Source organism: Podarcis vaucheri (assembly GCF_965113315.1).
Source record: "Podarcis vaucheri genome assembly, chromosome: 8".
Taxonomy (NCBI): domain Eukaryota; kingdom Metazoa; phylum Chordata; class Lepidosauria; order Squamata; family Lacertidae; genus Podarcis; species Podarcis vaucheri.
Window position 1 is genome coordinate 58,462,994 of NC_138766.1, and position 71,170 is coordinate 58,534,163.

Consider the following 71,170-nt stretch of genomic DNA (forward strand, 5'->3'; position numbering starts at 1 on the left):
TGAATCCAAGAAAGAACATGGTGTCTCATAACATCACAATGACAATCCAGCAGCAGCAGCAGCGGGGTAATTACTTGTTCAGATGGTGTTAAACACAACTATATTTAAGATTGGTTTGCATGTTACTCATTTTATACTCAGAAAGCATTTATGTGAAAGCAGGAGTAGATTCCTTTTGTAAACTCCTTTGGGGGGGTTGTTTTTGTTTTTTACAAGCAAACAGTATAGAAATGATATGATATAAATAAATTACATACATGAAAATTGCATGTATGTCTCACTATGTGTTTGAGGAAGTACACCCTGAAAATCTGTGATAATCAGACATGACTGTCTACAAATGGATTTCATGCTACGCTTAAATACTTTCTATATGAAATATGGAATAGCCTGTAAGTCAAAGGTCTGCTATATTATCATGAAAGCAAATTTTTCATACCATATTTTAAAGTACCTGCATTATCCTTTTTAAACTGACTTGTTGAAATACAATACACTTTTGACCGCTTGAGTGCTTCACAATTTGACGCACGCAGCTGAATGCTTAGATCCAGACAACAGACAAGTTCCAGCAAGCATCCTATCACACTCTCTATATCAGAAATATGTTTTTTTTAAAAGGAATTTAGAACCAGCTTTCCAAAAGTTCACAACCCAGACACAGCAGAACATGATACCAGTAAGTTATGCAATGCTGTCAACAAGACCCATTGCACCACAATTGGGAGGGGGGGAAGTTGAGGCATTCCAGGTTGCCAGCTCATCAACTTGGTGTTGAACAGGCACTTCTTCCTTCTGGAATCGAACAACAAAATGAGGAGGAGGAGAAGGTGGTGGTGGTGTGTGTGTTTTACAGAAACCTTAGAACGAGGAACTTTATACATTTATGGGTAGTCACACTCTCTCCAAAAATCACTGTTACTGACATAGTTTCCATCAGGGAGTATAGAACAGGGATGGGCAGACTTTAAGTTTGTTAGATCTACTTTGCTTTTTGCTAGAATCCCTATATATACCACAGAGCGGATCTGCCCCTAAAGTCAGGCACAGAAGACTCTGAATGAGTGTTCAGGGTGCCTCCAGTAACATTTTAAGCCCAGGAATTTGTTCTAAGTACCAGAACTGAACTGAGTTCACAGTCCTTTTGTGCAGTCCTTTTCCACCCGATTAGCTTCCTACTTTTCAGCAAAAGTCAATCTGTTGGTCTTGTAAAACTGAGGAGTCAGAATCCTTACCAATCTACTTACTGCAAATCTTCTGAATATCTGCTACATACCCTCTGCCAACAACCCATCACAAATCAAAATAAATAAAAGTCGCTAAAAGGTGGATTTTCAACACACAGACTTTGCTTAGTCCAAAAACATATGGAGGACAGCCAATTGATAAAGGCCTCATTAAAGATAGTGAGCCTCTTTCAGAAATGGCATTCTTAGTGTTGTTTCAAGATTTCTACAGAGGTACATTTCCCCCAGTAACAGGTGATGTCTGGGTGAATGTGTTGTCTTTCGCTACTTGCACAGATAGGCTAAAATCATTATTACATCAATTGAAATATTTTGAAGACTAGGACCATAACCCTGTGCAATTTCTCTAGCAGCTGCTGCTAATGAATTCACTGGGGTGGCTTACTTCCAAGTAAACATACCTATAGGAACAGGCTGTCAACCACGGGTACACATGAATTCTTGTACCCCCTGAAATGAAGACGCTGGAAATGGCAGGAAAAATCAAAAAAGTATTCTAGAAGCTACAGTTGCCCCAGGCACCTGAAAGATGCCATGTTTACTTGCTTGTTTTAATCTACCAGTGAAGTTTCGCCAGTGACAGGTGAATACTGATTGATCTCGAACCAACTGCGACAAGGCGGCACCTTGCGGATCTTCCTACTCAAGCCTGGGTCATTTGCTTGGAAAGTAGCACTGCATTTAAGAGCCGGGATTCGTGGAAGGCTTCATCCGAAACAACTGGGGTGGTAAGAATCAAGTGCGAAAGAGCCACCTGGTCTCAAAAATAATCCCCTCGGGTGATCCCAGTGCAAGCATAACATTATTTTTTAAAAGCAGAAGTTGGATGCTCATCTGTCATTCATGCTTTAGTTGGTCCCTTCCAACTCTACAATTCTATGATTTAAAGGTGCCCGACCCACCGAGCTAAAGGAGGGAGGGGAGACTTTTTGCATTTCTTTTATTTCCCTCTCTCTCTCTCCCCTCTTGCCCTCGTCCACGTTCCCTGGCAACAGGACTCTTTCTCTGGCTCTTTGGAGAATCCCGGGGATCCCCCCCTTACAAGCGCAGAGCGCGGCGACTCACCGATGATGGGTCTCTCGTTGATGAGGGCTTTCTTGTTCGCGCCCTGCAGCGAGAAGGGCAGCGCGGCGCCGCAGAAGAGGCCCAGGAGGCAGCAGGCGCCCAGCGCGCGCCCGAGTCCCGCCCAGCTCGCCATGTCCGCCCGCAGCATTCGGCGACCCGAGCCAGACCCCGCGCGCGACGCCCTTCTTATGGCGCGCGCCTCTGCCGAACGCTCAGCCCCGGCGCCGAGCGGCTTTGCAACGCCGTCCAATCAGGGCGCATCTCGGCTGGGCGGCCGCGGCATTCTGGGAAATGTAGTCCTCGGCAGCCGTGGCATTCTGAGAAGGCGCGCTTCTTCGCCGCTGCGCCTTTTCTTCCTCGTTCCTTCTTTGCCGGCAACGCAAAAAGAGGCGGAGGAGGAAGAGCTGCTGGAAATGCCCGCGTGGGCATCGGTGCGCGCGGGAGATTTAGGCCGGGTGGGATTGTTGGAGTCAAGATTTTATTTTGTTTATGTCCATCTTGCTGTTCGTGATATTATACCACTCTTTATAGATCTCGTTATTACTTGTGTGGGGATTGCTTAATTTCGTTGTGGGCGCTTTGATACGGTTTCTTATGAGTGCATTTGGGTAATTATGTAAATGTTGCCATGTCGTAAGCCGCCTCGAGCATGGTTTTTAACTATGGAAAGGCAGCATGCAAATGACGATGATATCTAGGGGGGTTTCTAGGCAGACAGTAAGAAAATCGCGTAGGAATAAAGGGCAGTTCTGCCCAACAAACTTCCTTGACATTTATTTGGCTTAGTACTACAGCCTAGCAAACTGGCCATTGTGTTATAAATGGTGTAGCACACCTATAACGAATGATGAATTTTAATAATCACCATTTGGGTGTGTTTATTCACATTTAGAAATAGTTCCTTGAGGACATAGTAGCGCTGCTGTTTTCAGTGGAAGCAGTGTGTTCGATTTGTGTTTGTACTGTATAATGTACAGAGAGAAACAATAAATGGACTGTTCCCCCAATAGGACATAAGAAGTAATTGTATCCACCTAGACCTGTATTGGAACTGATGCTTCTTCACTTGTTCATAAATGATATGGGATCAAGGGAAGCAGCGTGGGAACCAAGTTTGCTTAACTCAGCACTGTAAAAATGGGGACTGTAAAGAGCTCCAAAAGGGTAACTCCAAACTGAGTGAATGAGCAATAAAATGCCAAGTGAAGCTCAGTGTAAGTGTAAAATGACACAATGGGGCAAAAAGTCACATGCATGCTTATGGGGTCTGAGCTAGTGGAGACTGAGCAGGAAAAAGAGCTTGGGGTTGGGTTACATAGCTGATGAAAACTTTTAAGTCACTGTATGGTAGGTGTGAGAAATGCACATTCCATGTTAGGCATCATTAGGAAATAAATTTAAAATAAGACTGGCAATATTATATTACCTTTATACAAATCCATGGGGTGAACACACTTGGGAGTACTTGGCAGAATTCCAGTTGTTGCATCTCAAAAAAATACACTGTAGAGTCAGAAAGTTCAGAAAATGGCAACCAAAACTAGCAGTGGTTCATAATGCTAGAAACCGAATCAGGAAGGAAGTCATCCTTCACACAGTGTATTCTTCATTACAAGGCATGTTGCCGCCTATGAACTTAAATGATTTTAAAGGGGAATTCGACAAATCCATGGAGGAAAAGGTTATTGCTGACTACAAGTCATAATGGATATATGTTGTTTGCAGTATCAGAGACAGTATATCTCTGAATACTAGTTGCTGGGGAATAGCAGCAGAAGAGGGCTATTGCTTTTGGGCACTGCTGATGGGCTGAGAGTGGGTGGGAATCGGACAATACCAGTAGACCACATCCCTAATTCACCCAACCCCTGCAGGCCAACTTTGATAAATGGGCTGGCTAACCACCTGTCAGTCACCAGCTGTGATAATAACATCAGATTATTGACACTCATAAAAGTTTTAGAGTGGCAGCTACAGCAACCTCCTCTGAAGATGCACATTCAGCAACCATCAGCTGACTGGCCCTGGGAGCTTGCCTTGTAATGGGCTTGCTGCCACTGCTGATCAGCTGATAGGCAGTTACAGAGAGTTCCTTTGAAATGTTTCTGGAGGAAGCATTTTGAGTGTAAATAGCTTCCTATGTATGGGATGCGGGTGGCACTGTGGGATAAACCACAGAGCCTAGGGCTTGCTGATCAGTGGTTCAAATCCCCACGACGGGGTGAGCTCCTGTTGCTCGGTCCCTGCTCCTGCCAACCTAGCAGTTTGAAAGCACGAAGTGCAAGTAGATAAATAGGTACCACTCCAGTGGGAAGGTAAACGGTGTTTCTGTGCACTGCTCTGATTCACTAGAAGTAGCTTAAGTCATGCTAGCCACATGACCCAGAAGCTGTAAGCCGGCTCCCTCGGCCAGTAAAGTGAGATGAGCGCCGCAACCCAAGAGTCGTCCATGACTGGGCCTAACAGTCAGGGGTCCCTTTACCTTCCTATGCAGTAGAAAAACTGCTCCGTTTAAATGGAGCATCCCCCATGCAGACAAAAACATGCTGCTTGGTGGAAGTACTTTGAATGCAAAGCACTTCCTCCAGCCCTATTAACATAGTTTGTCTTCAAATTTTGACTGCTTAATGAACTACTCTTAGTGTAGAATGAACAGAAATAGACTGTCGTGAAATAATATTTAGTATTGCAATAAAAGCAAGTGGTGTTGAGAAAAAAATACACACTCACAAATGATGGGACAGCTTGGCTCATTTATAATGTTTAATTTTATATGTACAAAATTAGGGGGAAAATACATCATATAACAAATTGTATCTGCTAACATGTTGCTGGTTGGGTTGTTTTTTTTAGGCACACTTGGTACAATTAGAGTTCCTTTATCATTTCTAAATTACATGATTTCTTCCTTTCTGTTCTGCTGATGTCATGCTACCCTATAGGATTCTAAAACGGCTGGATAAAATATAAATTAGACATCTGAAAATTAAATATCTTTCCCATTAATAAATAATTTGCTCAGTAACTTTTAATAGAACAATGTTGGCAAATGCTTAAGTATTTATCACATGTAACATAGAGTATTGTGCCACTTTAATTAAAGACTAATTTTTTAGACTGCAATCCAGTGCACTTAACTCGTTGGGGGTGACTTTTAAGCAGAGATGCATATGATTGTCCTGTTATTACAGAATAAGCTTTCTGAGCCCAAAGCCCATTTTGTCAGATGCATGGCATGGTAAGAGGTTTAGGTAGACAGAGAAAGCTGTAGATCCGTCACAGTAGTTTGTGGGTAATTCACACAAAATCCAATGAAATAAGAAAAGTTTATACATCCTGAGGACCTAAAGCTATTGTAGTTGCCACAGAACCATCAGAATAGGCTCATTGCCTTGTGCTGGGAAGTGACAAGGCACTGCAACGTGATAGAGTTTTCCTTTTTGCTTTGCAGAAAACACTGTTGTAGCAAAACTGTTTCATATTAGCAGGTATTCACATCTTTTCAGGGTGCTGGTCCAAGAGGATAAGCAATCAGGGCTTACCCAACTAGGGAATTAATAAATATGTAACAGCTAAAATGTGGCTTTTCCCATTAGTGCACTATGCTACCAACCCCTCTCTGGCAGTGGTAGCTAAGTATTTCACAGATAATCCACCTCTCCCCATAAAATAATTTCAAGGAATGATAATCTTCTGAAAGCAAACAGTAAGGCTAAAAAGTGTGTCTAAGCACAATCACTATTCTAAGGACTATGCTACAGTTGGTGCATTTTATTTTATGTATTTACTTGTTAGCCCCTTGCCAGCTTGTACAATGAAAGAATAAGTAAAACCTGCAATCCTATATTCACTTATTTGAGAGTAAATTCCAGTAAACCCAGTTGCAATTACTTCGGAGTAGACAGAAGGCTCAGAAAAAACTTCACTGAATATAACAAAGATTAATTTTATGTAAACATAAGCTTAGCCTGCAAATATATCTAAATTACTAGCTATTGTTGTATAAAAAGTTTGATCCCTCTCCAGTATCCCAAAGGCACCATAATTGAAAGTAGGTTCATGATTGATAATAAGACAACTTTGTGTATGATGGATTATTTTATGGCTATTAGTCATAACAGCTGAAGTCAGCTTCCGTATTTAGAGGCACCATATTTCTGAATACCAGATACTAAGGCAAGAAACTGAAAATGGCTACTTCCACTTTGCCACACATGCCAGCTTCTAAAGGGCATCTAGTTGGCCACTAGGAAGAACAGTGGGGTAGATGAGCCTTTGATCTGATCTTAGGCTGTTCTTATGTTTGTTTTAATCATACATCCAGCAGGCAATTCAATTAACATATAAGAAGCTGCAAAGTGCCTTCTAGTGGAAATATTCCCCTTCCTGTAAAATGGACGGGGAGCCTGTGCCCTTCAGACATTACTGGACTAAAACTCCCATCATCCCTGGCCAGTGGCCGGGCTTGCTGGGGCAAACAGAAGCTAGAGTCCAGCAACATCTAGAGGACCCACACATTCACTACCCTTGTTGTAAAATTTCCATTTTACTTGTTCTCTTCCTTGCCTTAAGAAAGAATGCAGCAGATAAGGCATGTATTCTCCAGAAATATTATTCAGATATCAAAACATTTGACATTGGTCTAAAAGCAATTTCACATTTATCTAAGTCAAGTCTGCATATGTAGTTGTTTGTTTCACTAACTTCTGTAGTCTGAGCCAACCTCAACCCCCATTTAAATCTTCTGTAAATCACATTGAAGCTATCATTGTCATCGTCACCATCATCTCTCTCTCATATTTTGGTTAATAATCAAATAACTGTGCTTCTCCCAGAACATACTACTTAATCAGAGTAATACTCTGAAGATAACTTTCAGAATCCATTACGAAGTTAGTCCATTCTTGGGAAAGGGTTTCAATGGTGACAGCTTCACCACCATATTCTTTTGGGAGAATGCTGGCTGGAAAGTGTTGTTGGAGAGTAGGAACATAGTTACTCCCATGCATGTGGATCTGCAATAAGAGGAATTGTTTCTACCTTTACTTAATACTATTCAAGAAGACAAAATTCACTCTCAGAGTATTGTACAGCTTAAGTCCTGTTAAGGCAAGTGGCTTAGTTAATAGGGAAATTGATGTGTACAGTTGTTCATGATGAGACCACTGACTGCCTGTTTCCTACTAGGCCCAATTCAAGGTGTTGAAAGTGCTGCACTCTACCTATATGCAATGCTATTTTTCTAGAAAAAGAGGTGCCAGAGCTCACCATGAACCTCTCCCTTGTTCTCTTAGAATGGCAATGGCACCCACCTAACAGGTGCTGGAACTGAGCTCTGGTGAGCTCTGGCTGAAACAAAAGATCTGCCTATATGACTTATGATTGCATATTATTTTTATCTGATGTTTTCAAGTTTTATTATTTGCTTTGTGATACATATATTTTTATTGAATTGTTTTGTAAACCATCCTAGGATCTGAACAGATGAAGTACAAGTCTGTGAGCACTTTGAAAATGATGCTGTGATTACAAAGACCCAGCATAAGTTTCTCAAAAACAAGTAATGCCAAATTACAGTGGTACCTCGCAAGACGAAAAACTCGCAAGACGAAAAACTCGCAAGACGAAAGAGTTTTTGGTTTTTTGAGTTGCTTCGCAAGACGAATTTCCCAATGGGCTTGCTTTGCAAGACGAAAACGTGTTGCAAGTTTGTTTCCTTTTTCTTAAAACCGTTAATACCCAGGGTGCATTGCTTCGCAAGACAAAAAATTTGCAAGATGAAAAAACTCGCAGAACGAATTAATTTCGTCTTGCGAGGCACCACTGTAATCTCATTTCTTTTTTCGATAGAGTTACAAGCTTGGTGGATCATGGAAATGCTGTGGACATAGTGTATCTTGATTTCAGGAAGGGTTTTCACAAAGTCCCCCATTATATTCTTGCAGAGAAGCTAGTAAAATGTGGCCTGGATGAGGTAACTGTTAGGTGGATTTGTAGCTGATTGCTGCTAAAAACTAAAGAATGGTCACTAACAGTTCCTTGTCATTCTGGGGAAAAGTGCTAAGTGGGGTGCTGCAGGGATCTGTCCTGGGCCGTTGTTGTTCAATGTCCTTATAAGTGAATTTGATGAAGGTATTGGGGTGATGCTCATCAAATTTGCAGGTGACACCAAACAGGGAGGTGTAGCCAATGCTACTGAAGACAAAATTGAAATTCAAAATATCCTGACCAGATTGGAGAACTGTGCCCAAACTAACAAATGAATTTCAATAGGGACAAAGATAAAGTTCTACACTTAGGCAGGAAGAACCAGCTGCACAAATATAAGATGGGATTGTCAGTACTACATGTGAAAAGGATCTATGGGTCTTAGACCACCAGCTTAACATGAGTCAATAGTGTGATGAAGCAGCAAAAAAAGTCAATGGTATTCTAAGCTGCATCAACAGAAGTATACTGATCAAGGGAAATAATAGTCCTGCTCTATTCTGCCTTGGTCAGAGCACACCTAGAGTCCTGTGTCCAGTTCTGGGCACCACAATTTAAGAAGATTATTGACAAGCTGGAACATGTGCAGAGAAGGGCAACCAAGATGATCAAGAGTCTGGAAATCAAGCCTTATGCGGAACGATTGAGGAAATAGTCTATGTTTAGCCTGGTAAAGAGGACACTGAGAGGAGATATTATAACCATCTTCAAATATCTAAATGGGTGTCACATGGAGGATGGAGCAAGCTTGTTTTCTCCTGCTTCAGAAGCTAGGACCTGAACCAATGGATTCAAGTTACAAGAAAGGAGATTTTGACTGAACATCAGGAATAATTTTGTGACAGTAGGAGCTGTTTGACTGTGGAACAGACTCCCTCGGGAGGTGTTGGACTCTCCTTGGAGGTTTTTAAGCAGAGGTTGGATGGTCATCTGCCATAGATACTTTAGTTAAGATTCTTGCATTGCAGGGTGTTGGACTAGATGACCCTCAGGGTCCCTTCCAACTCTACAATTCTAGGGTTCAATGTGGAGCATCTCTACAAGGGCTGTTGTTCTTGTGTAGGCAACCCTTTGGAGACAGTGGGGAATACAGTGTGGCCTACATGGGAAACGTGCATGAAAATAGCTTGAATGGCACCATCTTGTGGCATTTTGAACTATTGTATGAACCCACATTAATGAAATATAAAACTTATAGAACCCTATCGGAATAAAAGAGGTGTAGTCTCTTTTTATTTAAAAAGAAAATGTGTTGGGATAATGTGTGAATTTCATAGAAAAAGAATTAGCATTTACTCACCCGTGATTTAATCTTTTCTGAGAGGAATGTCTTAATTAGAGCAAAGACCGGGTGAAAGAGCAAAGGCTCATTAACCAAGTGGATTCCACGAACTTTTAGTGGAAAGGCATCCTGCGAAGAGAGCGGAGAGAAGCATGATAGAAGACTAGGATCTTCATATTCTAATGCCTACATTCACATGAGCAGACCTGCCAAAATGTCAGACTACATTTGATTTTAAGCAGAAGTTTTCTGACCATAGCCACCCCTGGGTTTTCAAGTACTTAGGACTGCATTTATAAAACAGTCACAATGTGCCTATCTCATAAGAAAGAAAATAAATGTGGGGTTGAGAAAATTCAGGAGAATATGGCCCAGTTCAGATAGATATATCTTGCCTTATTAAGCTGAGATATGCCTGTGCCTTGTGCTTAAGCACTCCATTCTCACGCTGCCCTTCCCTCCTCCCTTCCCGGCATTCCTGCGTTAATTAATAATAGTTTCCTCATTACACCTGAACCACCACCAACACTTTCCACCCTGAGCAGCAGGACTTAAGAGGCAGCAGTGCATCCACATCTCTGCTCAGCCCCACATCTCCCAGTCAGGAGTTATATTGGTTCCCTAAGAAGGACGTGACACACTCTGCCCACTTGACCAAGTGCTAATAATACTAAATATCGGTAGTGATGTTGTTAGAATACCTCAAGCCATCTAGAACAGCAGAATTAGACTGTATTAGACACAGGAGCTATCTAATGCTCTTGTTCTCCAAAAACATTGGTACGTGAAAGCCACTATCTGCTTACAGCATAACTAAAATTTAGAACCAAAGCTCACTGTGATCGCGGCAGCTATTATCTTGGCAACCGTAGGCGTGATCTGAAATGCATGAGCGAATCTCCATCCTTGAAGATCAAAGATACCCTTGACTCCATTCCGCTGTGTTTCTAGCTCTCTCACAATGAGCTCAGATGTGATAAGACTTAAACGAAACAAATCAAATGCTGTGAATGTCTTTGGGTCCCATTTTTCTAATGACAAAAGAGAGGAGAGAGGGAGATGAATAAAGTAAGCACTTTCCCCCAAAAAAGGCCAATGGTACTAAAATGTCTTAAATGTGGTACTTTGGCTTAAACTGGACAGTGAATAATGGGCAAAATACATCCGTTTGCTGATTTCTCACCTGTTTTGAAATGATGTCACTTAAATAAATGCCTAACCCTTCATGGGCTACAAAAATGCTAAGCTGATTTTAACCTTCAGCCCCTTTTCCCTTCTCTCAATTCCTGCTTGCACACAGACCATCCCCACTTCCATGTCTCCTTCAGTGTCCTAATTCAAAGCCCACTTTGTCCATAAAGGTAAAGGTAAAGGTACCCCTGCCCGAACGGGCCAATCTTGACAGACTCTGGGGTTTGTGCGCCCATCTCACATCTATAGGCTGGGGGCCAGCGCTGTCCGGAGACACTTCCGGGTCACGTGGCCAGCATGACAAAGCTGCATCTGGCGAGCCAGCACAGCACACGGAACGTCGTTTACCTTCCCGCTGGTAAGCGGTACCTATTTATCTACTTGCACCCGGAGGTGCTTTCGAACTGCTAGGTTGGCAGGCGCTGGGACCGAGCAGCGGGAGCGCACCCCGCCGCGGGGATTCGAACCGCCGACCTTACGATCGGCAAGCCCTAGGCGCTGAGGCTTTTACCCACAGCGCCACCCGCGTCCCATTGCGCCACCCGCGTCCCATTACTTTGTCCATACAACCCATTATTTTTACCTTCATCTCCTTTATTCCTACCTCCTCCTTCCTACAATTCTCCCTTGCACACAGATCCCCCTCCATTTCTGGGCTTCCTCCTGCCTCAGATTCCACAGCCCCCTTTGCACTCACATACCCTGATGCTATATGTTACTGTACCTTAAAGATGAACAGAATTTTAAGAGCAAGTCTGTCAGTTAGCTCGTTCAGTTAGAGAAGGTTCGACTGAGTTGATGGATGTTGTCACCGTATGAGTGTTTGATAATAAAATATTTGTTCTAAATTTCTACATTGAATCTGGAATGTCATGTTGAAGTCAACGCATAGCACCAGGAACTAAATTCACTGTGTGAAAGTACTGTGAAATATTTGAGGGCTCCACATCCTCTATGTCTCTCACACAAGGCAGCTGAGGAAAAGAAAAGGGGAAAGAGAAAAGGGAGAGATATTGAGAGGAAAATGCAGGTTTTAAACAAGTGGCAGAGGTTTGAATAAAGAAAGTGGAAGTGGGAGACACTGAGAGAAAAAGTGACAGTTTAAAAGAAGGTTTCAATGCTGCAAGAAGGGAGCTGGGAGCAGCACTTTTTGTGTTTGCTTTTTGGTGTTATTTTCTGTGTACAATTTCTGTGTTGTACCCACCTGTGCTACTTTTGTAAACAACCACGACCACAACAACCCTCCCTTTCCAATCTATTCAGACCCCTCCCACCACTTTCCATTCTCGGAGTCCTTCCTAGCTTCCTGCCATGGCCATTGCTGTTGTGAAACCTGCCTTCTCTTCTGCCTCCTCCACCCTAACTTCATGCAAATCCAGGATTCTGATGAAGTACTACAAATCCACCAGTGGGGGCTGCGAGACGACAGCCTTACATTACAAGAAGTCAGAGGCAGAGCATACTACTTGCCAGTGTTGCAAAAAGAAAAGCTACTTGCCAATTCTGTAAATGAGAACTTTGCTACCAGCTGGGTCCCTCTCCTTCAGAACTCCAAGGTAACCAGATTTCATCAGACCAAGGACAGAGAAAGGCCGTACATCTCCAACTATTTCTGGGAATTCAGCTCTCCACTTGTGATAGTTTTTCAATAGCTGGGAAAGAAATAGCAGAAAGAGGGGGAGATAGTGCCGCAAAGCAGTCAGTTGTAGAGTATTCTGTTACATGATTCTTATGTTGTAAAATATTACTGCCCTTCCCGCTAAGTATATGCATACTTTTATCTCAGTTAATTTCACAAACTGTGCGCAAATATATTTTAACATTTAGGCTGGTTTCCTTTTGTTGAAATTAATCTCCTGTAACACTAGACTTGACTATAGATAGCTTAGTCGATAAGAGTGTGATGCTGATAATGACAAGGTTGCAGGTTTAATCCCTGTGGTGCAATTAGGTAGCAAGGAGTCTGGATTTTAATCCCTACTCAGAGATGAGGCTCACATGTTAATCCTGTACCATTCAATATACAGCATCTCAAGCTAACATGCCTCACATGATTGCTGTGAGGGGGGGGGTGGAGAAGCAGGCCCTCGTGTTCATTGCCTTGAACTTGATGGGAGGAAGAACAGTGCACGATTGTGACAGAAAGTATAAGCTTCCAAAACAGGACCAGTATAAGGTTTCCAACCCAGCCTTCACCATAAAGGGTATATAATCATGCAACTGAAAACAAGTAAAACTTGCTTACAAGTATACAATATTAAGAAGCAAAACAATTTCAAATAAAAGCAGCTTGGTGTGGGTCAAACAAAGCAGCAGAAGCATGGGTCCCACAATTATTAACATTGTCACTTAGGCTGAATCCTGTGCTCACTTACCTTGGAGTAAACCCCACTGGATCCTATTTGCATCTGAGTAAGCATGTAAAGAAATCACTGAAACCAAGCATGTGGGTTGTAGCCAAAGAAGACATCCCATGAGTGCAAAGACTTCTGCCTGCACAACGTGACTTCCCTTCCCCTAAATCTCCTCTGGAAGGTTGGGGGAACCCTCAGAAACAGACTGGGAGGTGCAGAAGACAAGGGAGGAAAAGTCCTGTTGTGCAGGTGAAAGTATTCGTGCTGATGGGATGACTTCATTGGATTCAACCCTACATTTTCCCACACACCACCAGTAAACAATGCAGATAGCAACACCTTTTTACAGCAAGACTATCAAGCACTATAGAGATTTTTCTGGTTGCTAGCCTGGTTCAGAGACAATGTTGGTCTTTCTTTTTGGAGGAAAAGAAAACAGATCCTTTCCCCATTGGTACTGTATTCAGAACAAGGTAGAATTCAGGAGCACTACATAACTATGATCTAACCAGAACATGATTTTTACATAAGTCTTGTCTAACAGGAATTTTACTTGGAACAATATTTGCTACTTAATAGGTTACACTTAGTAGGTAAACAGGGAAATATCCATAGTTTATTTTAAGACTTATCCAGGTAGATGAAGCTACCTTTCAATTACTATTCTTCTGTCAACAATTCATTTCTTTTTCTTTCTCATAAATGCAAAATAATAATACAAGTTTTCTCCTTCATTTTTTGGTCCCATTATCAAATCTGTATAAATTGTCTCACTTTCATTAAGAACAAAGCTTCCAAGGAGTGATTTGTTGATATCTGAATGCACTTGCCCCATGATCAACATGAAGTAAGTCCCTTTAGGCAATCATTCTGGAATATGGAGCAGTTTTTGATACCTTCAGAACTATGTTAAGTAGCTAAATGTGCTAAACAAAGAAGCTAAATGTACAACTGTGAAGAAGTGCCTGGAAAGAATGAAGAAATGAGCCAAGCTTCTCTTTTAACAGAGAAATCCAGCATCTTCTTTCTGCACTCTCACCTAATGAATACATTTGGGCAGATGATCTTATCTTGCATTCATATCAGTGTACGTACAACCTATAATTTCATTCGAGTTTTGTCTTTCATTGTTCTGATCAGTATCTGCATGTTTCCTGAACATGCACACTTCTTATGTTGGGACAGAGGACTTTGCTTATGGATTTTCACATTTGTACCAATGCACCCACTAACAAATCTGATTCAGTTTACTCAGGTCATCTGTAGAGTGATCTCATGATCTTAGCCATCAACACAGTTATTCTAAGGCATGTTCATTTACCAATTAAAGCAGGAATGACAAGTACCCAGGGCTCAAAAGATAAATTAATGTATAGCTTTAAAGGTTTATGTGCTTCTCATATGAGAAATGATTTATCCACATTAATCATCCTTAGGTTTTCAACCAGAGATATTTGGGTTGAAAAAGTCTAGCCTCACAGTTTGTTTCCAAATGTTGGAGAAATTCTTATGAACTTTGAATGGATATTTCCCAATGCTTAATTCTTAGCCTTTCCCCCATTTTCAACAGGATGCTTGTTTTTCCAATAACACTTTATGCTGTGACATAATCCTCCTTATTTTGAATAACACTTATGGCAAAGGAAACAGATTTGTTAAGTTTAATACACAAGCGTTCACAGTTTGGGACTGTATTAAACAAACACCATTATTCCTTATCTCTGGATTGTGCCGAGCTCCTAAATCAGGATTACTGTATCACACTGAACTAAGATTGTGTATACATTGCAGGGGTACCATGACCTAAGCCAGTGATGGCCAAACTTGGCCTTCCAGCTGTTTTGGGACTACAACTCCCATCATCCCTAGCTAACTGGACCAGTGGTCGGGGATGATGGGAATTGTAGTCCCAAAACAGCTGGAGGGCCAAGTTTGGCCATCACTGACCTAAGCCATATCTTCCCAAGTGCTTCCACTGATGTGAAGTACCTTGAATGAAGCAGTGTGGGAAGGAGACTGATCAGTCAGATCAGGAGGAACCCTTGTGGACTATTAATGGCAAGAGGAAGGCATAAAAGGAAGGGTCAAAAGGTAGGAAATGTGCACGACAGGGGATGGAGTTGGTGGGTGGATGTGGTCTAACAGGAGACAGAGCCAAAAGAAGAAAAGGCTGACAACTGGTATTGGCAGCAGAGTTGTACCAAGGCTTAAGTCAGCCAAGCCCACACAAGCAGCTGTTGTGAGAAGCCCAGACCCTACCTGGAAGTACTGTATGTACTTGGAGCAGAAATCTAGAAACAGATTGCCCTGGGAGATTAAGAGAGCAGAGAAGTTCTTATGTCTATTTCACCAGGCATATTCATGGAGCACTTATTCATTCATTTATACAGTTGTTTTGCACAAAACTGCTTTTGTACAAAACTGCTGCATTAAAAATAAATTTGACCTATTTACAATTACCCTATTTGCAATGGTTACTGTCATCTATCTATAGGGCCAATTGGTATTTCAAGATTCCTTACTAGCCATAGTTCTGAAGGAAATCCTTTCTTGAAGGCAGTATTTCTTCTTTTCCAACTTTGACACCGAGGGTTGTCTCTGAGTAATTTCACTCACTTGAAGTTGTTTTCTAATGTTGTTAATATCTATCTATCTATCTATCTATCTATCTATCTATCTATCTATGCAAAGCATGGGTACTATGAATGTTGCCTTTCTCAATTACAAACCGTTTCTATCTTTGCCATTTCTCAACTACTCAGAGGAAAGCTCCTAGATACAATAGTGATAATAGATTTTCTGTCACAGCTACAGCAGTAAAGAATGCTGGCACACTTGTGTGCATTATTGATCCAGTGAGGAGTTAGGCTGGAGACCAAATGTATCACTTTGCTAGGATCCCCATAACAGTATGAATAAATGTTGCCATTTGTAGCAAAGTATTAGTTGTAGCACTTGTTCTATTCTGACTGTGAATCAATAACTGCACAAAAGGAGTGCAAGGCAAGCATTAACATTAACTGACTCAGGAGTGAGTATAATTACCTTGATATAATTCAAGTGGTGCAACCGTGTGGTTTTTCCTCCTCTATCATATAACTAAAGTACACACCCCAAATGAGTAGATAATTGTGGATGCTGGAGACTCCCAAGGCTTTAAAAACAACAACAACAACACTGTTGGGAGGATGCCAACAGTTCTATGCTCCCCATCAGACCAGCTTCATATAACTAAAAAATTGTGCTTGCTTGCGAGGTTTTAGGTTACCAGAGATCCTTAAGTTGCCAAGGATCTGAGACTAGTGAACAGGAGATGTTTTTTCTGATAGGCCACTGGAAGTAAAGGTGGTCAGTAGATGGCCTTCCAGCTGCTTCTCTAGCCCACAATGCATCAACAAACACCCTCATCCTGGACCTCTTCCATCAAAGACTTATGGGAGATAAGTTGACAGCATATTTCTTCCTGCAAGCACCAGTAAGGGTCTGGATGATGAAGAAGAGTAAAAGAGAGGTGGAGGGATGAGAGAGAGATCACATGGGTTTGAGGGGCAGTAGAACAGAGAGGAAAAGCTATGGGAGTACTCATTTCCTTTCTGTACTCTTGTGAGTATATGCATGCATACATGTGAGGAGAAATGCATGTGTGTGTGTGTGTGTGTGTGAAAGGAAGTGTAAAGGTGGGATTCCATACCTATTAAATGAAGGTTTTATATGCATGCTAAAATGTGGGAGAAATGTTTGCATGTGTGCTATGAGGTTTTCTGCAATCAAGCCATATATAAATTTTATGAAATAAAATAAATCAACACACGGGCATCTGTGAATCAGCAAGAGCCCTCTTCCTTCCTGTGCCCTAATTTCCTGTACATTTTTCCTAGAATGAAAGAGAATCAGGTAGCCTTGTATTATTGATGTATGAATGGCACTGCAAACAGACATCAAATAAACTTTGTGCTTTTATATTATTGGAAATGCAGGTATAAGCATTTATATTATCATCAGAAGCTTAAAAGACAATACAGTGGTACCTCGGGTTAAGTACTTAATTCGTACCAGAGGTCCGTTCTTAACCTGAAACTGTTCTTAACGTGAAGCACCACTTTAGCTAATGGGGCCTCCCACTGCCGCTGCGCCGCCGAAGCATGATTTCTGTTCTCATCCTGAAGCAAAGTTGTCAACCTGAGGTACTATTTCTGGGTTAGCAGAGTCTGTAACCTGAAGCATATGTAACCCGAGGTACCACTGTATGGGTTTTCAGCTGAGCCATTCAGATCCTATATCCTTCTTCTGAGGATATGTTCAGCTAGCCACTTCATGGTCTGAAGATCACTGTTTCCTTTCTTTTTGCTTTCCTCTGTGCCTTATCCACTGGCAGCATGACTTACAAAACTTAAAAAGATACACAAACATATTTATTCCTTCTTCAGTCGTCCATTAGCATACATGGCATTAACATGAGTCCATGTTTTATTCGTGACAAAGGGAGGTGCTTAATCTCCTAAATAATCCCTGGAAATTTGTCTTTCTTTTAACAGTGGTAGAGTATCAGTGCTGCACACCCCAAGGTCCAAGGTCCAATCCTCAGCATAGGTCTGGCATAGATCCCAATCTGAAACCTGAAAAACTGCTGCTAATCAGTGAAAACAATACTGAGCTGGGCACTGTAGTAGATAATGGTCTGACTCAATAGAAGACCATCCTATGTTACTATTATTTGCACCAACCAAGAACCTGCAACTGCACAAACCAGCATGCAACGTGTGTGTGTGTGTGTGTGTGTGTGTGTGTGATTAGTTTTCCAATATACCCCCAATAATAGCCAAATTATAACAATAACAATTAATCCCCAAATTATACAATTATCAAAATGGCAGTCAACTTCCAATTAATACATTTTAGTTAAATTGGCTCCCTGCATGGCGGTTTGGGTGCATTTCCGATCTTAAATCACTGCATTCCATAATCTTAATGAATGTCAGTTTCTTTTCAGTTATAATAATAATCCCTTAGTTAACAGCTACATAATCAATGATTTCTATTCATGATGTTACAATATATAAGTTTATAAAGTTTCAAGTGACAAACTCAGACTATTATCTTTATTCTGTCCTGTGTGTGAAAACTGTTATGTCCCTGGAAATTCCTTCTGTCCATATATGGTGTTGTCTCTTTCACTTCTCAGTTGTTGTTTAACACCAAACGTTAAAAACTTCCCTAAACAGGGCTGCCTTCAGATGTCTTCTAAAAGTCAGATAGTTGTTTATTTCCTTGACACCTGAAGAGAGGGTGTTCCACAGGGAGGGCGCCACTACCAAGAAGGCCCTCTGCCTGGTTCCCTGTAACTTTGCTTCTTGCAGTGAGGGAACCAGCAGCAACTTCTCTCTCTTTTCTTTGCAATATGATGTGACATTGGGCTGCCCCAACACCAGCTGTTGGTAGGGCAATGTGCAAGAGCAATGATATTGCATCACACACTGTGTTATAATGGCAAACAAAGAGGGGCGAAGAGGGACAGAAGCTCCATATTTGTTTACAAGGCATGTTACATGGAGTTCTGTGATTGTAACACTGCACATGCTTTCCCACCCCTTTCAGAAAGCAGCCAAAGGGTTGTGTGGGTGTGTGAGAGAGAAATCTGAAAACAAGATTCGGCCAAGTCCCCAGCAGTTTAACATCCTGTTCTCACAGTGGCTGGCTATATACCCATGGGAAACCCATAGGTAGGATGGGAGAACACAGTGTTCTCTCCCAGTGGCGAAGGAAGGGGGTGCGAGGGGGTGTGTGGCTCGCCCTGGGTGCCATTACTGTGGCAGGGGTGACAAAGTTTTTTTTTTTAACTGGGGTCACAAAACTTTTTAGGAGTGACGTGGTGGCTTAGGTGCCAGCAGGTTCCACTCTGTCTGAAACGGCAGCATGGGACTTGCGTCTGCTTACTGCCTCTCCCTCAGCTGCCCTACAGCTGAGGGAGAGGCAGCGGAGAGGCTCAAGGCGTTGGAGAAGCTCGCCCCAACCCATGGGCAGTTCGCCCTGCCCCTGGCTGCAGGATACGCACCTGTACCAGGCACCCAAGCGGCTAGCTATGCCGCTGTTCTCTCTACTTGGGATTCCCAGCAACTGGTACTTAGAGGCATACTGCCTCCAACAGCAGAGGCAGAACATCTCAACAGCTTCTAGTCATAATGGCTACCATTACCCTCCATGCATTTATTTATTTAATTTAGCTAATTTATCCAATGAGAGCCAGTGTGGTGTAGTGGTTAAAAGTGGTAGACTCGTAATCTGGTGAACCGGGTTCGCTTCCCCGCTCCTCCACATGCAGCTGCTGGGTGACCTTGGGCCAGTCACACTTCTCTGAAGTCTCTCAGCCCCACTCACCTCACAGAGTGTTTGTCATGGGAAAGGAAGGGAAAGGAGAATGCCAGCCGCTTTGAGACTCTTTCAGGTAGCGATAAAGCGGGATATCAAATCCAAACTCCTCCTCCTCCTCCTCCTCCTCTTCTTCTAATTATCTTTTAAAGGTGGTGACTATAACTACATCTTTGATCAGGAACAGTGTGTGCGTGAATTAGCCCTTTGCAGTGCTTTTTTCTGGGGAAGACGCAGGGGTACACATACCCCTAAACATTTTGTGAATCTTTATACTTTTGTCCATTTACTGTACAGTGGTACCTCGGGTTACATATGCTTCAGATTACAGACTTTGTTAACCCGTAAATAGTTCCTCGGGTTAAGAACAGTTGATGCTGTTAAATAACTGTAGTGTCCATCCTTAAGTTTGTAAAGGTAAGAAGCCCCAGAGTGGGGTGGGGTTGGGTGGGGCCCAAAGCTGCCATGTAAAGCTGCTTTAACTCAAGGTGCTCCTAAATGTCCTGAAGTATTATTGCATGTGCATACACGGCAGTTTCCAAGAGCTGTTCTAAGAGCTACTTTAAATTGCAATGTGATTCTTGTTTCTGATGTGGCTAAGGCCCTCTCCATAGCCTGCCACAGTTCAGCCTGGCTATAATAATAATAAATAAATATTTTTTTATTTATACCCTGCCCTTCCCGGTTCAGAAAACCAGGCTCAGGGCGGCTAACAACAACTTTAAAACACTTAATTGATGCAACAACAAAACAACATAAAATACAGTATAAAACGTGAATAACAATAAATTCAGAATTCAGAAATCAATTGCACATTACACAGAAGTGCAACCGACCCATGTCCTCCTCTTATGCTTTGCAGTGGGCAAACTGATTCTCTGCCTGCATCTCGCTTGTAGTGAGATGCGTGCTGTAGTCACAACCTGAAGCTTAGGCATCTCAAGAAAGCGTGGTAGTGCTGCAATCTTAGGCAAGGTGGGACTGAGTCCCTGATATGTGTGCACTGAAAAACAGAGTGAGCCAGGTAGGTTTCCCCGCGCGCGCTCAGCCTTGAGCAGCCGGCGTCCCCCGCAGCCCGGGTGGGCTAGACGCGCCTATCGTGCACGCGCCCGCACGCTCCCTTTACCTTCCATGCCAGCTCGGCGTCGAAATCCCGAGCTCGCAAGAAGCGGACCAGGAAGGCGTCGGACAGGGACCAGGGCGAAGGCTGTACATTCTCCTCCTGGGCTCGGCGCCTCAGCGCGGCCACGGCGGCCCTCACGACCGGGGAGCCGTCGGGCAGCTCGTTGAGGTTCCCTTTCAGGGCGCACGGCTCGTCTTGGCTCATGGCGCCACCTCCCCGCCGACTCCCTCGCCTCGGCCTGGCGCGGCTGCAACTGAGGGATGAGCAAGGGCTTCCCGCGGCCCCGCTCCTCCGGCCCCATTACATAATAACGAGGGCGAGGAGTGCCTGGCGCGGCTGCCAAATTGGCGGCCGAGCCCGCTGCCAAGCAAACCGTCGAGTCTGCGCCGCGCCTCCGCATGGCAAACAGGAGCCGCCGCTTTCCTTGGCAGCCTTCGCCCACTCGGCTCCGAGCCAGGCTGCCTCGACTCCTACGCCTCCGCAGGCGCAACGGACGAGGCTCCCCCGGGCCTGGCGTAACGCACTGTGAAGCACTAGGGGCGGAGAAGGGACAAGGAGAACCCACGCCCGGCTCCTCCCGTGAGAACCTCGTGGGCCACCAAGCGCGGCCTTGGTTCCTTGTCAACCTTCTTAGCACGTACGTGGCTAATGTAGGACCAAACCACTGGGGTCCTGGATTGGAGGGGTGTGCGCATGGCTTCTAGCTTATATTCAAGACGGTGAAGGGAAGAGTTCAAAATGAAATGCGAGTTGGGGTCGGGGTCACCGGCATTTCATTTCCCTTTCCTGAAGAAACAAGCCTCACGCTCCCCAGCCCTGTAGCAAATGAGTGCCTCTCATCATGTGTAGAGGGGCTTTCCCTTACCCGCTAAAGCCCTCTTCCAGCTGGGAAATTCATTGAAAGGGCTCGCTCTGTACATCTCCCAGTAAACAATAAGCATGAGGAAAAACAACGCCCTAGTACCATAATATTAGTCTTGTGAGGGGGCTATTATTCTCTGCAACAACGTTTATAAGCAGCATGGATTTCAGAGTACTTCCATGCGGTTCCCGGGTCTTCCATCCAAACACCTGCTCAGCTGTAAAAGTCTAAAAGAGCAATCAGTCATGCTGAGTGTCTTACTTATGAGCAAGGTCATTAAAGAGTGGAATGCCGCAGCACAACTTTTCAAGGCTAAAGGTGGGTATTAATTAGGCCAATTCAGTAGTCAGTGCTTCCTTAAACCATTTTAATCAGCCTTGTGCTGATTTCAACACTAGTTGGGTTTCAACACAATCAGCCTTGTGCTGATTTCAACACTAGTTGAGTTGGAATACAGATACAGAAGAAAGCAAAACAAAAGACCTAATTATGTTTGTCACTAAAGCCACTACAGAATGTCACTTGGCCCTAAAAGCCTATGTTACTCCCCATCAGGGACATGGGTTTCTGGGAAATTTTCAAGTGGAAATTTTTCAGTTTGCAATGGGAAATTCTCTTATGCCCTACAGCAGGCATGGGGGAGTGTCTCATGCTATATTCATTTTATTTACTATATGTATATCCTACCTTTCCTCCAAGGAGTTCAAAAGGAAGCAGGATAGTTCCCCACCTCTGTGTGCTATGTTTTTCAGAGCCAAGTGACAATGTATTCTAGCAGGGCCTCTGTAGTGGCTTTATTAGTTGAATCAGGTTCTGAGGCCTCTGCTTCTGTTAGAATATTTACTCCATTTAACTTTGTGATGTGTCCTTTAAATGTTTTGTTTTGACCATATCCTGCCCTTACGTAATGTCTTATGTATATAGACCCTGGCCTTTAGATTTAGATTTATAATTTGCCAGATTTTTGGCTCTGAGATTTGTATTATTAATTTAAAGCTGCAAGCCTGTGTATTCTTATTTAGGAATAAGCCCTACTGAACTCTGATATTTACTTCTAGTCAACAAAAATAGGATTGAGCTGCATCTTGGTTACATCCAAACTGTTGAACTGAAATCGCCTGAGAAAATGGTTTAAATTCCAGTACTTCCATCTGACTGATTTATGGTTAAGACTTACCAGAAGCTAATTAAATGGAAGCATGAGAATTCCCTAAGGGTGAATATGGAGAAATAAGATCAGGGCTTTCCTCTCCTTTTTCTTTTGGTGTGTGTGAGAGAGACAGTAATCACCGTTATGGAGTACTGGCACCTTTTCTTTTCTTTTAACCCTCCCGCCCCAAAAAAACACTAGACATGGTTAAGTTGTTGGGGATAAATTGCTTATACCAAAAGCTTGAAATACTTACTAAGTATTGCTACTGAAGTTTATTTTAAATGTTTCTATAGTTTTACTGAATAAACTGATGAAATAAAAAAGGAGTTAATTGGAATCCTAATCTAATGAACTCTCAAATACCTTCCAATGTAACTACATCTATGTAGCACTGATTCTGTAAGGTAAAGGAAGGTCACTACAATTTTTCAAAAGTGAGCAGCCTGCCTTGAAATCTAACATTAATGGCTTTGCTATAACCTTTTGGTTTTAGAGCTGTTATTTGTTTATAAGTCTCAATAGCCTTTTTGGTATCACAGCTTCCAAAAATGGTTAAACTAAATTTTCTTCATAAACAAGCCAAATCTGAAAAAACAAGCTGATCATTAACTAAGATTGCAACATTCCACCCCACAATCTCTAGAATTTTTAGGTAGATCTTGCTTACTTGTCCTTTTGATCAGACACCAGCCTTGTGGGGGAAAAATGGCTCTATAAATATTTGAGTATCTTTTAATTATTGACTTTGGTGATGTCATTAGAAGTCAAGGAAGCAATACCTATGAGTTACTGAAGTGCAAGATTGCTACCAGACCAAGGGCTAGATGTGGCTCTCCAAGCAATTTTTTATGCCCCTCACCCTCAATTTTTTGTGGTTGCACTAAAAACAAAACAAAACTAGAAACAGGGCAGGAAATGCAAGTTTAAACTACTCCTCAACCCAGGCCAGGCCAGTAATGGAGATGCGAATTGTCTCCTATCAGACTGATAATCTTTTGATCAGGGAGATGACAGCTCCCATTCTCAGCTGAACTACACATGTGCCCGTATTTGTGTATGCATGTACATGCAAGTGTGTTCTTGTTGGGAGTACAGGGTGACCACACCCACTAGAGTGGGCCTTGCCTGCTCTAAATGAGTGAAGGATTGATGCCAACTGAGAGCCAAACATCACAATTCTTAGATGCCAGTTCCTCCATGCTTTTAACTCAAAATGCAGAGACCAAACAATGCTAATAGTTAACAAAAAGAAAACAGACACACACCCTTTTTGGAGGCATGCTGCATGTCCTCTAGCACTTCTGCCATTTGCCAAAACATTCCGGGAACCAGCAGAGTTATCTGTGCTTGTGAATCTGGGGAGGAGGAGCTGCACTAAATGCTTTGAGTGACCTTGTTATGAGGGACAAAATGAGAGATAAACTGTTCATGAACAATGATATAAAGCATTCTTTCAGAGAGAGCTGTGGACCTGTGCACATGACAGAAACATTACAGAGAGCTTGGTTCTGGCATGAATTATTCTGTCAATTTATGCTTTCTCAAACAGATCATTCTTAAAGAAAGCACAAAAGAAAATGAGATGCAATGCAGTGGACAGATCAAGATTACATAAAACTGGCCAAAGTTTATTGACCATAATAAAACTTGTTAACAAAGGAGACCAGATCTGAAGCAGCTTATACTTCAAATGAAATCCTCCTTTCTAAGGCAGCACTTAAATGAGTAGTTTTTTATGCTTCATCCTCAGACAGCAGTTGAGGTACTTCCATGGAATGTAAGTTCACTCTCTTCTCCATATTAAGTGTAAATGTGTAACTCAGGCATTGAATAAGCAACACTTTGAATTCTTTTTACTTCAGAAAATTCCGAAGTTTGATCTCATTCATAAACTATTAAATTCATCCTGGTTTGGAGAACTCTTTATAGAGATAAAAGTGGAGCTTAATTAAAGCTATCAATTAGCTGCTGGTTTTCAAGTCCAATACCTTTTACTAGATCCAAGGAAGACACCCTCGGTTTAAATAAACATTTCGAAGAGGATCAGTACATGCCCCTAATAAAAAACCAAGCATAGCTTTTTACAACTTTCTTCTATTACTGATTTTTTCCCCCTTCCAAAGATGCAGCTCCACAGGCACAATGGATTTATGTGCAGAAGAGAGCTTTCTTTCCCTGCCAATCCCCACCATGTGCACTCTCAGTCAGCTCCAGAGGGTTGGGAGAACCTGTTCAGCACACTTGGCAGCATGTGTGTGCATGCACAGAAGAAATAGAAGTCTTGTTGAATCAGCAGAACCCCACTGGCACAGCATTAGATGTAACCCACTCTATGTGTATTCCTCCTTTCTCCAAGCTGCTCTGTATTAAGCCACCGATAAACCCACTATCCAACCTGACGTAGTTTTTGTTTGTTTTCGTGTGGGAAATTGCAGTCACACAGAACTATGTCCAAGTGCTAGTTAGTGTATGAAGGGGCGAAGACAACAGGGTTGATTCCTAGGCCAGGGGTCTGCAACCTTTAAGACAAAAAGAGCCACTTGAACCTGTTTCCGAAGAAAAAAAACCTGGGAGCCGCAAAACTCGTCATTATAAAAATAACTTTTTTGTCACTTTTTTATTATTTCTTTGTTTGACCTCTCAGAATTACTCCTCCTCATAGAAATAAACGTTAAATTAACAAGTTACCTTTGTGTGTGTGTGTGTGTGTTCTTCACTCCCCTTCAAAACAGTGACCAGCGTACATGCCCCTTACAATGTAGTGGGCGGGCAGGCGACGTTGGGAAGGTGCGTGACTAACGCATGCACCGCCCCCATGCGACGTCACAGCCAGTACAGCCGCCGCCACAGTGGGGAGTGTCGGGGCGCACAATGCGCCTCCTCCCCTCACTAGTATCCGCCCCGGAGCCGCAGCAAAGGTGTAAAAGAGCCACATGCGGCTCCGGAGCCGCGGGTTGCAGACCCCTGTCCTAGGCTCAGCTAGGTTGCACACCCTCTTCTCTGATGAGAAAGGAAGCGAAGCCTACTCTTCTTGTTCTCTCTCTACACCACGTAACTGGCAAGCGCCAATCTTAAAGCATGTTTGAAACTATCTTTCTGTATTTTCTACCCAGGAGTTTTCTGCCTGTGCGCTCTCTGCAGCTGCTTGGACAAATACATGAATGTGATCTTTGGAACATTTTGTAAGTAAAGTATTTTTAAACTTACTTAACTGTGTGTGGTCTACTTATTGCAAGAGGGGTACAGAGGGTCTAACAACTTATATTCCTAATGCTATACTGTTGCTTGACTTTTGTGAATTTAAACTCTGTTCTTGGGGGGCTCTCTCCTGCTGGACAGCGGGTTTAGCCCCATGTTTTGAATCTAGGCACCCAACCAATTCTTTTATTTATCCCACCCGCATGGGTCACAGGAATTCTTATTTTCCTTTTACATTTTAAATAAGAATTTGCAATTGAGAATGGAAGCCAACATGTAACAAAAAGTCTTGTGGCACCTTAAAGGTGAACAGATTTATCACAACGTAAGCTTTCATAGACCACAGCCCACTTCATCAGATGCATGAAAGATTATTCTCAGTTGGTAGATAAATGTGTAACTTAAGTGTCACCTCCCATAGTCCAAGGAACAGTACTCCAGATTGTTCCATGGCCAATTCCAGATACTAGGCTGTATCCAATTCAGGACAAAGCTTTCCTGAGACAGAATACACTCTGGCAAAGCCTAAAATGTGGGGCTAGGAACTTTTGCCCAATATTTCCAACTCCTGCCCATTTACCTTGCACAACATTGCATTGGATATAATCCAGCATGTATTGTGCAAAGTAAGAGGCAAGTTGTGCTTGTGTTCTTCAACAGCTATACCTTTAAGCATCCAAGTTTCTCCCCCTGCTAATTTAGAGGAAGAAAAAAACCTTTATTTTCATCTGCAGTTAAAATTTATTTGCCTAGATTTTATTTGCCAAATTAAGATTCCAAAAAGCAAAGCTGATATACACAAAAGGAATACATTTAAATAAGAAAAAAATATACAAATTTACAAATGGAAAAAGAGAGGCAACAGAGAATTAACTATTTGTTCTTAAATCCATGCATCTTAAGCTAGTATCACTTGTCCTGAAACCAAAATGGCTTTTGACAATGCAGACAGAATGGCCTTGTTTAGACACAACACTGAACTATGATTCAGTGTTACATGCACATGTCTCAGGCATATGTGCTCCCTTCCCCACTCTGTCAGTGAAGAGGGTAACGGATGATGTCAGTTCTGTTATAATCAACCACTGTGCTAGCATTATGTCCAAACACAAAACTCTGGGTAATCTCAACTATGGATTAATGAAACAATTCAACTTTGTGGTGGAACTTGGGTTGTTTTAGTATAGTACAGTGGAACCTCAGTTCTCAAACACTTTGGAAGTTGAACGTTTTGGCTTTCAAACGCTGACAACCCAGAAGTAAATGCTTCTGTTTTCAAACGTGCCTCGGAAGCTGATCAGCTTCCGAGGCGAGTTTCTCAATTTTTTCAGTGGATTTTGCCAACCAGCAATTGCACCTTGGTTGCTGAATGTTTTGGAAGTCAAACAGTCTTCCAGAACAAATTACTTTCTACAACCGAGGTTCCACTGTACAGTGAAAACAAAACATTTCCCTATGTTTGGACATAATTCTGAACTGTTGCTAATTAAAAATGAAAGTGAAAGCATCCTCACTGTCACACAGACAAGGGGAAGGAGCAATTGATGAGCCCAAGGCTTATTCAGGTAACATTAAACTATAGTTTAAAGCCAAGGAAGGTGCAGCTACAGTGTGCTAAATTTGAAGTTAGTGCTACGAACTGTGTGCTCTGTAGATAGAACATTCAAACTTAGCACTCTTTTTTTGTTAATCAAATATTCAGGTAGAGGTATACCATATGAAACAATATACTACTAAAGCATGAATAGAACTGCACACCCTCTTAAGACTAGGAAATAGGTTTATTAAATCATTTATAACTCCTGATGTACAGCCCAATCCAACACATTAGATGAAAAGCCTCATTCAGTTCAATGGAACTTACAAGTAACTCTCTGTAGAACTGCATCCTTACTTCCTTAAAATTCCCAAGTCTTGCCTTTGACAAGATGGATAGCTATTTTGCCATGGATTTAAAGTGTACAGTATTAAGATTTAATGGCTGGTGTTTGAATTGATACATTTCTAGATGCCTACTGAAATGGCTTTTACCAGTTACCAACTTGAACTTTTAAGAAATTATTCAGTTTTGAATTATGAAGAACCAAAGCATCCCCAATATGTGAGATATATTTTGCTAAGCTGGTGAAAGATATTACATGAAACATTTCTCAAACTCCATTATACAATTATTGTGGCCCTTAAAAATTCTCAGTGGTGCAGGAGCTGCAAATCTGAAAGCACCACATGCTGCATCTAAAGTGCTCAGCTACACTGGTAGCATAATCACATGGTTTGGTCATTTAGATGCAGCCCTGAGCCATATGCCTAAAGCACCTATGATGAGGCCAGAACCTCTGAAGGATACCTATATCAGTGAAAGCTAAAAATCGTGACCCTTTAACTGTACATTTTTCTGCATATTTAAACTTCTGAACATGAACTTAGTTTTTCTATCATATCCCAGGAGGTTAGAAGGCATCTAAAATTTTCTCTACAGATCCAACAATGAGCAAATATTCTATTTTAAATGCTTGCTAATATTTGTATACTTCTGATTTTATACTATTACATTTTGTATACTTTAATGGACTTATTGCATATTAGTGTAGGTAAGGACCCATCTTTCCTGTTTTTTTCAGTATGTTCCTGACAGAGCCTGTGTTTGTGCAGCTTGCACAGCTCTTTTCTCCCTGCTGATGGAGGTACTGGGTTTTTGTTGTTTTTTGGGGTGGGGGCAATTTCCAGTGCTTCCCTTGCAGAAGAAATAATCTGAAGCTCAGAAAATGGACTTGCGGACAGACTTCAAGCTGCACTGTAATGAATATGAGAAACTTATCTATTAGTGATATAGAAATCCCATGAAGCTAATATGCCACGGCTTTACACATGAAAATAGAAAGTCATCAGAAAATGCTTAGTTCTGAACTTAGTAAAGTAACTAAATTCCATATAGCATCAGCTGTCCCCTACCTAGTGCCCTTCAGATGCTTCAGACTACTATTTCCATCAGTCCCAGCCAGAACAACTGTGCTAACTGGGGATGATGAGAGTTGCAGTCCAAAACATCTGGTGGGTACCAGATCTGAGAAAGCTGCACAGCATTCTGAATACTGTCAAATGGCAAGCAGGCCATGATGTGACAGTTTTCAAAATACTGAAGATTGAATCACTTATAATTAAGCATGTCCGCAACAGAAGATTCTTAAAATGTTAGCTAATTAGTATATTAAGATTTTTTTGTGTTTTGTTTTATATAAAGCTGTTTAGCATTATATCATGAGTATCTAACAGGGCCAAGATAAGTAACCACATATCCCCCCTCCAGTTATAAGGTGTGCACATACAAGATTTGCTTATAGGTATGGCTGTAACAGCCAAGTATTTCTTACAGATAGCCTTTGTCTTCTGCGTTGACTAAAAAAGGCATCCAAATACAGTATTTACACATCTGATATTGCAAGTGTGTTGCAGTATGATTATAAAGTCAGGTCCCATATGAAATTCTGAAGTTTCCACAAAAGGAGGCTCATCATGGGTAAACAGATAACATTTGGTATCAATTCTTAAAGAGTGAACAGCACAACAGTTGCAGGTTTGGTAGTCGTTTGCCACTTTTACTTGTACTATCATGATCATAATGACTCCAAAGTCCTGAACAAAATGCATTCACACTGTCCCCCAAAGTGGTCAATACATTTTGCAAAGGTTTCATTCAAGTTCTTTGAAAGTAACACAGCAACACTAGCTGCTTCTCACACACTGTCCTTCAGCAAATGTGTTGGTACGAATATCAAAACAAAACAAAACAAAACCCTTGTGTAGGACTGGCCAATAAAAAGGCCAACTAGAAAAGGTCACAAATCAACTTCACAAGTGGGCACATATGTGATCTATAACCCTTTGTTTGCAGAGGTATAAGTTTATGCAGGATCCACAGAAGTTCAAGTTAGATTCTTCAGAGAAGAATTTAAAGCTTCATATATAAATTGGATGATATTGTTTGTGACCAAGCTTCTTCCTACAAGTTGGGCAAGAATTAGCATTTCTTAGTGAATCACGGAGGCACTGACTACAAAAGACATGACCACACTTTGTTGATACAATGAGCCGCCCACTCTGCACAATTTCAGAGTAGCCATCCATGCAAATTGGACAACTCACGGTACCTGAACGCCGTGAATTTGAAATTCCATCATCAAGCAATTCCAATTCTCTGGGCAATGTACCGGTCAGCACCACATCATTATCTCTTGCGTCGTCATCATCACTACTTAGTACACAGCTGTCAGGCAGTTGTTGCCTTCTTAACTCTCGATTTCTTCGTCGAACATTTTCTTCAACAATCACAACAGAATCATTGTGTGTCAGATCAACGACTACTGGTTCTGAAGATTCACAAGTAAGGTCTACGACTTCTTCACAAGCACCTTCTTCGAGGTCAATTGGCTCTGCCTGTGAAGTGGCCTGTGAAGCTGCTTCAGCAGCTGAAGCAGCCATTCTACTTTGCTTGCGTGTTTGTCTGGAATTAATTGTCCCTCCACAACGCTTTTTGGGCACCTCGGTCTTCCCCATCCTTTCACTGGAAATCACAGGAGTGGCTGCTACATCATTTCCGGTGCTAGAAACTGTTGCTGCAGCAGCAGCCATTTGCAAGGAGGCCACAAAGGAAGTTGATGGGGATGAAGAGGGAGAAGCAGGGGTTGAAGCAGCAGGCCCTGCAGGCTTGATCTCCAGGGCACCAGAGAGACTTGCTAAGCCAAGGCCACTGCCCTTCTTATTCTTCTTGCGCTTGGCACTACGCTTGGCATCAGTAGGGCTCATGGTACATAGAGGCAGAAGAGGCGAAACTCCCAATTAAACTAGTATTCTAGGAACAAAAGAAATGCATGATAAATCCTGACACATGACATAGATTGCCCATATACATATTTCCAAGTGACTAGTCACAAAACACAAGACTGTACCCACCCACATTGTGGTATGTGAATGTACTTTTTAAAAAAAACCACAAATGCTCTATTCCTAAGTATGGTTTTCTCACATTGTTCAACTGTCCCTTAGTCAACTGGGCTGTGCTGCAGCTGGAATGGAGGTTGATGGTTCTTGGTGTCTCTGCCCCAATTCCTGGCTCAGAGAACAGATTCAGAACTGAACTAAGTCAGTATGCATTCCCTTTCAATGCACAAATAAGCATCAAGTCTACCTAAGTATCACCAAGGCCTCAGCATTAAATAATTAAAATTGCCTACAATCTATTATTAGCAATAGGGCACTGGAAAATATATATCTATGCAGATACTGCAAATAAAACCATTGCAAATGCCTTAAAAGCACTGAATAGTGAATCAATAAAACATTCAGATTTTGAGAGGTATCAATCTTAGCAGCTCAGGTCCTGTGCTGACTGATTATTTAAGGGGCTTCTAATGATGATCTTGCTTCTCAAAAGTGAAATGGCTCTAGTACTTAAGCAGTGCCCCTTTTCTTATTTTGCCTTTCATGTCTTCTCTTATTTTTGCTGGCTTGATTGGAAGAATAAAGGTTTGCCCCCTTTATTTGGTTTCTGCTGCATCATTGCACCTCACTGGCTTGCTAGAGTACTTCTGCTACTGGGCAGCTATAAATTAAGTAGATTAACAAACATGGGGAAAGCCAAATGTCACTTAGAGAAGGATCTGAAATATTTTCCTTGAAGCTTGAATTTGTTTATTCTGGATTTTTATTTGAGGTTTTAATGTGTTGTAAACAGCTTTGAGATTTTTCTTTAAAATATAAAGCTGTATATAAATGAAATTAATAATAATAGTAAACCCCACTAGGGAAAAATGGCACCTAGACATTCTGTTGTGGTGACCGTAACCCAAGTTTACAGTGCCATTTGGTGATTAGCTTATACACCTTAGTTTCTAACACTGGCTAGAGCTCATCAGAAAGACGGGAAGTTCAACACCTGTCTATTAAATATATTAACCACATCACCTCCAGGAATTCAGTAAAACCAGATTATCTGCAAGGAAACTCCACCCGAGGATTTTTGATACCATTTGGTACATAACACAGTGTACATCTCTCCTGGTATGCCCCATGGAGAGCCCCATGGAGAGCCATAAATAGCAACACCCTAGTGGTCCCGGGCCCTAAGGAAGTTAGATTAGCTTCAACCAGAGCCAGGGCCTTTTCAACACTGGCTCCGGCCTGGTGGAACGCTCTGCCTCATGAGACCAGGGCCCTGCAGGATCTGATTTCTTTCCGCAGGGCCTGTAAGACAGAGTTGTTCCGCCTGGCCTTTGGCTTGGAGCCAATTTGATTCCCTCCCCCTTTCTTTTTTCTTTTTCCTTTCTCCTCCTGTGATGAGGCTGCATTTTAATATTTCAATATTTTAATGTTGTATTTTAATCTTGTTTTTAAGTTGTATTCATTCAACTTGTTTTTATTATTGCTTGTTAGCTGCCCTGAGCCCGGCCTTGGCTGGAGAGGGTCGGGTATAAATAAAAATTATTATTACATCTACTGAGTCAAGCCTGTTGTGTGTCACTTTGGGTGGGCTATACTAAAAAGGGTTACATACAATCTCAAAATCAAGCTAATAAATGCCTTATCTCCATTATAGGGACTAGAACATCAGGCACTCACTGCCACTTCCCCAGCTCCAAAGCTAGGAGAAAGGCTAGAGGCTGGTTTGGCAGCTGAACCCAGGGGAAGCCGGGTGGTGGTGGGGGGAGCACCACACTTCTTTGTCGGGAAGAGGTCCTGACAGACAGGCTGGCAACTCCGATGTTAGGCTTGGTCAGCAACTATCCAGAGGCCTGCTTGCAACCTTTGAGCTGGGGAGATGTGAATTGTTAGTACAAACCTTCCAGGGCCGTCTCCGTTCACAGTTCGAAGGTCGCGGGGGGGGGGAGGGGAGAGGCTGGGGCTCCTCGGAGCGGCGAGTCTTTACCCGAGAGCAGGCCTTAGGCGCGCCAAGGAACGAGATTGTGCGCACTTCCTGTTCCCTGCCTAGGCCACCACGATTCCAAAAAGCCTCCCATCGCTGTCCCCTTGCGCAGAGCTCGAACCACGCCCACATATATTCGTTACGGTTTCGATTCTGAGGGATCGCCTCCCTCCCGCCCCACGGAACCCTCAGCCTTCAAAGCAGCCTCACTGGAAGGAAAGGCCCTGCCGAGGAGCGGCCTTTCTGAAGACGACAGCCAGGGCCTACCTGTCACGAACATCCGGCGTATAATGGCAGTCTTTCGAGAAACGCCTCCCCGACCCTCCCCTGTACGGGACGAAACTACCTCAGAACAACCTCTAGCGGCCGCTCCCGCTACCCAGAGGCCCCCCAAAAGGGGAACAAATCCTTTCTTAAACCCACCACAGAAACGGACGACGCTGCAGAAATCCACACGGCCGCACTTTCCCGAGCAGCCTCCCTCCGAAGACTCGCGCGAACCTTCCTCTCCGAGGCTCCCACACAGCTCTACACCCGACCGCTGAGAACGTTAAAACGTCACTTCCTCCTCCTCCTCCTCCAATTAACCCCCCCCCACACACACCTCCGCCATACGACAAATGCCGCGCAAGCGCGCTGTCGCTGTTTGCTCGGGCTGTTAACATACGGGACATTTAAGAGGCGAGCGCGCGCGCCGACGGACGGCCGTTTCCCCCGCCCTCGTCTTCGGAACCACGTGATAGGAGACGGGGACGGAAAGGGAAAAGTCGGCTGCAATGTCGTCAGTGGTAGAGGGAGGGGGGAGAGCGGAAGGTCAGGGCGCCGCGGAGCGGAAGTAGGATCCGGAGCGCGTCCGCCATTGTGGGAAAGCGGAGCCCGGAGCAGGGGAGGGAAGCCGAGCTGTGTCCAGCTGGTTGCTTTCGGAGGCGCCGAGCAGACTAGAAGTGCCCGGGCTGCGGAGACAGTCAGGCGGCGGGGAGAGCGGCGGAAAGGGCGGCGGCGGGGAATTGAAGAAGAGCGGGAGGAGGAGGAGGAGGCCCAAGCGGAGCGGGGTGAGGGGATTGCGGCTCCCCGTGAAGAATGTCAGCCACCAGCGTCGACCAGGTACGGTCTCCGCCCGGCCTGGCCTGGCCGGGAGGATGGCTCGGCCTCCCCTTCCTCACCCCGTCCCGCCCTCCTTCCTCTGGGCATAGCGGGGATCCGCGCCCGCTACATCCGAGGCCGTGCGGCTCCTCCCCTGTTCCCAGGCCCGCCCCCTCCGCAGGCCTGGAGGCCGCTCGGCCTGGGGCCTCCCCGCGGAGGCCGTGAGGCGAACCCGTTGCTTCTCTTCACGAGCAGGCCTTTGCCTCTCCGGGGGCGCCTTCGCTTTCCGCGCCAGCTTCGCCCTCTGCCCGCTTTCCTGTGCCGCCTCCGGTTTTCCCTCGCAAGTGGACTTGGAGGGATCCTTACGGCCACCGTTAAACCTCCTTCGTAGTGCAGCCGCCTCTCGTATCTCGTTCTTGCGGTTATATGTTTCTTTGCGTTTCATTTATTGATGACATGTCTTCATGCGTGTTTCCGTATCTGCTTATTTTGTTTTCATGCAGCTATTCCATGTACACTTTTTTCGTTCTTTCACCCTTTTCTGATCTCCTTATCCCCCCTCCCAATTCTTTCACCAATTCTCCCCATGGTTGTTTTTCTCTTCTTGATCCTCTCAGTCTCACCCTTCTGGGTCCCCCCTCCCCGTGTAAACATTATTTTTGCAGCTGAGAGCAGATAATGGAGGTCTCTGGTGAACGTTAACTTGGGGGAGAAATCTTGCAAACCAGAATCCATGTCTGCACAAGTTTCATTTTTAAACCAGGAATGTCACTTTTGAAAATACTTGCTTTTAGTATTGGCTCTTCAGCTAGTACAGGTTTTTCTTCATTCTGTCAGGATTGAGTAATTTGCAAAAGTCATTGCAGGGTCAGAGTCATAAAGTCAATGTGGAAACAGGAATTGTTTGTAATGGGAGCTTTATTTGGGGGCAGGGAAATGCACTTAATGAAGTAAAAACATTTTAACATGGTATGTAATAAAACGTATAGTCCGCAATATGGCTAGTTCTGATTTTTTTCAGCATCGAAGTGTAGCATTCTTCAGGTACAGGACTAGGGGCATGCAACAGTACAGGCAACACCCCATTTGTGTGGGGGTTGCGTTCCAGGTCATTACGCATTTGTGTGAAATCAGAAACTAATTGAAAAAGTCTACAAACACCCATTCTACCCATTTAGTGACATTTCAATGACATCTTTATAACGTTTCCGGGTTCAGCACATGTGCACGATCATGCACATATCAGTTGCGCCTAAAATGGGAGTGGCCTGTACCTCACCGGAACATGCTATTCGGTCCTTGTTGCATTTTTTTTTTTTTTTTTGCATTTTACAGGCACCTTTTTATAACTGATTTGATAATAGCAATACATGTATAGTTTTAAGAAATAAAAGCAGGCATAGTACAGTGAAGAGTTTAGCTTCTACAAAATCATCTGATTATACTTTTTATAGTGCCACACATAAATATTGGATGACTGTTCCATTTTGTTTCTGAATGGTAAACTGTAGTTAGGTATCTTAATGTGTACAGTAATATTGGGAGTCTACCAGTAATCCCAATAAACAGAATTTAGAATGCATCAGGCTTGCAGCACTTAAGTCATAGTTCTTTCTTTTTAACAAAATGGCTTGTATTTTACCATCTTGGGGTATCTTAAAATCACCGAAATTATTTGATCTTTGTGATAACTTTAATGTTCGGTTCCTCTAATTTTTGTTCGTTTGTTTTTCTTGTTTTATCACTAACAGAGACCTAAAGGACAGGGAAATAAAGGTAAGTTGATTTTTCTGTGTTAGGTTCACTGACATGAATAGAGTAATTCAATGATTTCTCTGTAGTAGACAGTTAAGTGTAGCAGATGCATTCAATTGACAGTTTATACTGGAGTAGTAGTAGTCGTCGTCATGAGACTGCACCAGACAGTGAATCATTTTTTCATTTATAAAGTGGACTTTCCCAACATTTTTGTGTGTTACATCATTCTTAATATATTGATTTTGCAACAGCTTCCATTTGCATATCAGGACTTCTCCTGTGTTGTCCCCATATTTCTGAGGAATCCTCAGAACAAATTGGTGGGGGGGGGGAGCAGGGGAATTCCTCTTCTGCTCATGCAATTATTTAGCTGAATACCTCCCATTATATAGAGTAATTCAGGCACCAGTCTATTCCCACTTATGTTGAACTCAGTGGGACATCTGAGTAGTCATGTGTAGACAGAATTGTGCTGTCAGAATGCTTTATACTCAGCCAAGAGTATAGAGTCATATGAATCATACTCTGAGTAGTACGACCTATTAAAATCAGCTAAAAATTAAACCGGAAAGCAAAACATAAAGCCATTAAAATTCCAATAAAAGCAGATAAGCAACAGTGCACTTTATGAGCTTATGCAAAGACCATAAAACAAGAAGACAGTTAAATACCTGCCAGTACAAAAAGGTAGTGAAAAACCATAAAAAATGTTTCTGTATATGAAGGGTTAATAATTGTGCTTAAAGTAAAGGTAAAGGTACCCCTGCCCGAACGGGCCAGTCTTGACAGACTCTGGGGTTTGTGCGCCCATCTCACATCTATTGGCCGGGGGCCAGCGCTGTCCGGGGACACTTCCGGGTCACGTGGCCAGCGTGACAACGCTGCTCTGGCGAGCCAGAGCCGCACACGGAACGCCGTTTACCTTCCCGCTGGTAAGCGGTACCTATTTATCTACTTGCCCCCGGGGGTGCTTTCGAACTGCTAGGTGGGCAGGCGCTGGGACCGAGCAGCGGGAGCGCACCCCGCCGCGGGGATTCGAACCGCCGACCTTTCGATCGGCAAGCCCTAGGCGTTGAGGCTTTAGCCCACAGCGCCACCCGCGTCCCTATAATTGTGCTTATGTGCATGTTATTGTAGGAATGGTTCTTCATTTAGCCTAGTAGCAAGTGTGCTAAACTCATGATGAGTGGTGAGCATATGTGCATGAGAATTTTGAGTCCTTAAACTGTGAGACATACTGGCAAATGAAACAAAAAGTGAATGTAGCATGTCATTTATCTCTGCATACAGGATAGCATCGTGGTATGCTTTAATCTTTAGTGTATTCTTTATCCCAAGCTTTTGGCAGCTCATTAAAAAATTGAACATCTGCATATAGCTATACTGCTAAAATATATACATGGGAGAGTTAAGGACTCCATTTTGTTAGAAATGAGAGATAAAGCTTGCTAAACATTATATGGTCATAGGCAGTTACCTAGTCATAGCTTAACAAAGGGTGAAATTGTTTGGTATGCATAGGATCAACCTTTCTCAAATATTGAGAACTGTTCAGTTATTGAACTCCTAAAATTTTAGCTGTTTCACATGTGCACATGTACTCACATCTTCATTGGGATATTATAGTGCACTTAATTTTCTGTAGAGTAAAGACAAGCAAAAAAGTGAACTTCCCAGTGGATAGGTTCACTTGCCAACATCGTATGAATGAATTTTCAATTGCAAAAGGGAATTCCCCTTTAAATCTCCCAGATGTGATCCAAATCTGCTTTGTCAATCAATGTAAAGTTTTTTTGTTTCCATTATATCACGTTAATATCAACAAGAGAAGCTAGATTGAATCTTGTCTCGGCAGGAAAGATCTCTAACCAGCAGTTCAGCTACTCCCCTACTCTGGTTCTCTTCTCCCCCATCCTGTGCTTGAAGGCTTGTATTTTAGGTATGCATATTTACTTAGAATCAACTCCTGTTTGGTTTAGTGGTCTTTAGTATTAATGACTTTTGTATGCTGATCCATAATAGAGTTCTCAGGACTTATTGTAAAGATAAAAACAACTTAAATACAGAATAAGGCATAACATCAAAAGCGTAATAAATACAAGAAAACAAAACTCACTACAACGCCAAAGTTAAAAGCACTGATTTTAAAAAAGGCCCAGATTACACAAGTTATTTAAAAGGCCTGATCTTTACCCTGGGACTTAAGTAGCCTTAGTAAGCTATTCTATAACTGGAGTGCCCATAATTGAGATGCCTGTCCTGATTGTTACCTTATTTCTTTTTTGGGGGTTTCTCGGGGCAACATGTCAGCCGCCGGCATCCCCCCCAAAAAAGATCCCATGGTTTAGGCACGTATAGATGAGAAGAGCCTTGTGCCTTTAGCACTTTCACTTCTGCCTTGTCATAGCCATCCTATTCCTAAGGTATCTCCAGTATCTGTTTTCCCCTGCTTTTTTTTTAACTCTTCAGCGAATGAGAATTCATAATCTTACTAAGGAACATATTGAAAGTCTGTGCAGCTAGAGCATTGGACTTAGATGTCTGAAGCTCTGGTTGAAATCCCTGCTGATCTATGAAGCTCACTGGCACTGTGTATCAGCCTAACTTACCTCCAAGGGTTGTGGTAACGGCAAAATATCACTAAGCTTCATACAGCAAAATAAGGTGCAAATATTTTTTATAAACTGACAAATTTATTATTCCCATTTGAGTGTGCATAGAATTGCAGTCTTGGCTGTACATATGTCACTGTCATTGATTTGTTGGTAGTGACACCTTCAGTTTAGTGGTGTATTCCCCGTTCCAAAGAAGAGAGACATGAAACATAAAACTGTACTTGAAATACACCATTGGTAACTGTGGATATAGCATGTGTTTTCCTGTAAATCAAATGATTTGATTATTAAGATTCAACTTGCAGTTCAATAATTCATTTAGAGAAGGACACAAGTTTATTTTGCAGCATAAAGTTTTTGTACCTTAATACATACAGAACCTCATTATACTGGCTGATAACTGTATCTGAGTTCATAATTCCTTTTAAAGCACATTTTACTATTTGAGGAGAATTGCTAGTATGTGACTCCCTCTTTTCCAATACAGGGTTGGTCTCCTTTCAAACATGGTATCACTTTAGTCACAGGAGAAATGGCTGTCTTTTCTCTGATGAGACACTGGAGAAGGTTTTGAGCTTTTCTGCATCTGTTTATTTAGATATTTAAATACCACATGTTATGCGGGCAACTCAATGCAGCAATATCATAAAATGTAATACAAAGACAATGAAAATAATCAGACAATAAACATTCTTAAAATTCCACAGCCACTGGAATCCGTATCCACCAAAAGCTATATAAAACAAACAAAAAAGCAGTGGAATTGCACCACTATTGGCACATTTCTTATTTGGGGGAGGGGGTATTCGATAGTGTGGACTCTGTCACAGAAAAGGCCCTTGTCCCAGGTAATGCTATCTGCAGGCTATGGCACAATCAGAAGGGCCTCTGCAGATGTTCTTACTGGCAGGGCATGCTTGTCTAGAGGAAAGCGTTCTCTCGGATAACCTGGTTCCAAATTGTTTAATAACAAATCCCGAAACACGGCTTGATAGCAAATTGGCAGTCAGTGCAGTTCCTTTAACGGTGGATTTGCAGTCTCATGGCCAGTAACTTAGCAACTACATTTTGTGCTAACTGCAGCTTCCAGACCAGTTTTGAGGGTAGACCCACAGAAAGCACATTACCGTAAGTGACACTCTATTCCAATGCATGGGTCACTGTAGCCAGGCTGTCCCTGGCCAGGATTAGTTACAACTGGAGTAATGACTGAAGCTGGTAAAAGGCGGTCCCTGCTGCTGTAGTCACATGGGACTCCAGTAACAACCATAGGTACAGGAACACCCCCATACTTTGATCTGGCTCCTTCACATGGAATGCAGTAGACAAATACAGGACAGACAAACTGCCTACATTCTAGATTTGGAAACTAGTCACCTACAGGATCTCCATCTTGCTACAATTCAGCTTGATTGACTCTTATCCAGCCCATTGCAGTGCCCAGGGCTGCAGAGCCCCAATTGAACAAAAGTAAAGGCCCTTCTTTCTCCCTCACCACATTTCTCTTGCTTCTGCAGTCAGATTTGGAATGTATTGTACTAATGAACTAAAATGTCACATTTCCTTATTTTGCATATATTTGGGGATATAATCAGTGTTTTCAAAATGTTTAAATCATTGCAACAGGAATTGTGGGGGTGGGGCACATCATCTGCTGTGAATGGATTTCTGGCTTGCTGGCTTACTGTCTTCTCTGTTCACTTCCTTCTTGAGGTATTCTATAACTTTGTCTGCTTCATGTGAAAGTGCCACTTTCAAAAACACAAACAAAAAGTCAAATGCTCAGAGAATCTAGTAGCATTAAAGGGAATGTTTTGGGCATGGACAAAAGTTTCACCTTTCCTAATGAACACAGAAGTGAATGAGGAAAGAACGTGGAGTTTAGATTAGACCACGATCTACTCCCAGTATAAAACAACTGGCAGTGATCTACCCATTGGGGGGGGGGAGGCCAAAGTTGTTGAGCTTTTTTGGTTTTGTAACATTGAATAGGGTTTCAAAAGTGGTAGACTTACTGAATGGCACTGGTTTTTTTCCAGAGGATCTGATGAAGCTACTTCATCTTTCCTTATTGGAGAAGAATGACGGAGATGCAGGAAAGAATGGACTCTTGAAAGATAAATTGATGGAAATTTGTTTGTGGCAGGAAAGGTTTTAGATGTGGAATAGCTCCTGTTGCTTTTAGGTGTGACTATCTCATCCACGGGAAGTGGTGTTTTGCTGTTGTCTAGTTTGGGTCTTTTATGGTTCTCCAGATTTTTCTCTACAGTTAAGTGAAATAGCTGTCTTAAAAAGTGCAAACAGGAATTCTTGCGCCAAGAAGAACACTTAACAGGGCAGCTCGGTTAGAAGTATGGCTGAACATGTTGGCTATCTGGGTGTAGATGCTGCAGAATGCAGATGCTATGCAGCTTCATAGCTGTGTGCGTGGTTTTTAATTGAGTTAGTGATCCAAAGTTTTGGATACTAGTTTTTAGGTGCAGTCTTTAGTTTCAGATCACCTATGTTCTTTATACAAATATGAATAACAACGTAGCTAGCGAAAGTATAAATTTCATTAGGTGCATTGACTCCTTGAAAAATCTGTGTGAAATGCATGGGGCAGATTGTTGTTTTTCTTCTAAGCAAAATTAAAAACTCCACAAAGCTCTGAACACACAGTGAATATAAATTACATTTCACAAGTTACTTTGCATATGATGCGAAGGACCTGAAGGTAAGGGGTTTTTTAATGCTAGGAAATCCTGATGATCTTTAAGTGTCCTTGTCGTCCCCCACCCCCAAAAATTATTGCACTGTTTCCCACCCTGTGTGTGTGCAGGGCATAATTTCCTCCCGGAAAAAAGCTTTAAGCTGCCATATTCTTAGTAATATATATGCATATGTAGTTGCTTTGTCCTTATGATTGGTTGGATGAGCTACACAATACAGCTGGACATTGTGTCTGCATTGTGAAATTGGAAACCTAAGTTCTCATGAGTCCATCTTAGTTACTTAGAGGGCAGAGTTTATGTTGTAAATGCTCAGAACATCTCTGGGTCTTGTTTACTGTCAAGAAGTACAAAACCTGCTTTTATTGTGACTGTTTGTGTGGCAGGTTTACTGCAGTGCACCTGTAGAAGTCCTGGGTTGTCAGCTCACATGTAAAAAACTGTTACCATTACTTTTTGCAAATACATTCTTTGTATTTGGTATTAGGAATTGCTCTGTGGGGTGGGGTGAGAACCCTATTGCTGGCAAGGTAAACAAAACCAGATTCATGTTACATTATTGGAAAAGTAGGTCATGCCAAGGCAAAGTTCTAGCTTGTGTGTGCATGTCTGCCTTGAAAGCTGTGCTTGTGCTCTAATTCTGTTGCAGAAAATAGTAGGAACATGCAAACAGGAGATGTGTGTGTGTGTGTGTGTGTGTGTGTGTGTGTGTGTGAGAGAGAGAGAGAGAGAATGATTAATCTGTAGAACTAGTTTGTGTTGCTTTTTTCATTTCATTTGCTTGAATTTAACTAGAACTGGCTTACTAAAAATGTTTGCATGCATTTTTGCTATTTTCAGGTAGAAAACTTTTGTATCGAGTACTCGGCATAGAGCTCTATTAATAAAGGTGTCTGCAAATTTCATTTTTGAAGTGAACAATTGCTGCAAATATACTATATTGTTTCTAACTATGTTAGAAGTGATATTTCAACAGCTAAGCACTTTTTAGACTATTCCGTTCTTAACTATGGAGAGTTGGTTTCCCTGCTTTCTGTAGGTTTCCCATCTGTTAAGGTGTTGAATTTACAATGTTCCCTTAGGATGTCAGGAAAAATGGTTTAGTGTCCAAATATTTTATATTGGAAAATTATGCCAGCTAAGTATACCTGCAGAAGATGGTATGGGAAAGTGTTTAGTTGAAGTTATTTGAACAGAGCAGTTAAATCTAATATTTATGCTTGCATGTGAATCCATAAAACTTCAACTTCAGTTTTAATACATATAACTAGACAAAAAGTGCACTCCTATGAATTACCTTGTTTCTGTTGAGAGTAGGGCTGGGTTATCAATATTGCAGTATATCACCAGCTAAACATCTCGATATATGGCAACATCTGAAATAAGGAAGGAACTACACAGAGGCAAACAGGACAATGTCCTGGCATCTGCTACTACTTAAGGGTCTAAAACTAATAAATGATGGTATTATCAATCACTTCATGGTCTCTTTCAGCAGCAGGCAAGCCAAAATGCATCCATAAGCTGCTATTGGTTTTTTGAATTCTAAGATGTTTGTAGTGTGTTGCTGCCTGCTAAAGAAATATTCTGGTTTTTGAAACATTTTTTCCATCATGTGTTTTTAACAACTAAAAAGTTAGGCATAGGACTTCTAGAAGATGTCTAATTTCAGTTATGTTTCAGTTTCAGTGCAAAACGGTTCGATTCATCAAAAGGATGCAGTAAATGATGATGATTTTGAGCCATATCTAAGTAGCCAGACAAATCAGGTGAGTATTTACAAGAATACACCTTTTCTTGTAAGCTAGTGAGTATAGTTTTTAGTTGGTTATTCCTTTATAATAAGCAAGTAACACAAAACAGTTTAAATGGTTTTATAACAGACCATTGTAAGTTTTCATATTATTTGTAAATCTCTTAAACAGTGCTAAATGGATTTGTACGAGTTAGGTTCCAAATGAGCCAAGTTACTTTAAGCAGAGGGATCCACTTAAGCTTAATTAAATCTATCTTAAATTAAGCATACCTGTTGTGTGTGCACAGAACAGAACACAAATCTCATGCCCTTCTCCTGTAGCAGCCTACAGTGCTATATCCCATTCCATTTCCTTCAGCAGTTGGGATTGGATGGAGAAAGAGTTAATAGTCCAGTCATTTTTCTTATGATTCAGCCTTTGGTTAGCTTTTGATTTTCTGCTCCCTTTCTGAATTCTTACATAAGTTTCAAGGCCAACAAGGATTCTTCCATTTCAGGGAATTTTTGCTTGCAGAAGATGCATGTTGAGAGGCTTTGGGGCAAGGTATTTGGAAAGAAAGTGCAAGAAAGTGGTATTTCTATCATTTTGTATGTGTGTACTGTGATGGGAGAAACAGTTTATATCCTTATGCCCAACCTTCTATACATTGATAGTGGTTTTGTATGCCTAAATTTGCATGGTGAGTAAGAAATGCAAAGAATATGTGGTGCTTTTTATTGGGCCAGTTCCTTTTGGTGTCGAATGGCCTTGCAGCCAGTCAGTTGCTAGGCAAGAACATACATTACTTGATCCAGCACTCAAACAACCTTTTGAAAAACACACTTGTAGATGAGAGAGCTGATAAAACCTTGTGGGTTTGATCCATTCTTGAATTCGAGTTCTGCTCTGTAGTGGGAAGTGACTTTGCTGATTTCTCCTTGCCTCTGCCTTTCCCTGAAAAGCTGTTTTGGAGGTTTGGCTGATTCTCTGGAAAAGTGTGGCAGCTCCAGGGGCAAAAATCACGTCTCTCCCTCCACTGGAAAGCTTCTGCTGGGTACTGGTTGCTTTTGCAAATGGAAGGATCCAGCTACGCCAAGAGTGGCATAGTTTAGGCAAACTTTGGAGTTTAATATTCTTTATGTATACATAGAGCAGATAATTGCATTTTCTGTTTTTTGTTATTGGGAAAATAATAGTGACAAGACTCAAAATGCCAAACACAGAACATTAAAATATTGATTCAAGATTGAACAATTAGAGCAAGCTAAGCGAATTAGGAATTGGATCTGGACCAAATAAATCAGCAATTTTTTTTTAACCTTTCTTGCAAATGCTAGTCATGGGTGGCACATGGGCAGCCCAAAAAGAACCCTCACACTTATAAAAACTTCCTTGTTTGCTTATATAGAGGTGTTCTTTTATTTTTTACAACAAATGTAGCTAAGCTATAGCCTTTAAGATGTTATTGGACTATCATCTCTGACCATTGGTCATGCTGTTTTTGACTGGTGGGAGCTGGGAGTCCAAAATCATATTGAGGGCCTCAGGTTAGCTACCCCTGGTTTCAAGTGAGCTAGGTGACAGGGTTTATCAGTACTTGAAGTTCCTTTTCACTGTGCAGGGTGAACTTATTTACAGCTTGGCAAGGAACATGATGAGTTGTTAAATATATACACTGAACCTTATCTATACACCAGAGGCAGGTTTCTCAGGGGAATGTTGGTACACATACATGTTGGGCTAATGGTCATGGTCAGTACTGAATCTTTGATCAGCTGTTCAGCATAGGAGAGAGGCCTAGAAGTAGGACAGGAATTTGCTTATAGGAATAAAAGAAATAAAATGACATCCTGATAAAAAACAGGAAAAGCACTCCTGTTTGGAGATGGAAGAGAATTTTTTAATTGCTCAAAGCACTTTTAATTGTGTTATATTAATTAAAATGGAGTAGGCTGTAATTACATTGGTTTTGTATGTGAGATTAAAGATAACAAAGGTATCTCTTTTAGATCTCTTTGCTTGAATTTTTTTTTCTGTTTAAAATTCTAACTGTGTCGAAAATTTGCTTCAGATGTCCATAAATGCATATTTATAGGCAAATAATGTAGATGTAGCAATAGAATGATTCTTACACTGATATGTTTTCCTGCAGAATAATAGCTATCCACCAATGTCAGACCCATACATGCCTAGTTATTATGCTCCATCCATTGGATTTCCGTACTCTCTGGGTGAAGCGGCATGGTCCACAGCAGGAGATCCTCCAATGCCATACTTGACAACTTACGGACAGATGAGCAATGGTGAACACCACTACATCCCTGATGGTGTCTTTAGTCAACCTGGGGCTTTAGGAAACACCCCTCCATTCCTTGGTCAGCATGGATTTAATTTTTTCCCTGGGAATGCAGATTTCTCAACATGGGGGACAAGTGGATCTCAGGGACAATCGACTCAAAGCTCTGCTTACAGCAGCAGCTATGGCTACCCACCTAGCTCTCTTGGTAGAGCAATAGCTGATGGACAGGCTGGATTTGGCAATGATACATTGAACAAGGTGCCTGGTATTAGCAGCATTGAGCAAGGCATGACTGGACTGAAAATTGGCGGTGATATGACAGTCGCTGTGACGAAAACAGTTGGTTCCGCTCTGAGTAGTACAGGTATGACAAGCATTGCAGCAAATAGTGTGCCTGCGGTTAGCAGTTCAGCACCCAAACCAACCTCATGGGCTGCCATTGCTAGGAAGCCTGCTAAGCCTCAGCCAAAACTTAAGCCTAAAGGTAATGTGGGAATTGGGGGCCCTGCGGTACCACCTCCCCCTATAAAACACAACATGAATATTGGAACTTGGGATGACAAAGGGTCTGTGGTAAAAGCTCCCCCAACCCAACCAGTACTGCCTCCTCAGACTATAATGCAGCAGCCTCAGCCATTAATTCAGCCTCCTCCAATGGTGCAAAGCCAACTGCCTCAGCAGCAGCCTCCGCCTCAGCCGCCACCAGGACCTCAGCAACAGGCTCCGCCTCATCAGCTGCAGCAGCAGCAGCTGCAAAATCGCTGGGTGGCTCCTCGCAATAGGGGTGTAGGCTTCAATCAGAGCAATGGAGCTGGCAATGAAAACTATGGTATAGGTGTTATACCAGTTAGCTCTTCACCTTCTGGTGTAGAAGTGCACCCAGTATTGGAGAAACTAAAGGCCATAAATAACTATAATCCCAAAGACTTTGATTGGAATCTGAAGAACGGTCGTGTGTTTATAATCAAAAGCTATTCGGAGGATGATATACACCGCTCCATTAAGTATTCTATCTGGTGTAGTACTGAGCATGGTAATAAGCGCTTGGATGCTGCCTACCGTTCACTGAATGGAAAAGGCCCACTCTATTTACTTTTCAGTGTGAATGGCAGTGGACACTTCTGCGGAGTAGCTGAGATGAAGTCTGTGGTGGACTACAATGCATATGCTGGAGTCTGGTCTCAGGATAAGTGGAAGGGGAAGTTTGATGTTAAGTGGATCTTTGTTAAAGACGTTCCAAACAACCAGCTGCGGCACATTCGCTTGGAAAATAATGACAACAAACCCGTTACCAACTCGAGGGACACTCAAGAAGTACCCCTAGAAAAAGCCAAGCAAGTGCTTAAAATAATTGCTACTTTCAAGCATACCACCTCAATCTTTGATGACTTTGCACATTATGAAAAGCGTCAAGAGGAGGAGGAAGCCATGCGTAGGGTAAGAATCTAATATTATAATAAACTTTTTTCATGCTTTTTGGAGTTTGGGGTTTTTTAAAAAACAGATCTGCTTGGTTTTTTAATATGTAAAACAAAAAGTAAATAGAAATGGGTTTAGATGGTAAAGGCCAAGGCATGTCACGTACTCAACAACACTTCCTTGCAAGCACATTTGCAAATACAATTTTCCATTCTTCATAGCATTTTACTTCTGCATTAAAACCTTCAGCTAAGTAACTGAACTTCGTTGGCAGTCGATTGAAAAAATATGTATTTTAATGGTTTCAGTAGCAAATGGTACTTGTTCCTTAAATCATTTCGTTGCCTGTTTTGCTTTGTGACATTTAAACAAAAAATATGTATATGGAAGTTGTGATGTCTACATGCTTCAGCTGTTGTAATAGTACAATTTTTTTAGATGCATAGAAAAAGCCACATAACACAGAAATTGAGAGCTTGTTAGGAATTTAGACTGCTATCCTATGCCCATTTACTTGATGGTAAGCCCCATTGAACTCAGTAGGACTTGCTTCTCATAGAGATGCATAGGAAAGAAAAAGAAAATGTCAACATGAGTTTAAATGTGTTTTGACCCTTTGTAGTTGCTTTTTTGTGAAACATTTCTTATCAAATGTGCCTGGCAGGACAAATAGAAAGGGCTGTACTCAGGCAATGTGTTTCTCCTGATGGAAGGCACTTTAATACAGTGGAACCTTCCAGGGGTCAAGGCAAAATTGTGTTTTTCCTGGCCCCTCTGCAGCCCTCCAGCCTGCAAGGTTGAAGAACCCTTTAGAACAGCTTCAGTCCTTGAAGGCTCTGCTGGATCAAAGAGCCTTTCATATGTAAAGGGGCATCATTTGGCTATAACCCAAATAACATTTACGCAGAAATAAATTAACCCAACCCAGGGCTGATTCTTATGATGACCTAGTTATCTTAGGGGAGAATAAAGAGTTGGGAAGAGACTTGAAATTTCTCCCTTCTTATGTGGGATATGCCAGGCGTTGATTGTGGATGGTTCTACATGCAAAACAGGCACTTGCCACCAACCTGTGGACCCCACTTTATTCCATAGGTACTTACTGCTGTAAGCACATGCCAATCCAAGGTATCTTGTCCCATACCAAATGTTATTTATGAAGATCTGTGTGTTTTTGTAATTTACAATAAAAATTAAACACACAGACTCTTAGGGGCAGTACAAAAGGAAAAATGGATGAAGAAAGAAGATGAAAATAAACAAATTCAGGTATCATTGCTTACATAAGAGCTTTCCAAACTTTTCATGTTGGCGACACACTTTTCAGACATGTATCATTTCACAACACTGTAATTCAGTTTTACTCTTGTTAGCTACATACCCTGCTAGCTGCTGATGGAGTTAACTTGCTGGAAAAGACTGTGTACAGTGTATGAACTTGTAAGCTCCTGTACTGTTCAAATGGAAGGAGGAATTACTGTAAATAAGTAGTAGAGGGATTCTCCTTTAAGAGCAGGAGAAATATCCTAACTTCTGAATGACTGCTTGGCATGATCTTGTGTCCCCATTCCAGGTCTCCTCTGTGCACCACAGAAAGCTTTTTATTCCATAGGAAGCTGGTGAGAAGGATTCTATGTCATTCTTTGTAGGATGGGAGCAGTTTGGAGAAGAAGAAAAAACAGTGTTACAAGTAGTTAACTAGGGATTAACTAGGAGTTCTGAAGAAGGCTTAAAATAAACTTGCTTGTAATCAAGGAATTCAGTGGCAGAGGAGATGTTGGGCAGAATCTGTTCAGTTCATAATCAAAAGTGGGTTTGAGAATTCTGATTCAGGTGTGGCTACATAGTAGCCAGCCATTGCTAAATTCACATTGAATGGCATTGGTTAACAAAGCAAATGGGACACTAAGTCTGGTCCTCAGCTGAAGTTGTGACAGAACCTTGAACAGAAGAAAAGGCTGAAGAATAAAAAGTCTCTTTGACCCAAGTTGTCATTTTTTTGTGCTTCTCATGGTTGATTTTTCTTTGGTAGGATCTACAGAGTGGAACTGAATAAACAGTTTTGCTTTAAGCCCAGGTAGTTTTGCAGTGTTTGAAGAGAAGAAAAATTATACCTACATATGAAGAGTCCAGCCACGCTCCATAAATAAGCAGGATTCCTTGGGTAGTCTAGTAATGATGCTGCATACAAAATGGCAACTTAAATGTTTATACTAATTGGTTCTTCTGTTTACGAATTTTCTGTAATGGTTCTTTACTTCAACTTTCATTTCAGGTGGTTGTGTTTGTTTTGTTTTTCATACAGTCCTTGTTATTAAGATAATTACACTTGCTATTAGAGATGCATATACAGGCTAGTTCCAGTGTTCTATTTACAAGATGGCTTTTGGAATTATTCTTGTGGTTGTAGATACCTGAAATCAGATGGGATACATCATCAACCAAGTTGCTAAGATTATTGCCTATTGTCCTCATGTAAATAGCACATTTTACAAATAGGTTGATCTGCTGGGTTTCTATTCATTTTAAAGGGTGTAACTGGATTGTTGGAACAGTACAGAAATTCTAGTGCTACTAATTGTGTTTCTTTCAAACCTGTGCCTATCTTTATATGGCACTGGCTTACAGTGGTGCCTAATATGTTGGGTTCCATGGGCATGTTGGGAATTTTGAATATATTATAGTGCTGTCATGGGGTTGTTCCCCTTCACAAAATGACTTGCATGCTGGGTGGAGCCAGACACAAAGTACTCATTTCACATTAAACCAATCGAGATACCAAAGCTTGCACATGCAGCCCCAGAAAGAGAGAGGGAGATGAACAGGCAGCCTCAACAGAAGAGTGCACAGATCCAGAGAAGGAAAAAAAAAAACAAGTACACATTGCCCTAGAGAGAGAGAGAGAGAGAAACAGAGTCCCAGAGGGTGAGGTAGGAAAGCACACGGTTCAGGAACCAATAGAGGAGAGGAGAGGATCATGTGCATAGTCTGAGAGAGGCAGAAACACAAATTTGCTTTGTTATATCTTCTTTCTTGTCCCTTCAGTCACCTTTTTCTTTGTTTCTAAACATTTGTACAGGATTCTTTCCACTCATGTCTCTCAACTTAATGTTTTGGTGCTGGCCAGCCTGGAAAAGTTCATAGACTTAAGACAGGCCATAGAAGGTGGTAATGCTTTTACTACTACTTTTTTCAAGACTGATCACACTCTTTACAGCTTGGAAGGGCAGGCACTGTGTGTCACAGAGACATTTTAAGCACCAAGTGGCTCAATGGGTGCAATCGGAACCAAAACTGTTCTAAAAACCCATTAACTGTTATTGCCAACCTAGCAGTTCGAAGGCACGTCAAAAAGTGCAAGTAGATAAATAGGTACCACTCCGGCGGGAAGGTAAATGGCGTTTCCATGCGCTGCTCTGGTTTGCCAGAAGCGACTTAGTCATGCTGGCCACATGACCCGGAAGCTGTACACCAGCTCCCTCAGTCAGTAAAGTAAGATGAGCGCCGCAACCCCAGAGTCGGTCACAATTGGACCTAATGGTCAGGGGTCCCTTTACCTTTACCTTTTTATCCGTTACGTATGCAGCACATTGTTTTAGTCCTTTGTGTTCTAGGCAGGGCATCAAACTATTTAAATTTTCTGAATTGATTTAATTTTGGTTCTGCCTGTTAACTCTTGGTTTGATTTCACAAGGAAAAGGCTCAATATTTACAAAATGACATTGATTGGTATCTGCAGTAATCTGATTAAATAGTGAGTTAATCTTAATTCTAGGTGACTATGCCAAAGAAACACCTGTTTGTACAGAAAACTTTGAGCAAGGATGAGAATAAAATTTACTAGATTTTGAAAGAAATATTTGGGAACTTGGAAGTGATGACAGTTGTGAAAGCAGAGCTTAGAAAGATGTCTGCTTAATACACAGATTCAAAAGTCCAATATTCTTTTGTTTCTAGGTTGATTCCCTATTTTTGTTACAAGTACAATAATATTCTTGCAGGTGCAGGCAGTAAATATGTTTACCATGTGATCCATAGTTGTAAGTTAATTTTAAAACTAGCTGCTTGTCTGCTACCCATATTGTTTACCTCAGAGTTAAGTGTTTGATGATTTCTCAAAGACTGATCATAATAAATTCTCATATGTTAGTAGAAGTCCTGAATGTTCCAAACAATTGTAAGGGAAGAGTTTTGAATGAGAAACATTTTGTGCTGAATTAAACTTCTGCTGTCTGATAGGATTAGTAGATGGTATATGAATAAAAATTTCAGAAGGAAAAAGGTGCAGTACTGGGAACAGTGGGAGAATGAAGGCCTTTACTAGTATGGTTCCAAGAAAAAGTGTATTGATTAGCTTTTGTGAAATTAGTATTCCGAAATGGATAAAGATAAATGGAGCCCAGTCCACCTTTTATCTTCATTCCTAATTGTTTTTCATCATTTTGCATGGGATTTGAAAACTGGGTTGAAGCATCTGGGCTGAGGAACAGATGAGAGCATAGCACTTGTAGTTATTTGAAGCATGCACTTCTTTAGAACAGGAGTGAGGATTCTTTTTGAGTCCCAGGGCCAGATCAGAACTTGCCCAACCTTCTGGGGGCTTCCTAAGAATGGTGGCATGTTAAAACAAAAACCAAACACCCACCCAAAGAAAAAATTGCACATACCTCTTTCCCCTCTCCCTGCATCACAACGCACCTCCAACAGGCACACAGTAAGCACACACGCCTTTTCTTATACATCCATAAATTCAGTCACACTCATACATGCAGCCACATATACACATGGCAAGAACATACACACACAATATGCATTTTGAGCCCACTCTAGTTCCAGGGTCGGGGTGGCTAGAAAATTATATCTGCCTCTTCAGTCAAAGGGATTTTATTTCCCCATCTTAGCACTAAGCACTACAGTATTAATTTCAAAAAATAAATCATCTGACTGCTCTTTAAGAATAGTAGGTAGCATTCTGCCCATCCAGTGCTGGAATGGAAGGTGGGGTTGGGAGATGGCAAAGAGCTTGTCTCCCATCTTAAGTTGAGAGAGCCCTCTGCTGCCCTTTTCCTCTCATGTGGCCAGCATGACTAAGCCACTTCTGGTGAACCAGAACAGCACATGGAAATGCTGTTTACCTTCCCACCGGAGCAGTACCTATTTATCTACTTACACTTTGGCGTGCTTTCAAACTGCTAGGTTGGCAGGAGCAGGGACTGAGCAATGGGAGCTCACCCTGTCACGGGGTTTCGAACCTCCGACCTGATTGGCAAGTCCTAGGCTCTGTGGTTTAACCCACAGCACCACCCGCGTCCCAATAAGGCAATAGTGTGTAACAAACATACTGCTCAGCCTACCTTTGGACCACATCAGCAAAGCTAAGAGGGGGGTCCTGTCATCTGGGCTGCTCAGGACCTCCATACCACTGCCTAGGCTTGCATCCTGGGGAAGTGATTTTGGTGCTGCCAACACAATGGTTTGACTTATCCCATGGAGGCACACTTTGCTGTCTCTTGAGACAGGCAGATGCCAACAATGTACAGTGGTGCCTCGCAAGACGAAATTAATCCGTTCCGCGAGTATCTTTGTCTAGCGGTTTTTTCGTCTTGCGAAGCAACCCTATTGGCGGATTAGCGCTATTAGCGGTTTAGCGGCTATTAAAGGCTTAGCGGCTTAGCTGCTAAAAGACTATTAAAGGCTTAGCGGCTTAGAAAAGGGGGGGGGCAAAAAAAAAATCTCAAGACTCTCAAGTCATTTTCGTCTTGCGAAGCAAGCCCATAGGGAAATTCGTCCTGCGAAGCGCATTGAAAAACGGAAAACCCTTTCGTCTAGCGGGTTTTCCGTCTTGCGAGGCATTCGTCTTGCGGGGCACCACTGTATAACCCTTCATATCAGGAATTGCTATTCAAGTGTTCGTGACTTTAGGTAAAATGTTCTAGAAAACAATGTTGGTACTAGATATTTACCATTTGTAAATTATCCCTTGCATAGCTAGTATCTACATGTTACTAAGCTACAAGGGTTCTGAAGTGTCACTGATATCACCAGACACAATGAAACTTAGTCAGAGATTATCAGTTTAAAAGAGGGTGTTTTCTTGTGCCCTGTAAAGCACTTTGGCATCATCTTGTATCTTTCATTTAAGTTTCTGTGATGAAGTAGAATTGTAAAGATTTGTTGTGTTTGACTTGTGTCAAAAAGTGGCATTATGCTAGTGGAAGTGTTCCTTATATTAATTGATCCATCTTACCCAATGACACTCCCTCCCAAGAAAAAAACCCTCTGGGCTTGGAGACCCTTGGAAACATTTTGAAATATAATGCAGAGGGCTGCAGTTAGCGAAAACTAGATGCCTCACCTTGCAGTAGCAAGTAGGAAGTATTTCTGTGGGAATGGGAAGCCACCATTGGATGCATCCCTTAGGTTGGATTATAGTATTGCACTTTTAATTCAGCTGATTGCTGTAATGTTTCTGTAAAGCTAGTGTCATGCTTTTATGAAATATTTATAGTCGCATAGCACTTGTACCAAATAAAAGTCTTCTATGACAGAGCTATACTAATTTTCCTTTCTTCTGTTCTGCAGGAGAGGAATAGAAACAAACAATAACTATATGGCGATGGTCCTGCTAGAATTACAACACTAATGATGTGGACTCTGGAAATGCCTAATATGTCTAAGAAGAAGTTATTAAAGCTTTGTTCCTGCTTAAGGTGACATCTTTGAACACTTTAACACAAAATTGACTCTTCTTGTAATGGTTCTCATCAGTGCATCTGCCCTTATACTCTCTCACCAAACACACTTGAGAACTGTAACTTCGTCAAGCACTTTCTGTCCTGAAGCTTTTACCAGTATCTGCTGTCTTTTGTAATTATGCATCCTAGCTAAGGCACAGGAGATGGAACGAATGCAAGGATTCATTAACTCTTTGAATTTGTTAAATACTAACAATTAACCATCATAAGTGGTTCAATGATGTGAGATTCACATTGCTTCAACTTATTTTTCTTTGATGTAGTTTTTTAATTGTCAGTTTTTAGCTATTCAACAGAATTTAAAGCAAAATCATGCCATATTTAGTCCTGGAGTAAAACTCAAGTCTAAATGTTCATGTGAAAATTATTGTAGTAAACTTTTAATATGGCAAAGCAACTTTGAGCTGCAGTTTAGCCAAATGAATTATAACATGAAATTATATTAGAATGACATTTCCCTTGTTTCAAACTGTTTGGTGTAGAGAATATTAATATATGCAGCTTGGTGGGCCGCACCAATTAATGCACATTTCCTTTTTTTTCCTGTAACATGTATACCGAAAAAAGTGCATTTGTCTGAGGAACTGTTTGTTTGCTACCACTCAATCTCAGTTTTGAGTACATGTACCTCAGTCTAAATCAGACTTTTTATGACCTTTATAACTATACTTAAAATCTTTAATTCCTATTTCTGGGTGTTTGCAAGCCTGAAAAGATTGCTATCATGGAAGTGAAAATTTACTCCTCTAGGTGATTCACTAGCTAAATAAACATAATTCTTGTTTTAGCAAGCATATACTCTGTTTCTCAAATTTTGTTTGTTCCCAGCTCTGAATATTATAGTCTGATATTCTTTCAATTCAAAATACTTTGGGAAATAAACGTTTATCCATGGTTTCAGTTTGTATGCTCATGGATGTGTTTACATGTTATCTGTTAGAGCTATATAATAAAAGCCTAGGTACCATATTCACCTGAATATTTTCTATGCTACTTTTTAAACTTTTACTTTAAAATTTCCACTTGCACACCAACATGAATGCTGCCTTGAAAGTGAAGCAACTGTATTGGTTTCATGAAATACTGAAGAGTCTGAAAGCTTTCTTTAAGATCAGTACGAAATTCAGATATGGGGAAGTTGAAAAATAGCTGTTGTATGAATACTTGATGTATCCGTCAAACCCAAATATTTACTTCATGTCTGGATTCTTTCACTGGCAGTCTGTTTCTGAAGCTTATTGGGGAGATCAAAATTGCTTGATCCCATTATTTTTGGCTACTCTGTTCTTATTCAAATTGGTTGAATATATGGCTGTTTTGGCACAGTGCGACAGTCATTTTTACATTAATTTTGAAAACATCATTGGGTGATGACCATCCAAGCCATACTCAAGAGTAGACCCCTTGAAATTAGTGGACTTCAGGTACTGAAGTCATGAATTTCCGTGGCTCTGCTCTGAGTATATAACATTGGTCATCCACCCACTTGTGTTACTTAACTAAAGGTTCCTCTATATACTTGGATGGAATTCCTTTGAATTCTGTGCAACTTCCTTCCAAATAAGTAACATTTGGTTATTGAAACACCTACAAAAAATTGCTTCATTGCGATTAGTATGAGGCTGAAAGGCTAGCCTACTTCAAAAGAAAGCCATAATTGTTCATATCCTCATATTTCAAAAGATGCTGTGTTATTAGAATTTGTGTGTGATCACTATGGAGAACATGATTAATTCAAACATATAGTGCCAAGTGCAGTGCTATCATGTGGACCATGTGTTAACTAAGGTAAGTGGTTTGAAGAGTGGTTCTCTTTGTGGTAATTAACAACACCAGCCCCAAATTCCAAAGAAGAGGATTTTCTTGGCAGTGTCAAAATCTTTCTGAATCCAGTGGCAAACTCCATTCACAAAGAACTACCAAATGGCTGTGTTGCAAAGTGACCATGTGTATGAATTGCAGTATATATTAAACACACCTTTCTTGAGGCATACATTCAGTGCTGATCATGGCTAACAAAACTTTGGCGCAATACCAAGATAATTCTATTTGTTATTAACTTGTGTGTTGAATTGTTTTGTTTTGTTGTACGCTAGTTATGTAGCTTTGTTAAACTTAATTTAATTTAATTTAATTTGTTAAACTTAATTGTGTACCATCCATTTAAGTAAACTTGAAGCACAACATTGGCTTTTTTAAATTGAATTTAACTTTTAAGACTTAATTGCTGAATAAATTATTTTGCCATTGGACTTTGGGATGCAAATGTATAGTGAAACCATCCCAATTCATTCTGCCTTGTGCTATGTAACTATAGCCATGCCATAGAGTTCACATTCTTACTCCATCATTGAGGCAATTGGAAGAGAAAGCGGTCTGTGGACAAACGCCGGCTCCTTTGGCCTGAAAGCGAGATGAGCGCCTCAACCCCATAGTCACCTTTGACTGGACTTAATTTCCAGGGGTCCTTTACCTTTTTACCTTACTTAATGCGATGTGAATGTTCGCAAAGCCTTGCAATTTAAGGGGCATTGTAATTTAATACAATCAGATGCTTATGTCTGTTTCCTGATGTGCTTATTATACTGAAATGTGCTTTAGATCTTTCTGGCAAAATGATATATTCTCCCATTACTTCAAAGTCTAGATACTGCACTTGGCTTCTAAAATTAGATAATTGGTGCAGGAGATTCTGCAGAAAGTACAATTACTTTTTTTTACTCACCCTCTATATGTAAATACTTGTTTCATCCAAATGTTCTCAATGGCCATACTACTTTCTTGACTAAACATTAGTATGTTTTTTTAGAGTTTAGTTTCCTCATGATTTTGTGGCAGTAGCAAATTATACATAAAATTCCTGGTTGCCTTTTCATGCTCTTTTCTCCTTGCCCTCACCACACGAAACAGGAGGGACACCAATTGTGGACAAGAAAGGGGAGGCAGCAGAGACAAGGATATGGCCTCCATATGGGGCTTCTCTCTTCCCTTTGCAAGCCAGCAGCCAGGTATTGTGGCTACATACAATTTTGCATATACACACTGCATCTGAAACAGAGCCCAATATTTCTGCAGCTGTCTCGACAGACATATCAAGAGTTTCCCTCCAGCCCAATCCAGAAACACATCACTTCTCAATGTTGTTTAGAGAATAAAGAGAACTGCTGAGTTTTAGATATTATTGTGAGGGCACATTAGAATTTTCTGGATTTATTTTTTTTATCTATAAGAGATGCAAAAACATATTAAGGGCAATCTTGGATTCTACAATGGTTTTTGGAGATAAATACAGAGGGATGTTCCCGGAGCTACTTCTATCATCTGCCTGTTGCAAGCATAAAACACTTTACTGAAGTTGGCTTCCTCTCCCCCTTTACATGTTTTTGAGTGTCCTATTTAATGGCCTGAATAATGCACAAATCTTGAACAGCTTCCATCATATGTTTGATTTTTTTAAAAAAAAATTCTCATGAGTCTTCACACTCAAAAAATGCAGCTTTTTCACAGCAAAGTCTCGGAATGTGGCTTCCATAAGAGTAAAATCAGATTCCTGATTACTCTGAGAGAAAGAATTACATCAAGAGGAATAGTCTTCAACATAAAGCTAATGAAGAGTTATCAGCTGGCATCCAAAGAACCACAAAGTGGTGTGTGTGTACACAGTGGGCCACACGTTCTTTCACATACACCACCACTCATGAAGGTTGGGGCCTCTCTGTGGTAGTATCTGATTTTATAAGGCCTCTACAGTCATAAATAAAAAGTCAGCACATAGCTGAAATGAAATCCTTATGTGATAGCATATCAAGCATGGGGAACCTCAGACCTGGGGGCAATGCAGCCTTCCAGGCCTCTCATATCTGGGCTTTTCCTGAGGCCCCGCACCCCCCCCAAACTGCACCTTACTTTGCATCCTCCCCAAATGCTGTTCAATACTGCTTGTTTGCTAAACGGAGAACAAAGGAACAAAGGAGTGCGAGAGAGTGAAGAAACCACAGAGGTAAAAATTGCATTTGCTCTGCCCCTTTTTGCATCTGGCCCCTGGAATGATGTCCAGAAGGAAACATAGCCCTCAAACTGGGAAAAATCTGCTCCTGGTGGATATGAGGATCCCTGAACTCTTCCAATAAAGTTATTGATGTTTATTTTCTCCACCTTGAGCTACTTTGCATGAATAGGAACTATGTGCTGCACTAGATAATGTGCACTAGAAAATATTCTCAAAAATAATGATTTAGTGCTACAAGAAACTGGCTGATCTGAGGAGCATGTAGTCTATTTACCCAAATGAAACCATGCACTGATGTTAATCTAAATCAAGTGTTAATAGGCTCCAACTCCGACTGAATGCTGAAGAAGAAGGATTTCTTCTGACACAGTTGTTTGGGTTTGATACCATGCAGCTTGTTTCTATTCCAGTGTGGAAAATACACACACACACACACAATTTCCCTGTAATAGTTGGGATGATTGCTCTTCCAATGAGTGGCATTTGCCAGAGCGTAATAAATACAGAGGAAATTCCAGTTGACACAGATAGAGTATTTATAGCTCAGGACATGATGGAATTTAAAAGCATGAGAATTTTAAGGAACATTACTCATGGAGTAAATATAGTTCCAGTGATAGACACTGCATAAAAGGAAGGCAAGAAGTAACTTTGTCATTTTGTCATCTCTCTGGAATAGAACAGAAATTATTAATCACTTTAGCCTTACTATGTTGTGGGTTTCAAAGCACATGTGAAAGCTATGTAAGCGCTATCGGATTTAGTAATTACACTTGTGGACTCCCAATGGAATTTATGTAGGACAGTTGTTCTAACATAGCTTTAAAACTCTTCTATGGGAACTTATCAGGGATTCCTCTGTGGGAAGACAGGTAACAATGGACAAGCTACTGAAAGCCAGGTCTGCAACAGACACCTAAGGTTGCAAGCATTGTGCTGATCGTTTACTCAATGATATCTCTAAATCTGCCACAATACATTGAATCTCCTGAACAGCAAATCCTTGCCGATCTAATTGACAGTGGGTGTCTTACATAGTTTCATGTGAGCATAAAACGGTTCACAAGTAAACCAAAAAAAATCTTAGTGCTTGGATGTCACTCACAACTTCTGAATGTTTAAGGTTGCACTTCAGTAGTCTGTCCCATAGCATATATTTGAATACCTGACTGATGTTAGATCAACGCTGATATGTTTGTTCTCTTAGTATGTATTAAAACATCAAGTGAATAATCAAATTAACAGATCACTGCAGCAAGCTAACCTAAAAGTAGATTGCTGGTACCCATGCTGTGTTGTCTGGTATTGAACACCAGGATAGAGTATGCAAGAAGGGAGACTTAGGGATATGGCAGAAGATTGGTGGGCAAAGTTGTGGAATAGATTTCCTTTATTCTTTTAGAGCCCTATGTTGTGTGTTCTTCCAATTTAGAGTCTACTGAGCATCTAACTCATGGGTAGGCAAACTAAAGCCCAGGGACCAGATCTGGCCCAATCCCCTTTAAATCTGGCCCCATGAATGGGGAACCAGTGGCAATCTCTAAGTTGCTGGACTGCAGCTTCCATAATCCCCCATCATTGGCCATGCTCTCTTGGGGCTAATGGGAAATGGAACTGAGCAAGAACTGGAGGGCCAGAGGTTTCCCATCCTTGGACAACATAGATCCTCAGTAGACCAGATCTTTATCCAGTGAGATGCATCAAGTTGTTCCTTGTGATCTGACTTCCATACAAACCTAAGTGAATCCTGGGGCAAAAACTGCATTTATAAAAGTAAGGAGCATATGACCCATACCATTTCACTCTGGGTGCCCTGCATAGGAAGTCACTCAAAAGGCCTTAGAACAGTTTTCCCCAACCTTTTTTGGGCAAAGGCACACTTATTTCATGAAAAAAATCTCGAGGCACACCACCATTACAGCCCCGTGACGTCAGCGCGCAGCGTCACGCCGGGAGGGACATGAATTGCTAGCAAATTACATAATCACCTCCTTGAGGGCTGGCTCATCTTCTCCGAAGGCAGAACCCCATTAATTAACAGCACAGACTCACACCATAGCCAAGACGAGGGGGGAAAACCTCAGTCATGCACATGTGGGGGCTAAATGAGGACGAAGACCGGGCAGAGAGCAGGGTTCAAATCACCCCACCTGGCCAGGACAATCCCTGGGTGCTCCCTTGGGCCACTTGCCTGACCCACCTCGCAGGGCTGTTGTTGCGAGGATAACACGGGGAGAACCACACGCGCCCCCGGGAGCTCCTTGGAGGAGAAAGCGGGCGATGAATGCAATGCACGAAATATATGAGAGGCGACCAGGTTTTGCAGGTGAGGGGCCCCCGCCAGCCTCCGCTTCCAACACCCGGCGCAACGACGCCGAAGTTTCCCCCCGGGCTCGGCTCGGGGAGCAGCGCTGCTCCCCCCAGGCTCCCCTTCGCCCTCCCGGCTCTCTCTGCCGCCCACTGGGGACCCCCCTCACCTGCCAAGTCCGGAGCGCCGGTGGAAGTTGCATGCATGCATGCAGGGCGCCGCGTTGCCATTGCATTGCACTGCACTCCATGCAACGCCTGCACGCATGCATTGCCTTGCACGCCCACCAAGGGGTCTCCCCGTGGTCCGATGCGTCCCCTCCGGCGCGGATGCAGCATTGCAAAAATAACCCCCCCTGACGCAGCCCTACCTGGGGGGCAGCCTCCGCCTCCGCCGCTCCGCCTCCGCGGGGATCCCCGGGCTCCATCCTGCCGCCCGATCTCCGCGGGGGCGCAGGCAGGCTGTGCGGGGTCTGCGCGGAAGAGCCCCTGCCCGTCCAGCTGCCGCCGCCGCGCTCATTCCATGGCCGGGAGAAGAGCGCTTCAAACAAAACGCCCGGCCCGCCAGGCCATGCTGGGAAACGTAGTTCGCGCACCCCGTGCGGGCACGGAGCCCAAGGGCGAGGGGACTACGGATCCCGGCAGCCCCCGCACCGGGGACGGAGGGGGAGAGGCCGGGTGCAGGGATGGAGGGACGGGTGGGCGAGCGAGTGAGTGAGTGGCAGCTGCCAAGCCTTGGCCGAGAGCCAGGAAGGGCCTCCCTGGAGGAGGAGGAGGGAGGCGCAGAGCGGGAGGGAACCCCAGGGGTCATCTAGTGACAGCGCCCCAATCGAAAATTTGACTTAAAAAAAAAATCTTTCGAATTTTTTAATTTTTCCCGCGGCACACCAGGCAACATCTCGCGGCACACTAGTGTGCCGCGGAACAGTGGTTGAGAAACACTGCCTTAGAAGGTGTATCTGTTGTATCTCTAGTTCTTTGTTACTTCCACAATCTGTCAAACTCTTAATCAGTTCAAGCCAGTTAAAATGGTTCAGAGTGATAATATGTCCCTTTTCTATTGATTGTACAATTCTTCAGTATTTCAAGAATGAACATTGTAAGAGGGGAAATGCAGAATGGTTCTTCTCCTACACAAAGCAAACACCAACAGGAATTAAGGGCATTCATGTTCTGAAAGGGTGAAAATAGCTTTGCAAAAAGCTTTAGTTAACCGGCAGATGGCAGTAGAGCAGGATTTTCAAGCTATTTCAGAGCAAGCCACATTTTGTTTGTCTAGATAAGGTGTTTTGACACACACACACATTTTTTCAGCTATAATAGCAGCTGTGGAAAATGGAAGAAAAACAGTAAATTTTAAAGACAGCCACCCCATTTTTAAATACATTATCGACTCTTGTCATATGCCACAATGAGTTAATATGACAATAGGAGACAACATACTTAAGTTGTGTCAAAGTAGAATCCTATGACTCCTTCAGTTCAATGGGACTTATGTATAGGATTTCACTGTTAAGTAACAAAGTACTGATTCCATTTATATCCCACCTTTTTTCCCAAGGAGTTCACAGGGGCACATCTGATCCCCACCCTCTTTATTCTTACAACAACCTTGCAAGGTAGGTTAGGCTGAAAGTGACTGGCTCATGGAGTCCAAATGGCTTTCTACTTTTAAATAAAGGCACTATTTTTAATAGTGATATTTCGAAGGAAGGAAAAGACACCCCCCCACAACTCATGTTCCTTTTTACACAGAATTCTGCAGTCTGTTATTTTGGACGATTTTCCACTGTGTTCTTGAAGACAATGAGCACAGGCTACACATATAGCAAAATTATTATTTTCGCTTCGGTCATTGGAGGAGATTAATATCAGGCTACCCAGCGGCAAAAATGTTAAGGTTGCTTCTAAAGTTCTACACAGTCTTGACATAACATCCTCATCGACATGCCATCCCATATTTTCACACCCTCTTCCCTCAATTTAATCCAAGCATACATTTCTGCATTTATTGCCGGTGTTGTTTTACTGGATTTGCCCCAGAAACAACAAATCCAGATTAAATGGAAAAATAGAACAGCATTTGGATGAGAGGATGTTGTGCGGAAGCTGTGCAAAACCTGCAGAAGCAACACCAATCCCGCAATAACTGCCACATGGAAGGACCCTAAGTGTTTCAAATTTTACTATTGATTTAAGGAATGTATACCACCACTTCATAAAAATATATCAGTGGTATATAAGTATAAGACGAGTCATACCAGGCTCCCCATCCTCCATCCAGGCAAACAAGGCACCATCATGTCAGAGATGGAAAGAAGATAAAAGTCCCTACCAGAGAAGAATGGCAGATCAAGTTGGTGAATTATGTTGAAATGGTTAAAATGACTGGAAGAATCAGAAACTAGAAAGCAGGAAGACCAAAATTTTAATAAGTAATTTATCTTAAAGACCATTGTAAACAGTTAAAATCGTTAGTAGGATTGGAATATCACTTGTAGTGACACAATTTTGGACACAATGGAGAGGTGAAAGATATGGATTATCATAAAAGATGCAGGAGGAAATGATAAACAATGGGACCCACAAAGGAGAGGAGGGAAGTCCAGCAGATTCCTTGGAATCTTATTTTTTATGTTGTATATCAGATATGTGACTGTAAAATTTTAATCTGAAAAACCAAGTAAATACATTTTATAAAACAAACAAACAGAAGGAATCTTCATAGTTTAAGAATGCAGTCCATCAAAAGCACTTGAGGAGGGTGTGGAGCAGGGCCAGAGAGATGTGCAGTCTGCAAGGGGGTGTGGGGGGGTGGAGAGTCTTCCTGGAGAGCTGAATTTGGCCCCTGGACCTGATGTCCCCCATCCCTGTCTTGGTGGAAATCATTCTGTCCACTAGTGTACCATCAGATCAGGAATTACTCCAATATACTGATCCCTGCTCTGTATGACAAAGCCTTGGCCCAGATTGTTTTTCAGACACTCATCCTGCTCCTACTCTACTTTGGTCTCCATTTTGAAGTATTGTACTGGAACAACAAGTGGGACCCTCTCACAGAGAAGACACAAGAAACCCAGGAAGCACACCTAGTCGCCTTAACAAAGACCTATACTATTATAGCAATGTCACCTATGCTTGCCAAGGGGATACAAACTGCAGATTTATGCAAGTATTTAATAGTAGCTTGCCAAGAATGTCAGCACCCTTTTCAAAAGGAATCTTCTTTTGTGTCTTTTGATATTTTAAGAGCTGTAATTACAATGGCAAAGCTTTGAATTCTTCTCCCCCCCACCCCCCTTTCCTTTCCCCCCTTATACACATTAATTTATGGGGACCAATCCAACATTACAGACAAGCTAATGAAAGAAGCACACATTCCTTTTATATTTTGTTTCTTTTATAGTTTCATTTGTGTGGATAAATGCAAAAGAGTTAATGCTATAAATAAGTATAATGGTGTATCTCTCTCCTCAATTGCTGGTTGTTGATGCTGAAGTCCTGTATAATAGGGGAAAAATTGAACTGAATTTAAATCTTCATCTCTGCTCTATTTTTCTCTTATTTCAAAAGATTCATCTACTCTGTTTAAGCGTTACTCACGGTTCTTTCCTTTATCTAGTGGCTCATGATACTATTTCATTCTTTTTGTTTGTGTATTTTTAGCAGTGTAATAAAAACCGAACTTGCAAGACAGAGTAACCACATTTCCTCCTATTACATGTATTGAAAGTAGGTTAGTGTATCCAAAATTTCATTACTGTGTTTCTTAAAACTGGTCAGGGCTGGCAAAAGAGGATCAGTCATATTTCAGGGAAGAAGGAAATTTCTGCTCTGAGATCCTCACTTCAGAGAGTGCAGTCCTTGCAGGAGGTACTACGGCCAATCAAATTCCACACTGTGATCTCCTGTTCTGTGAGGTGAAGATCTTGGGTGCCAAACTACACACAACTGGCTCTCCTAACACAATTTAACCCTTTTAAAATAGCTGCAAATGGTCCCAGATTTGCCACACTTTTCCCTCTTTGTCATTATCCAACTTTAAATCATCCCCTCAGAAAATTGCTATTAACTCTGGTGGGTAGAAACATCACCTTTTAATGTGCCTTTTTTCCAGGAAAGGTTTAAACACACGCTCAATAGCAGGCATAGGCAAACTCCGGCCCTCCAGATGTTTGGGACTACAATTCCCTAGCTAACAGGACCAGTGGTCAGACATGATGGGAATTGTAGTCCCAAACATCTGGAGGGCTGGAGTTTGCCTATGCCTGCTCAATAGGGTTGCTGCAGGAAGCCAGTTATGTTTCTCTCACACATATACACCAGGGCTGCTTGAACTTTGGAAACAAGTTTAAATTTAGATGCAACCTACACCTGGCTGTAGGGACATTTCCAAACAACCTCTTTTCTGAGCATTTATTCTAATTTGTTTTCAAGGAAGGTTAGATGTCATTGAGTCAAAACTAGTATTATTCCACACTTCTCAGGGCATTTCCCATTCACTTTCCTTCTTGCAAGAAGTCTGATCTTTTGGAGAAATGAGTTTGTTGGGCAAAACCACTCAATCAGCTATAACTGCACAACCAGAATTTGTTGACATGTGCTTGCATCCCTCCTGAAAATAGCAAATATAGTCTAGAACTGAAATAGGTTGTAGAAGTTCTACTTGTGGGATTTCTGCACGGCATGCAGTCTGACTTTTAATTCATTTTAACCGCTTTTCAAACACAAAATCAATATGAATCAAGGAGTTGAATGCTCGTTTAACAAAATGCAAAGAATCATCTGTACCCATGGGTGAGTCTACTCCTATACACAGAGACAGAAAGGAAGATCTTGCTTAACTTGTATATGGGTGTGGGATTTAAAGTAATGCTCTTTAGTGTGCACAGTCCAAAATAGGCATCATTAAATGGTTTGATAATTTTTAAAATGTTCACACACGTGAACAGTCGTACATTATACTATTATGCATACGATTTTTGCTGCGTGAGCTGTGATACTATGGTAAATTTCCATTTTCCAACATGTGAATACGAGGCAAAACTGATGCAGGTGCAATTGGCACATGTGGTGATTGACATGTAATGCTCCCAGTTTTATCTTTGTGGGCTCATCGAGGGAGAGCTGGTTTTAGACCACCTGGAATTACTTTTTCAGGTTCCTCTACATATTAGGTCAGTCCACTAGTATTTTAAGTAAGTTTTTCTGATGTTATGGCTAATTTTGACTGATTTCATGCTTCACCCCTATTCTATTCCTCCTGCGTCCCTATTGTGCATTGCTTTATAGAAGCTGCATTTAATGGTACATGAATGATGAAAATGAAAAATAAATAAATAAATAAAAATGCTCAGGATCAAAACAAGGAAAAATGCAAGTCCTTTCCTTCTTACCACTTTGTTTCCGTGTTCCTTTCAGAATACATTGATAAATGCCACCTGTGTTTTAGGATGCTGTGCTGGCTGGAGCCAATGGTTTTTTTTAGTACAGAACATCTGGAGGGCAGCAGTTTGGCAAAAGCTGATGCCCAGAAATGAACACTAGACAAGAGCTAGAAGCCTCAGCAAGTTCTTTCCTGCTCCCCTCTTCTCTTTTTCTTTCTTGAGAGCCAGGCAAGTCTTTCTCAGGTGTGCTCCAGCTCCTTCCAACCCAGACCCTGATGGTTTAATTTCTTTTGTTTGCTTGTTGAATTTCTAGTCTTTCCTACATTGATTGATGGTCCCAGAGCAGGTGACATCGTAGCAACCTAAAGCGTAAAGCCATATCATCAAATTCATAGAAAGAACAGGAGCAACTAAAATGGGCTCAGATGATAAGGAAGAGGATTGTGATGCAGAGTATGAAGAACTTATTGAAGGTCCATGCTGCTTGGCAGGGGAAGAGGCTTGCCTCAGTAGGTGGTGCATCTTCCTCATCAGAGGTCTTAAAGCAGAGGCTGGATGGCTACCTCTTAGGGATGCTGCAACAGCTAATTCCCTGCACCATCAGGGGGTTGGACTGCATGACCTTTGAGGTCCCTGACTATGGTTCTGTGAGAAATGACATGAAGCTCTGCAGTTTAACATGAATGTGATTCCTGCAAATATTTCCTAATAAACATATATACTGTTGCATCTTTTAACCCCACCATTGGTAGGTGATTAATTATCTCCTTCTCAGTGTCGAGGGAAAAAAAAAACATAGAGAAGCAACAAGGCTGACAAAAAAAAGAAGTGATATTGCTTTTTGGGAAGCTGGTGTGATCCCCTCCCCGCCCCTCCCACCTTTGTCATCTGTTTTATGCAGATGCCATCCATTGTCTTTGACAGTCAATTCACTTGTGAAACGAAACAGTTCTCCGTCTAGACATTGCTGTATTATTTGTAGTCACCTAGGTGAGAATCAGGCCATTTTCATTAATGTTAATTAGTATTTAATAGGTCTCATTTTTATAGTCTAAGGGTTTTGGCTATTAAAAGATTAGAAAGAAGTACCTTTTGTTCTGCAGTTCAGAAGCTCAATTTTTTAATAGACAAGAATTGAAGGGTAGACTTGAAGCAAAAGGTTAGCTCCTTCTTTGAAGTAAACAACAAATGATACAACGCAGAGAAACTGTTCCGCATGATGGATCTTGCATCCACACATGGAAACCCTGTTTCACTCCACCCACCTGTCTACTATTTTTCACAAGAATCTTGCACAAAGAGAAGTTCACTAAATCCAGAGAATATGGTTTGCATGTGTAAGCTCTTTTCACAGTTAATTGTTCTCCTACATAAATTTTACATTGCACTGTGAATTGTGTGTATATCACTGTTCAGAGAAGTACAGGCTTGTTTATGATCTTGGACTCACAGCCTTGTGGAGCACAGTCTCTACGGGAGTGAAACAAGGTATCCTGAAAGCACTGTTCATATTGTTGTTTTATGCATTTTTCCTATATCTAATGGCAATTCCTTTCAGCCTAGCTGGGTGATGGATATGATGGACACTTGCGGTTTTTCTAAGGTGGTGAAGTTCATGGATACCACAGGACTTGAAAGCAGAAGGAGAAAAACAGCAGGTCTGGATTTCAGGAGAACTGATCAGTTACTCTGGTGCGGGAATCTGGGACTTCATGCTTGCTTAAGGTGCTGCTGTTGTTGGCATCCATCTGTCTCGAGGGACAATGGAGTGAGCCTCAGGGGATGAAGTCAAAGGGCTCCATTAGCAGCACTAAAGTGATCTCCTCTGGGGCACAGGCCTGGGCAGTATGTATGGAGGTCCTGGGCTGCCCAAATGACAAGACCCCTCTCTCAACCTCGCTGATGTGGTCCAAAGGAAAGCAGAGCAATACATTTGGTACCAGCTTGGCTGCAGGAGTTGACAGAAGGAGGCGTACAAGGTGCCATCCAACCATCTTAGGGACTCCACTTTGGATTTGTGTAGGGTTTACCCCTTAGCCTTTTCTTCTACTGAAAATATCCCACAAGGCAGTGGAGGTTTAGTATCAGAGATATACTTATCCTTTCCAGGTGGATGGGCCCCTCATTACAGCATGTGCAGAAACCACCTTCTTGACTGTTGGACTCAGTATTGGTCTTGTCTGCTCAATCCTCCAGAGCCTATCTTCACCTGCAGGGGAAGTTCCTAACTCACTGAGGGTTTGAACCCATCAGCTACCCTCACCTGGTTTAGCCAGCCAGTCAAAGCTGTTTCCCAGAGTGTGCCTCCTGTCACTACCCCTCCCCTAACATCCCATACACTCCACTTTAGGTGTACATTGTAAATACGTAGGTTGTTGCAAATATAAGGGTTCAAACTTCTGTCAGAGTTAGGCTGGCTAAAAGGGTTTTGGGATTGAATCGAAGTCCTTCTGTACTAGCTGTTTTGCTGGCACAACAGTTATATTAGCAGAACTCTTCTGATATGCTGATGGGAGACTCTACTGCCAGAGCTGTTCTGATGGCAAAGACAGCAGAGCAACTGAAATAGAGTGGGGAGGCATGGGTGGGGCATTGGGAAAGGGGAGGAAGAGTAAGTTCCATTGTGCAGGCAGAAGTCCTTGCACTAACAGGATGTTTTCACTGAATACAACCTACAAAGTTGTCTATAGACAAATTCAAAATCTGAGAATTAAATTCTTTCCTGCCCCCAAATTTATTTAATATCCATCATTAATTAAGTCCATCTCACATATTAACAACTTCCATTTACGTTAGGATTTGGCAGGTTAATCATTGGGTGCAATGTTGGGTCCCTGTCCTTGGAGACCTCAGGCAGTGGCTCTCAGGCAGAAGGAATATGTACAAATAAATTAACAGCAGAAGTTGGTCTCTGTTTGTGACTGCTATAGCTACTGCTTCCTCAGAATACACCATCCTATCGCCACCTCTTCCCCTTCTGCTAAGACATGGGTAGGCAAACTAAGGCCTGGGGGCTGGATCCGGCCCAATTGCCTTCTAAATCCGTCCAGGAATCAGTGTGTTTTTACATGAGTAGAATGTGTCCTTTTATTTAAAATGCATCTCTGGGTTATTTGTGGGGCCTGCCTGGTGTTTTCATATGAGTAGAATGTGTCCTTTTATTTAAAATGCATCTCTGGGTTATTTGTGGGGCATAGGAATTCATTCACACACACCCCAATATAGTCCGGCCCCCCCACAAGGTCTGAGGGACAGTGGACCGGCCCCCTGCTGAAAAAGTTTGCTGACTCCTATGCTAAGAGAAAGGAGAAGGGAACAGGAAAACCTAGGGCAGATAGAGCGAAGTTCTTGCACCACTTTTCTATAGAGGTGTCCCATAGTAGTAGAACCCAATCAATAAGTTTCATCGATAGGTTTCCTCTTCTTCTCTTGCTTCCCCCTCCCCCTCCCCCTCCTCGCATCTTTTAAGTGAACTACTATAAGTAATTTTCAGCCTTTCCTCGTAAGACATTTCTCATTTCTGGATATTTGTACTCTGCCAACATGGCAGCTTTTATAATCTCTCCCCTGAATCCTTTCCAACTTAGCAATATCCTTCTTGAACTGTGGTCCCCATCCAAAGTGCTCCACATCTGGCCTCAACAGTGCTGAGTTAAAGATTTCTGAGTCCAGCAAATGCTGTTGCAAATGGCCTATTGAGTTACTATCAGGGTCTATGGCTTTGTCATAAATCTATTAAAAACTGCAACCAATCCATCTAATTTATATTCTAAATAGGTCACTTGGGTTTCTTAACTGGGTCTTGTTCCTGTTTTCCTATAATAGAGATGTGTCGATTCCTGATGTAGTAGGTATAACTCCTATGTCACTCCTATCTAATTTAAGTCTCTCACTTGAAATTCTGGATTCTGCTATTAATAATTCCTGGTCCTCCCATTTACTGAAGATACATGCAAATATCTGCTGTGCTTGCAGGCTCACGGACTTTGAATGCCAGCTCATTGCTTTGTCTTTGTGTGGTCACACACACTCTATACATTTAAAGCACATTTAACACACATTTAAAGCAAATGTCTCTCCCTCCCCCATCTTGAGAAATGTAGTTTACACTTAACTGAACCATATTTCTTAGCACCCTTAGCAAACTAGGAGTCTTCAAGGGAAACATGTACTTTAAACTCACTTAAAATGAAGAGTGGAGTCTCCCTTTGCTCTCCATAAGCTATTTGCCACAATGAAGGACAATCAAGATAAAACTGTTTACAATGTATACACGCGCACACATATATATTCATAGGCTGACTTTTGGGACAAAGTTCTGTTCCTCTATGAAAGAGTGTGACTCCAGCTGGCATGGGATGAAAGGGCATGTTTGGTCAACACTTTTGTCTTAGAAGTAATCAGGGAACTGTATTTGACCCAAGCAACTTCAATGAGTTCTTTTGACAGTTTCCAAAAGCTGTTGAATGCTTGTACACAGACAACTGGGTTAGGATATTGAAGGCTTGTTTTTTTTCCTAAGGAGTAGGCAGAACACTTCTCTCTAAATTCATCCTCATCATACTAGCATCAGCGACACATGCTGGTCTGCTGATGTACCAGTCTGGGCATATTAGAGTTTAGAGGTCTTACTTTAACTAATAGGGTTGGCATGCTATAAGCTGTTACTTTACAGATACCATATTTTTTTGCTTTATAAGATGCACCAGACCACCAGTTTCTGGAGGAGGAAAACAAGAAAAAAAAATATTCTGAATCTCAGAAGCCAGAACAGCAAGAGGGATCGCTGCGCAGTGAAAGCAGCAATCCCTCTTGCTTTTCTGGCTTCTGGGATAGCTACGCAGCTGCATTCGCTCCATAAGACGCACACACATTTCCCCTTACTTTTTAGGAGGGAAAAAGTGAGTCTTATAGAGCAAAAACTATGGTAGTTTCTTTTGATTGTGTTTTTAATGTATCATATATTTGGTGTTAGCCACCTGAGTCCAGTCCTGGCTGGGGAGGATGGGCAATCAATCAATCAATCAATCAATCAATCAATCAATAAAAAATTCTTATTCTTATTCCATTATACCTTTGTACCTTGGAGACTCCTAGCCCCTGCTTGCTTGGCAACAGGACTCAGACGGGGCTATGACAGATGGGGAACTAGATTCTCACTTTCCATGGGCCAATTTTTACAGGTGGGCAGGGTCATCCACCTGGCTATCACCTGACAGCTAAGTCAAACTGTGTACAAAAGCTTTTGGCACATGGAGGCAGGTGGGTGTGACTTAGCTGAAATGGCCTTGTGGGCCAAAGTGGGAGGCCTGGCAGGTCTAGCTAAGCTTGCAACTCAGAGGTTCCCCATCACTGCTTTGAAGTAACTCTTGGGCTCAGTGCCGGATTTACGTATAAGCTAAACAAGCTATAGCTTAGGGCCCCACTCTCTTGGAGGCCCCCAAAAAATTTATAGGAAAAAAGCCTGGGTGCACATTTCCAAAATATAAGATAAAAAACAAATAAAATAAAACCTACATACAGCAACAGTGTTTTGTGTTGTGTAGGCTCTTATGATGTAAGTAATGGGCCCCGCCTGCTAGCCTGCTCCCTAAAATATCACTGGTTTGCTCATTTCTATATATAGGGTGCCTACATTCTGCATGGACATGTGCAAATGGCTTTTGATACCTATTTGTCCATAAATTACCACATAGCATATATTCAACATGAAAAACAGAGACTTTTTTTTGTTGACAAAGGATAGCTGGACATATAAAGGGCCCCATTACCTTCAGTAGCTTAGGGCCTCATCAAACCTAAATTTGGCCCTGCTTGGACTTGTTCATAAACCAAGTGAATGAGTCTATTTCTTCCCTCCCAAGCTCCCAGATGTCAAAAGGATTTGGTGATGGAAGAGTGACTTTAAAGGATGCAAACTCCAGATTGATACTGTGTGCTGGTGTGAGTTGTGTGCTCCACAGATATTTTGGGAAGGCTCATTTTTTGCAAAGCCTGTGGATCTAGAGAAATATTAAAATACAGGGAAACATAGAACTATAAGGTCAGAAACACGAGGTTTTCTGGGGGTCCTGATCTGACTCAGGGAGACATCACATTTTGACTTGGGAGTGGGAGGAAAGATTCCTGAATCACCCCAGTTCTTTGTTTGACCAATGCGCACCCCATAGGCTGTGCACATATATAACATAGTATCTTTCCTCTAACCTGTCAACTTTTTTTAGTGGCCATGCGAATCGTTCTGAGATAGTTGACTAATTTATCAAGTGAAACTACTTTCTTAAAGTATGCAGCTAGACTTCATTCCAACATATTAGATGATATCTTGATTAAGTTAGCTTTT

The 71,170-nt window shown here is 42.0% G+C and overlaps 4 protein-coding genes and 1 long non-coding RNA gene across 8 annotated transcripts in view; 2 read left to right on the plus strand and 3 right to left on the minus strand.

Moving 5' to 3' along the window:
• The window catches only part of GGH (gamma-glutamyl hydrolase), a 12,801-nt gene extending 9,763 nt beyond the window's left edge, over positions 1–3,038 (minus strand). Inside the window, exon 1 of the mRNA XM_082233963.1 lies at positions 2,313–3,038. Coding sequence (XP_082090089.1) covers positions 2,313–2,460 — 148 coding nt within the window. The 5' untranslated portion in view covers positions 2,461–3,038. The remainder of the gene's footprint in view (positions 1–2,312) is intronic.
• A 2,019-nt stretch (positions 3,039–5,057) lies between these two features.
• Positions 5,058–21,103, minus strand: TTPA (alpha tocopherol transfer protein). Its single transcript, XM_082234016.1, has 5 exons — positions 20,620–21,103; positions 12,272–12,425; positions 10,420–10,613; positions 9,601–9,711; positions 5,058–7,327 (listed from the first exon to the last, which is right to left on the minus strand). The coding sequence occupies exons 1-5, from the start codon at positions 20,818–20,820 to the stop codon at positions 7,154–7,156; spliced, it is 834 nt and encodes a 277-aa protein (XP_082090142.1). The 5' UTR covers positions 20,821–21,103; the 3' UTR covers positions 5,058–7,153.
• A 2,076-nt stretch (positions 21,104–23,179) lies between these two features.
• Positions 23,180–29,623, plus strand: LOC309538527. The gene is made up of 2 exons (XR_014222274.1): positions 23,180–24,408; positions 25,745–29,623. It is a non-coding gene; the product is annotated as an uncharacterized lncRNA (long non-coding RNA).
• On the minus strand, positions 26,564–33,324 carry LOC309538426 (E3 ubiquitin-protein ligase RNF4-like). Of its 2 annotated transcripts, none has more exons than XM_082234011.1 (2): positions 33,172–33,324; positions 26,564–30,678 (listed from the first exon to the last, which is right to left on the minus strand). In XM_082234011.1, the coding sequence occupies exon 2, from the start codon at positions 30,630–30,632 to the stop codon at positions 29,787–29,789; it is 846 nt and encodes a 281-aa protein (XP_082090137.1). In that variant the 5' UTR covers positions 30,633–30,678; positions 33,172–33,324; the 3' UTR covers positions 26,564–29,786. The 2 variants fall into 2 exon arrangements, with proteins under 2 accessions (XP_082090137.1, XP_082090138.1); XM_082234012.1 differs by having other exon boundaries at positions 33,016–33,309.
• Positions 33,325–33,485: 161 nt separating this feature from the next.
• YTHDF3 (YTH N6-methyladenosine RNA binding protein F3) lies at positions 33,486–54,093 on the plus strand. Of its 3 annotated transcripts, none has more exons than XM_082233837.1 (6): positions 33,486–33,852; positions 35,583–35,607; positions 37,445–37,528; positions 42,599–42,684; positions 44,804–46,387; positions 52,952–54,093. In XM_082233837.1, the coding sequence occupies exons 1-6, from the start codon at positions 33,829–33,831 to the stop codon at positions 52,973–52,975; spliced, it is 1,827 nt and encodes a 608-aa protein (XP_082089963.1). In that variant the 5' UTR covers positions 33,486–33,828; the 3' UTR covers positions 52,976–54,093. The 3 variants fall into 3 exon arrangements, with proteins under 3 accessions (XP_082089963.1, XP_082089965.1, XP_082089964.1); XM_082233839.1 differs by having other exon boundaries at positions 33,491–33,852; positions 37,416–37,528; XM_082233838.1 differs by lacking the exon at positions 37,445–37,528 and having other exon boundaries at positions 33,492–33,852.
• The last annotated feature ends 17,077 nt before the right edge of the window (positions 54,094–71,170 follow it).

Coding starts and splice junctions, on each gene's coding strand:
- LOC309538426 (XM_082234011.1), bottom strand. CDS start 30,632: ATGAGCCCTACTGATGCCAAGCGTAGTGCCAAGCGCAAGAAGAATAAG.
- YTHDF3 (XM_082233837.1), top strand. CDS start 33,829: ATGTCAGCCACCAGCGTCGACCAG. Junction 35,608..37,444: donor TAAAGGACAGGGAAATAAAG/GTAAGTTGATTT, acceptor TTGTCTCGGCAG/GAAAGATCTCTAACCAGCAG. Junction 37,529..42,598: donor CTTGAAGGCTTGTATTTTAG/GTATGCATATTT, acceptor GTTATGTTTCAG/TTTCAGTGCAAAACGGTTCG.
- TTPA (XM_082234016.1), bottom strand. CDS start 20,820: ATGAGCCAAGACGAGCCGTGCGCCCTGAAAGGGAACCTCAACGAGCTG. Junction 10,614..12,271: donor AGTTCTCATTTACAGAATTG/GCAAGTAGCTTT, acceptor TTTTGTCATTAG/AAAAATGGGACCCAAAGACA. Junction 7,328..9,600: donor CAGAAAAGATTAAATCACGG/GTGAGTAAATGC, acceptor CTCTTATTGCAG/ATCCACATGCATGGGAGTAA.